Source organism: Gracilinanus agilis, chromosome 6, assembly GCF_016433145.1.
Source record: "Gracilinanus agilis isolate LMUSP501 chromosome 6, AgileGrace, whole genome shotgun sequence".
Classification (NCBI taxonomy): Eukaryota; Metazoa; Chordata; class Mammalia; order Didelphimorphia; family Didelphidae; genus Gracilinanus; species Gracilinanus agilis.
This window is the reverse complement of record NC_058135.1, coordinates 272,917,135-272,979,417: the sequence shown is the minus strand read 5'-3', so window position 1 is coordinate 272,979,417 and position 62,283 is coordinate 272,917,135. Positions and strand designations below refer to the sequence as shown.

At 36.7% G+C, this 62,283-nt stretch overlaps 2 protein-coding genes and 5 pseudogenes across 2 annotated transcripts; 1 reads left to right on the top strand and 6 right to left on the bottom strand.

Moving 5' to 3' along the window:
- Positions 1–11,592: 11,592 nt before the first annotated feature.
- LOC123251489 (olfactory receptor 4B1-like) lies at positions 11,593–12,504 on the bottom strand. Its single transcript, XM_044680754.1, has one exon. It carries the CDS (start codon positions 12,502–12,504, stop codon positions 11,593–11,595), a length of 912 nt encoding a protein of 303 aa, XP_044536689.1.
- A 7,813-nt stretch (positions 12,505–20,317) lies between these two features.
- Positions 20,318–21,090, bottom strand: LOC123252587 (annotated as a pseudogene).
- Positions 21,091–29,011: 7,921 nt separating this feature from the next.
- On the bottom strand, positions 29,012–31,201 carry LOC123252586 (annotated as a pseudogene).
- A 1,882-nt stretch (positions 31,202–33,083) lies between these two features.
- LOC123252585 lies at positions 33,084–34,239 on the top strand (annotated as a pseudogene).
- A 7,112-nt stretch (positions 34,240–41,351) lies between these two features.
- LOC123251685 (olfactory receptor 4B1-like) lies at positions 41,352–42,263 on the bottom strand. Its single transcript, XM_044680996.1, has one exon. It carries the CDS (start codon positions 42,261–42,263, stop codon positions 41,352–41,354), a length of 912 nt encoding a protein of 303 aa, XP_044536931.1.
- A 7,487-nt stretch (positions 42,264–49,750) lies between these two features.
- Positions 49,751–50,523, bottom strand: LOC123252584 (annotated as a pseudogene).
- Positions 50,524–58,444: 7,921 nt separating this feature from the next.
- Positions 58,445–60,634, bottom strand: LOC123252583 (annotated as a pseudogene).
- Positions 60,635–62,283: the final 1,649 nt, after the last annotated feature.

Here is a 62,283-nt window from a genome sequence, read left to right as displayed (position 1 = left end):
GATGTGTATAAGAGACAGGAGAGAGAGAGAGAGAGAGAGAGAGAGAGAGAGAGAGAGAGAGATGGAATTGGGTAAGAGTTTGACCAAAAAATAAAAAACATTTAACATGTTTCATGACAAAATTTGAATGAAAAAATTGAAAGTTTATGATGGTTAATTAAACGTTTTTTCATACATTGAAAGACCACATATAGATAGCCAAAAAGTTACCTTGGTAAACTCAAGATCTTTTTAGTTAGAGAATTGAAGGAAGACTTGTAGTGCTTTCAGTGAATCTTCCACAGAAGAGAAGGGAGAAAGATGGAGTGAATGGAAAGATGACAAGAATCACACCAGATGAAAAGATAAAGAAAAGGGACTTAATACAGCAGAGGAGATTGATCATTGCAGATGAGAAGATAGAGAAGAGGACATAATAAGGGAGTCCTTCTTCATTGTTATGATTCTATTTCTTACCAAAAGATCACTTTGTACCTAACTTTTGACAACAAAAGAATCTTTATTTCAAAATACATATATGCAAATTCTCATTTACCTTCATTCTTGGATTAATCAGGTAAACAAATACTGTAACTTAAACTGATATGTGTATAATAAAAATAAATATATTAGTTATGATGCTTCTAAATTTTAGTGATCAAACTACAGGGAAATTGGATGAGTAGTAGGTGATTCAATCTAAACTAAGAAAAATATTTATTAAGCATTTATAACATATGGAGGTATCATGCTAGGTGTTAAGATTAAAACATTTATTTTACAACAGTTAATAATTCAAGGGGTTCACATTTTATTAGAGGCAATTATACTTTTTTCAGTGATAGGGGTTTGAAAGGCAAAGTTTCTCTTAACTGGGGTAGTAGAGTACATGAGGAGACAAAGGAACTGAAGGATAAGAAAAGGAAAATGGGCTAGCTGGTAGCCTTCTCCTTCTTGTTTTATTTTTCCTCCCTTCTCAACCTTCTGTGTATATAGTTTCTCCCTCTGATCTTCCTTTCTAACCATGCAAAGTGACACTTCCTTAGCCTTTACATTACATAGTCCCACCAAACTCAGACCAAGGGAATTTTAAAAAAGCCAGTGGCACGCAATGATATCCATAGGTTCATAGTCTTTTCCAGTTGCTCAAAAAGGAGTTCAACAACCCAATAAGACAGGTAGAAGAGAAATGAAAAAGAAAGTGGTGAAAATAAATTAGAGTAATACAAAAAGAAAATAACAGCTTAAAAAGCAAAATTAGTCAAATAGAGAGATGCAAAAATTGAATGATGAAATAAGCAGATTAAAAACCAGAGTCAATCTCCTGGAAGAATAGGCAAAAAAAGTACAGTTATGAAAAGAGCCTAATGAAAAGGAGAATAGACCAAATGGAACAGGAGAATCAAAAGATCAAATTACCAGGTTAAAATCAGTCTTTAAACCCTAGAATTAGAAAATAGAAGCTAATTATTTCAAGAGATCAAAAAATAATAAAACAAAATCAAAGGAATTAAAAATAGGAGAAAATAAGAAATTTCGCATTGAAAAACCACCTGACATGGAAAATAGATCCAGGAGAGGCAATTTGAGAATTATTGGACTATCTGAAAATCATGACCAAAAAAAAAATCTCAGACATCATAGTTCAAGAAATTATCCAAGAAAACTGACCTAATAATCTTGAACAAGAGGGCAAGTTAGACATTGAAAGAATCCACAGATCACCTCCTACAATAAATCCGCAAATGACAACTCCCAAGAATGTTCTAGACAAGTTTAAGAGTTTCCAGGCCAAGGAGAAAATACTTCAAATGGCCAGAAAGAAAAAATTCAGATATTATGGAGCCCTAGTCAGGATTACACAGGATCTGGCAGCTTCCACACTGAAGCACAATAAGGCTTGGATTATGATATAACAGAAGACAAGAGAACTAGATGTAAAACAAAGAATCACCTACCCATCAAAACACTTTCAGGGGAAAGAATGGGCATTTAATAAAATAGAAGATTTCCAAGCATTCCTGAAGAGAAGGCCAGAATTAAACAGAAAATTTGACATCCAAATACAAAATTCAAGAGCAGCATAAAAATGTAGATAAGAAAGAGAAAAAATTAAGGACTTTAACAAGGTCAAACTGATTATATTCCTATATGGAAAGATAATATCTGTAACTCTTAAAAATTATCATTATCACAGTAGTTAGAAGAAATACACATAGGCAGATGGTGAGGTATTAAGCTGTTTAAGATGATACATTAAAATTTTTAGGGAGAAAAAAGAGGATTGTACTAAATGCAAAGGAAGAAGTAGAATGGGGTAAATTATACCACATATAAACAGGTACATGTTGCCGCAGGGGTAGAGAATATTATTACAAGGAGAGGAGAATTCAGGTAGTGACAGGTAATACTTAAAACTTAACTCTCATTATAATCAGTTCAGAGAGAGAAAAACAGCCAGATTCATTGGATTATAAAATCCTATCTTACCCTATAGAGAAGTAGAAAGAGAATAAAGGGGAGTGTGAGGAAGAAAATAATACAAAGGAGGGGAAAGTTGAGGAGGGTGATTAAAAGACTCTAAAAGAAGTAAAAGCGGAATAAACAGGCAGGTGGTAGAAAGGGGTATAAAATAAGGGATTGAGAAAGTGGGACTGATTCAGAGCAAGACACAGGTGTGGAGGGAAAGAGTGAAAGGAGAAAGGGCAGGGTTAAAAAAGGAAATCAAATGATGGGCAATACACAGATGGTAATCATAACTGTGAATAATGTGAATGGGATGAACTCACCTATATAATAGAAGCAGATAGCAGAGTGGATTAAAAACCAAAATCTTATCATCGTTTTTTTACAAAAAATACATTTGATGCAGGTAGACACACATCAAGTAAAGACAAGATACTGGAGCAGAATTAATTGCATCAACTGAGCAAAAAAAGGCAGGAGTAGCAATCATGACCTAAGACAAAGCTAAAGCAAGAATAGGTTTTATTAAAAGAGATAAGGGAGATAATTATATCCTGATAAAAGGCTGTGTAGACAAGTATTCAACAGATATACACCAAATGGTATAGCATCCAGAATTTTAAAGGAGAAATGAATGGATATTGAGGAGGAAACTGATAGTAAAACTCTACTAGAGGGGGCCCTTTACCTTCCCCTCTCAGATATAGATAAATAAAACCAAAAAAGAAATAAGAAAGAAATAAGAGAAGTGAGTGAAGTTTTAGAAAAAATAGAGTTAATAGATATCTGGAGAAAATTGAATAAGGATAAAAAGGAAAATACCTTCTTTTCAGCAGCACATGATATATACTCAAAGATTGACCCTCTACTAGGGCATAAAAGCATCATAAACAAATGCAGAAAAGCAGAAATAATGAATGCAACTTTTTCAGATCAAAATGCAGTACAAGTTATAATTAGTAAGGGTTCATGAAGAGGCAAATTAAAAATTAATTAGAAACTAAATAATCAAATTCTTCAAAATGGGTGGGTCAAAAAATAAATCATAGAAACAATTACATACTTCACTAAAGACAATGACAATGAGGAGACAACATATCAAAATTTATGGGATACAGCCAAAGCAGTACTCAGGGGAAATTTTATATCCCTGCATGCTTATATCAAGAAAAAAGACTGTATACCACTACTAGGTTTTTACCCCAAAGGGATTTTTAAAAATGTTTGTACAAAAATATTTATAGTTGCACTCTTTGTGGTGGAAAAAATTTGGAAAATAAGGTTGCATCCCTAAATTAGAGAACGGCTGAGCAAATTACGGTTTATGATGGTGATGGAATATTATTATGCCATAGGGAATGATGACCTACTTTATTTCTATATGAACTTGAAGGATCTCCATGAACTGATACAGAGTGAATAGAACAGAACCAGGAGAACATTATACACAATAACTGAAACACTGTGGGACAATCAAATGTAATAGACTTTGCTACTAATAGCAATGCAATTATCCAGGATAATCCTGAGGGATTTATGGGGGGAAATTCTTTCCACATTAAGGGAAATAACTGTGGGAAATGCAGAGGAAAAACATGAAATCTATCACTTTTTATGAGTATAGGATTGGGGGTTTTGTTTTTTAAAATTGCTCTATTACAAAAATGAATGATATAGAAATCAGTACTGAGTGATAATACATGTAAAACCCAGTGGAATTGCTTGTCATATCCTAGAAGGGAGAGTGAAGAGGGGAAAGATCATGAATCATGTAACCATGGAAAAATACTTTAAGATAAATAAATGAATTTTTTTAAGAAAACCAGAAACAAAACTAACCACACCAAAGAAATGCTCTAATCATAAGGAAACTACAGAATACAGTTTCTAGGGCCTTGAAATGATACTTTTCTCCATTATTGTGGTCAGGGACATTGCTAAGAAACTTCTACCTTTTCTAATTTAATAGTAATTTTTAAGGATTTTCTACTCTCACACGTCTGATCTGCATTATCTCAAATACACATAGATTTGACAATTTTCAGGTCAAAGGTTAGGGCCACATGTCAATTTTAAACGCCACTGGATTCATTTTAAGTGGTCTTCCAGACCCCAGAATTCCTGTCCAGATTATTTCACTACTGTCCGTATCCCTGGCTCTTCTCTATTTACCACCAAAGAGAAAACCTCCCAGACTTACTATTATTGAATCTGCCACTATTTGGACTGGAAGTATGTGATGCACAATCTGTTCGAGTTGTCATCAAGCATTTCAAGTTTTCTCCAAGCTTCATTTCAGAATAACCTGAAAAACAGTTTGTATTTACCATGTTTTATAACTAAATATTTTTCCTTCCTACCTCCCTAAAGTTTTCCTATTTTAAGAAATGAAATTTCAGTTGCAGAGGAAAATGAATGTGAATTATAAGTTCTTATGATTTCCCTTTCAACATTAAATCTAAGTATGGCTTATGTGCTCCACCTCTGAGTGGTGTTTTAATTATTGCCTCCCAGAATTGTGGATTAATAGGAATTCTAGGATGTCTTAACTGTAGTTCTGAGAGCAACAGCCAATTTGATTCATATCCTTGTTAAGGCCAGAGCATCATAGCAGTTAGTGTCAATTTGTAGATTGCCTAATGTTTATGGAAAATGCTGCTTTTTTCTTCTGTGCACATGAATTCAGGAGGGTGAAGCAAATAAGATATTATATTCAGCTTTATACTTCATAGCCAGTACATTGATGAAAGTTAGAAATTCCTCTCCAGTAACTGGCAACATTTCTTCTACCAGAATCACCAAAAGAAGAGCTAAAAATATAACACTAATATTGTTGACAAGAGCCATGAAAGAGGAGAAATTTATTCAGTTAACCACTATCCTATCACTTGTAGTTATCCTTTATAGCTCTATGCCCATTCTTGTAAGGTGTACCCCACTTTGCCTTCCCAGGCAATAAGGAAAGCTGGGAGTCATAGTGGCTAGAGGCTGGACAAGGAGTCAAGAAAACCAGAGATGAAATCTTGAAATGTGACTCTAAGCAAGATCTCTATGAGGGAGCAGCTGAGTAGCTCAGTGGATTGAGAGCCAGGCCTTGATAAGGGAGGTTCTAGATTCAAATATGGCCTCAGACACTTCCTAGCTGTGTGACGCTAGGAAAGTCACTTAACCCCCATAGCCTAGCCCAGTGATGGCAAGCCTATGGCACACATGTCAGCACTGACATGCGAAGCCATTTTTGATGACATACGACCACATGTGGCAGCATACAGAGAAGTATGGGGCCACATGCCGAGGATGAAAAATTTGCTGTAGTGTAGTGTAGACACTCTGTGCACTATGGATGACATTTCTGCCTATATTAATTTACTTATTTGGGTTTATTAAACACAGTTATGTATTACAATTATACATTTTTGTTATTTAAACTATAAATATCATGAAATTATGGTTTTTTTTCTTGAAGTGACACATCACCTGAGTTATGCTCAGTTTTGGGGCAAATTTTGACCCACCAAGCTCAAAAGGTTGCCCATCACTGGCCTAGCCCTTACCATTCTTCTGCCTTAGAACCAATATATTCTATAGGTTCTAAGGTGGAAGGTAAGGATTTTTTTAAAGATCTCTATGAACTTCAACTTTCCTTATCTGTAAAATGGGGATAATAATATTTATCTCACAGGAATATTAAAAGGATCAAATGAAATAACATATGTAAAGTGCTTTAAGAATGTTACACTGATGTATAAATGTGAGTTATTAAAATTGCTATTATTACAGTCTTCCAGAAAGCAAAATACACATAGTCAGAATAATTTTGTAAAATTCTGCCACACTCTACCCATCAGTTCTCTCTGATCATAAATTTTCTCCCTGAAAATCAAATTTTTTTAAAGTTATTGCTGAAGGATAGTTTTTATAGTAAGAAAGGAGCCTTTAACAGTCTCTTTTACTGACTGAGATTATGTGAAATAAAAATTTTTTGAGTCTTTATTTCACTTCTCTTCTGACTAGAGGTTACAAAAGGCAAGAGATTAGAAATATATACAAAAAATTGTACAGTAAAATTTGGGAGTCCTGATGACTACAAATAAAAATAATTTTTAAAAAAGATCACACATGAGAATGCATTGTGTGATGAATGGATTCCCTACATTCTCCCTCTAGGATAGAAATGAATCAATACCCAACATACACTTGACTTTATTTCCTTATTTTCAGGAATCCTAGTCAGTCAATTCTGAAAGTGGTTTGGAACCCAGAAACATTCAGTCCCTAAAAGTGGATAAATCTGTTTTAGACAAAATTCTGCCTTGAGGCAGTGTTGAAGTCAAGATGACTTCCAAAGATGAGGCATGCCAAAACATACACTCAGAGCTCTGTAGATAATCAAAATGGATCTAGGCTTATGAAAAAGTTGTGGGAGGCAAAAACTGAAGCACTGCAGTTATACTTTCCCTAGGGAAATTTTTCTCTGGTTATCATTCTATTAAAAAGCAGAGAATAAATCAAATCTTTTTGAATATATATCAACTCACAATTAACCAAAGATATTAGCTACCGTGAAAAATAAAGAAAGAATCAGAAAACAGAATTTCAGGTTTGGAAATGACATAAGAACAGAGATTGTTAGAACATAGAAGTAAATGAAAATAAAAGTGAGTGACTTTAGAGCACTAAAAATAGAATGGCAGATTTGAGAGTCAGCCAGAAAACAAGCATTTAGTAGAACTTAATGTATTGACTGACATTGAATTAAATTTTTGAAATACAAAGAAAGCCCAAAAGAAGAAGTACTCACTTGCTATGATCTCACAGTCTAATTGTGAAAATGCATGAAAACAACTATGTATAAACAAGCTATATCGAGCTAGTTCTGAGGTGCCTTACCCTTATAAAATACCCTAATTCAGCAGCTAAAAGCAGGAGATCAAATTCCCTGAGGTCTTCCTCAGCTCCCTTAGGACAGAACTGTGCCAAAGAAATAATGATTTGGGGAAAGGCTGAATGCCTCTTTCAGTTATTTATTTAGTGGTCTGAGTATTTGCCCATTTCTAATGGACCACTGCTTGGTATCTCTGTGGAAGGCAGAGTTGGTCAACCAGTACCAGATCCTCTCTACTCCTTCCTCTCTGGTGATTTAAGGAGTCAGATCATGTTGCAACAATTAGCTTGTTTTTAGTCTAGAAGAAATAAAATGGCATGCAGGTCCATGTGGCCCCTTTCTCTGAAATTTTATGAACTTTTGAGTAGATAAAAAGTAATATTATTATAATTGATCAGAGGCCACTTTTGGGAAAATCCCTAACAATATTTTCCTCTTGACCTTAATTTAAATTTTGTTTATTTACAGATCATTCCTGATTTCTATATATTGGAGAAAAAATCAAGATTCAGGAAACATTAAAATAAAAGAAGCAAATAAAATATATTATTGCTCCTGCTCCAGGAAAGAGGAAAGAAAGACAAAGGGGGAGAAAGGTAGACCTTTTAGAATCTCCCAAATTCCTTGAAGTCTGAAACTGGCAGCTTCATTCTAGTCCTCTGTCCTAAGATGCTTGGAAGAGTCCAAAGGCCTACCTTGATTTCTTCTTCCTCTTTTGAAACTCATTTCTCCTTCTAGTATCTCCTTTCACTTGCTGCCTCTCTAGGACTGGCTCTTTCTAATTAAGTTTAAGTCCTGGCTAAGAATGGTGACACTGACTCCTCTATTACTGTGGCTGCTCAACTCATGGAGTCCCCATTCCTTCCTCTCAGTCTTCCCTCTCACACACTAAATGTCCTGCCTCAAGTCTACCTTGAGTTTCAAAGATCAAAATAGAACAAAGCACTCTCAGAGCTGAGAGAAAGTTATAAATTTTATAAACTACAAATCCAAGGATTCTAGTCAGCTCTAGAGCCCCCTTACTCTAGGAAACACTGTGAGGCTGAGAAGAATGAATCTTAGGACAGTGAATAGCAGGGAATCAGACCTGAAAACTTGTTACAATTTTGGTGTTTCCTGTGTAACTCTGAGGTAACAGTGCAAAGAGAATTAGTCTAGATCAGTGATGGGCAAACTTTTTAAAGAGGGGCCAAAGGAAAGGAAATGCCCATCTGTCAGTCTGTTTCTAAGGCAACTCTTTGGAAGTTTCATTGTATTGTATCCTACTCATTGTATTCATCAGATTAGGAATAATGTCACCAGGGGGATAGAACATTTCAAGGGGCCATGTCACAGGTCATAGTTTGCCCATCACTGGTCTAGAGTTTTCTCATCTGATGTAAAATGAAGCAAAATCTTTTTCCCAGGTCTCTTCCACAATTTACATCATTCATTATAAAGCTCCTCCAGCTTCAAAATCCCAATCTCTTTGTTCTAAGCCTCTTTCCCATTTTAACAATCTCTTTTCTTTCAAATACCCAACCTGATAATGGACTTAATCCTCTTCTTGAGAGATTTCATTCTAGATACTCCAATACAATGCCAACATTCTCAACTCTAGAGGCTGTGATGTAATCCAGTAAGTATAACAAGGTTTTAGAATTGTCCACATTCAGGGAAAGCCTATGTGGGTTGGTTTATCCTCAGCCTACTATTTGACTATATTAGACTAAGTGCCATTTTCATTTTCATCATCCTGAATTTTAAAATAATCTAGAACTATATTTAAATATGTATTTATAAATTACTAAAGTGGTAGCCACTCTCCCTTTAATTAAAAAATCGACTCTGAGTCTTTACCCCAGTTATTAATTATTTATTGAAAAAACTGAAGAAACTTTTCCCAATAACCAGTTAAGTTACTTTCATTCTCTAACAAAATCCCCAAATTCCTAGGCTTGACAAAACACTAAATTTCTAGTTGAGCAATGTATTTAAATGTAAGCAATAATAATACAATGCTCGCCACCCAAACTGCTTTACACATTGGCTTTTGCCACTATGGCCTCCCAGGCAAACCCCAAATCAGGAACAGCCAGCAGAGAGATCTCCTCCCCTCAACTCCCAGAAATCAATTGTTTAACTCCCTACCAACTGCCCCCTCACCCAAAGTTCTCCAGGGGAAGGGGTCCCCCGGAATTCTGGGTGAGGCTTGACCCTGTATTTTACAGGAATTCCATCCTGCCATTTTCTATATTACACTACTAAGGAACTGAAAGCCCCTTAACCCTCAGAAAGAGCAAATAGCTTTTCCAAATAAAGCCCTCAAGAAAAATTCTAGCCTTCAGGATCAGAGGAGGTATGCTTGATATCCCTTAAGCTACATCACCTTGGATGTTATTTCTTCACCCTACTTGTAAAACCAGTCCAGACCAAATGGTACAACTCAAGGAGGATCTTAGTGTTTTCATTCTCAATAATTAGTGACCCTACCCAAATAACTGTATTTTTTTCTAAATACTAGATCTATCTATTTTTAATCATGGCTCTGGAATCAGAAGGTCATGGTTTATATCTTATTTTTGATACCACTAATTTTGAAAATTTCAAAAACTCACTTATCCTCCCAGAGACTCAATGTGCAGATTTGTAAAATGAAAGGATTAGGACCTGTGGTTTCTGCTATCCTTCCAGCTCCAGATCTATTATCCCATGATTCTATGTATCAACAAAGTGGAATGTAACCCCTTGAAAACATCAAACTGTGTAATTTTTGTTATTGCCTTTTCAGCACCTAGGATAACATAGTAGAAAAACTGAAGAGTCTTTACAAAGCATCTGGTTTTTATGTGCTCATTTTTCAGATAATGAAATGGATAAAAAACATTGAATAAAATGGATATGGATGAAGTGGATTGGATAAATTGGATAAAATGGATTAAAAAAAATCTTTAGATTTCAAATCCATCATGCTTCCCACTAGACAATTCTTCCTCAGATCATGCTGTTGCAAACATACTATTCCCTTCCTCATGATTAATTTTGTTTCTATATCTTCTCCTCAATCAAATTCATAAGTATTTATGTGTATATGTGTGTATTATTGTAATGCAAAAGTTGCAAGAGAGGGTTTTGCTCTTGCAGGGGGCCAATTGAAAATTTCTGGCAGTTAGAAGCCCTTAGAATTCTGAGAGTGTTCAGTTGGTCCCTGAAGCTTGGACAGAGTGTAAGGATCAACCAGAGCTCTATTTTGGCTTTTGGTTTGCATTGGCCTGTGTCTTGTCTTTGGACAATTTAAACCTAGCAAATTTATCAGGACCTCTCCCTGACCTTCTCCATATTATTTCCCTGTTTTCCTTGCCTGTTTTCTCGGGGCTCTGGGAGGCAGGGTGGCTTTTGGGTTCTTAGTGAAAAGACTTTGTGTTTAGTTTTCCCCAATAGGCAAGTAGGACATCCTTGAATTCAAACTATCCCTTTAGTATACCCTCTACCTTAAAAGCAGCCAAATCTTCCCAGGATGAGAGAGCAGGTTCTCTCTATGTCTAACCCATTCCTGAGACCCTCTCCCATCTTGTGTTTCTCCCTAGCAGCTGTCAGAAAACTCAATCCCCTCTCTCCTTCCAGACCAGCCCTGAAACATTAAAAAAAAACCCTTGGTTACCTAATCCAACCCTCTAGAGAATCTTTGTGTTGAAGAAATTAGGCAAGTGTGAAGGGGAAGGAATAATTCTCTTTATTTCCTGAGGGAAACTGGAGGCATCCATCTTGGGAGGAAGTAGTTGCCCAATGCTTCCTCCTGAAATCACTTCAATTTCATTGACAGGAAGGAGCCTTGTGATTCCTCCTTTGAGGACTTGAGAAACTGACAAGAAAGCTCTCAAGTCAGATTCAAACAACTTATGACTGGCCCTATTACTTGTGTCTGTAAAAGTGCCTTTCCTGCCTGGAAGGGTTCAGCCTATTTCCCCCTAGTGTCCTCTGTTTCTAGCTTGGGAGTCTAGTCTGTGTCAGCTGCCTCTCCTGAATACCTCACCTGTACCCTTACCATCCAAATACGACCCTGATCATTCCTCCTTAAACCCAACTTTCCCTTCCATTCCTCCTATTACCTCGATCACCCTTTTACCCCTCTGTCACTCAGCAAGGGAAGAAGAACACTCCCCGAACTTTAGTGTACCCCTTTTTATCCATTACATTATATATGCATCAATATTTATATAACCACTACCCTGCAAGTCAGTGTTCATTGTCTTCACAAGTCCATTTTCATTCCCTGCTGAAATTCATTTTTTTCCCCACAACCTCTTCATAGCATTCTTCACTTCTGCATTTCTCAAAGAATAGATGATGGGATTCAACATTGGAGTAACCACTGTATAGAACACAGACACAAGTTTGTCTTCAGTAAAGGTAGAAGATGGCCTCAAGTAGAGAAAGATGGCAGGACCAAAGAATAAGAGAACAACAGTGATGTGGGAGGCACAAGTGGAAAGAGCTTTGCGTCTCCCCTCTGCTGACTGGTTTCTCAAGTGAACCAAGATGACAACGTAAGAAGAAATCAAGAGGAGAAAGAAACATGAAGCAATTACACCACTGTTAGCAAACACAATAATTCCTTCCACAAAAGTATCAGTACAGGCAAGCTTGAACAAGGGATTGAGGTCACAGAAATAGTGATCAATCACATTGGGACCACAGAAGGGCAACTGAACAGTGATGAGAATCTGAATCACAGAGTGAAACATGCCCCCAAGCCAGGAACTAACCACCAGCACACGACACACAGGACGGCTCATGATGGTCATATAATGGAGGGGTTTACAGATGGCCACATATCGATCATAGGCCATCACCGTAAGCAGGAGGATCTCAGCAACTCCAAAGAAGTGGAAAAAGAAGATCTGGGTGATGCAGCCATCCAAAGAGATAGTTTTGTTCTCAGTCAATAAGCCAGAAATAAATTTAGGAACAACTGTGGAAGAGTAACAAATCTCTACTAAGGATAAGTGGCTGAGGAAGAAGTACATGGGAGAGCTCAGACTCTTGCTCATGTTGACAGTCAAGATGATGAGGCCATTGCCCAACATTGTGGCTACATACATTGGAAGAAAAACCACAAAACACACTCTCTGTACTTCTTGATCCTGGAAGAGTCCTGTAAAGATTAGCTGGGTCACGTTGTTTGTTATGGCCATGGAATCCAATCATGTCATATCAGTTCAAGAGAAACTTACTAGGCTTGAAGTAAGACAAAAGAAAAAAGTACCATGAATGTTTTATTCTTAATGTAAATTTTCTTCTTAATTCCGAATAACTCCACAACATTTGATATATTTTATTCACAATTGTTTTCCTAATCCTGTAGCAATAAATTTGGTATAGAATTGCATTCAGAAAAGATCTCAGAATTTATCTACTTTAGCCAACTCAAAAGAGAATCCCCTGTGCAAATTACGTAGTTATTTAGCCTCTCTCTGAGGCTGAATGTAATAAGAATGAATGTAAAATAATGTGAGGCAGCTAATTCTATATTGAGAAAGCTCCCACCATAAGGCAATCTTCCCAACAATTCAGCTAGAATCATTCTTTTAGCTACATTCAGGCATTGCTCCTTATTCACTCCTTCAAGTCCAAATAGAAAAAAATCAAATCTTTGTTTTACGTGACATCTTTCAAAAATTTTAAATGAGCTCATATGTTGTCTCTTAGTCTTGTTTTCTACAAATTAATAATCCATAAATTCTTCAACCAATTCTCTTTCTGGTTTCAAAAACTTCAAAAATGTGAGGATGCTTATCAATTGGGGAATGGCTAAACAAGTTGTGATATATTATCTTCATTTTACACATAAGGAAACTGAGGCAGACAGCTTTTAAGTGACTTTTCCAAGATCATACAGCTAGTGTTTGAGGATTAAATTTAAACTCAAGTCTTTCTGAGTTCAGTTCTCTATCTAATGTTATATATGTATTGCATGAACAAGTATTGTATATATATTTTATATGTAGGTGCCTATACACACATATTTACATAAAGAGATGTGTGTGCATATACACACATATTTATATGGCATCCTGAACAAGGGGAAAATGCAAAAAAAACTATCACCTTCCAAGCTTTGTCCTCTGTTCTCTATATACATATACATGGAGTCTCAAAAGTCTCTGCAATTTTAGGCTATTAAAGCTTTTAAAGATCTTATTGAATTTTTTTTTATTTTAAACCCTTCACTTCTGTGTATTGACTTATAGGTGGAAGATTGGTAAGGGTAGGCAATGGGGGTCAAGTGACTTGCCCAGGGTCACACAGCTGGGAAGTGTCTAAGGCCGGATTTGAACCTAGGACCTCCCGTCTCTAGGCCTGGCTCTCAATCCACTGAGCTACCCAGCTGCCCCCCTTATTGAAGTTTTAACATATTAAAGCTTAAAATACCTCTAAGACTTTGAGGTTATCATGTATATTTAAGTGAATGGTAGAGAAGAAATGGCAGGCAAAAAGGTTAGGAAGACACTACTCTCTCAGAAAAACAATAGAAACTGGCAAGTAAATAACAAGGACAGGAGAGAAAATCACTAATGCAATTAATACATATTTTATATTAAAATAACCTAAGGGGAAGAGACCAAGGGGAAAAATTAATGAATTAACAATAATGACAAAATTAAAATGGAAAATTTTAATGAAAGTTCACATTGTCTTATAAACTTTTTTTAGAATCTATCTATTAAGCTATCTGGCATGAATTATTCCCAAAAATATATAACCAAAAAGTAACTTCATAATTGGAGAAAGCTGTAGAAATTTTTATAATAATATGGATGTTCTGTGTAATAATATTATTTTGATGGAAGTCAAATATCTGAAACAGTAAACAAAAGAAAATCAAAGAACTCATCTAGACAAAGACTTGATAATTTTATTTACAAGTAAAGATGATGGAACTAGAAGATGGAATAAAGAGAATTCATTTACAGTTATTAGACTTCCTGAAAAAGGTTTGAAAAAAGAAATTTTAGGACATCATACAGGGAAAAATTTATAACCTTTCTCCAAGGTTTCTTATGAAAATGAAATGGGGTAATATTTGTAAAGTGTTTGGTCCATGGCAGATTCTATGTGTCCTATTTAATCCTTTGAAAGTTTAATGAACATTTAAATAATTTTTACTCAAAGTAAATTCTATTCCAGTATTTTTAAAAAAACTGTGGGATTATCTTCATCATTAAATATTCCAAGACAATCTCTTAAGGAGAGGCAACAACAGAAACAGAAGGGAAGGGAGAAGGGAGGAAAGTCTAAGCCCAATTAGGACTTTTTTATGCTAATGCACTGAGAATTTTTCCAAGGTAAATACCAAGAGGTCAAGTGATAGAAATGCCATTGGTCTAACAGTAAGGAAGATTCAGGTTCTCATTCTACTTCAGACACTTGTTAGCTATGTGATGTTGGACAAGGTTCTTAATCTTTTAGTCTCAGTTTTCACAACAGTAAAATGGGGTAATAAAATCTGAAAGTCTGAGAATCAAACAACATTATGCTAAGTAAAAATTGTTGAAAGCCATTTTTACAATAAGCATCCAGAGTGGCTAGATGGCTCAGTAAATAGAGAACCATGTCTGGAGTTGGAAAATCCTGGATTCAAATCTGGCCTCAGACACTTTCTAACTCTGTGAACATGGGCAAGTCACCTAACTCCCATTGCTTAGCTCTTCCACTCTTCTCTCCTGAAATGGATACTTAGAGATTCTAAGATGGAAGGTAAGGGTTTGTTTAATCATTGAAAAGGAAGGAGATGTCATTTACAAATATCAAGGTGAAGAGGAACAGATTTTGGAGGCAATATTGTAGTAACAAGAGTTCTAGTAGGATTAAATCCTTCCTCTTTGGAATGATCACAGGGGAAAATCAGACCAACAATAGCTTGGATTTACTCCAAAGCCTCCCTATAGGAGGAAAGCAGGTTATCAGGAAGGTTGTTTTAGCTAGCAACTGTCAAATGAGGCTTAGTGTGAAGAATTATCAAACAAATATATTTTAAGTGTTTCTATAACAGATATTCATAAGACTAACAACCATTAACTGATACATAAATGCAAAGGCCAAAGGAAATTAGCAAATAGCTCTCAAAAGAAGAGCTACAAAATGTTAATTAAAATGTTCCAAATCACTAAAAACTAAGAAAAATGAAAATATTTTAAAACCCTGAGGTTTTACTGCAGTAAATTGGCAAAGATGACACAAGATGAAAAAACAAATCAATTTTGGAGGCATCGTGGGAAGATATGGATGAATACATAGTTAGTAGGGCTGTGAAATGACACAGTCATCTGAGAAAGTAATTTGGAATTATGAAAATAAAATCATTAAAATGTTCACATACTTTGATGCAAAGATTCTACTTCCAAGCATCTTCTCTGAAGGAAATCATTGATAAGAAGAAAACTCCCAAATATCTCTAGGGTTTTTTATGCAGTTTTATTTTTTTTATGTCTGAATTCTATCTCATATGCTCTTCCCACACCCACTGAGAAAATAAATACAACAAAACCTATTACAAATCTGTATAACAGAGCAAAAATAATTCTCCGAGTAGCTATGTCCCCTGTCCACCAAAAAAATGCCCACTCACAATTCCTATTCTAATTCCCTGCTTTCTTTCCTCACAACACCATCTATCTCCTTGTTTTTGCTAAATCCCAGGTTATAACTGGTGCCTTCCCTCCCCAGGCTATAATCCCAAATTTTCTGTGGTCTCTGAAAACAAGAAAACTCAGTTCCCTTAAAAGATGAATTACCCAGGTTCTGGATCAAGATCTTCCTGTCAATTCTTTGGTCTTCCTGCCCCTAGAAAATAGCAAAAACTGCCAGAGGCAGCCAAGCCAACAGCCAAAGTCCTCCACACATGAAAGGACTTATACCTACCCAGAAGAGATGTCAAATGTAAGACCTCAGTTCTGAGATTTCCTAACTTTATAAAAAATGAACTAAACCAGTAGCTATGATCAAGAGATCACGTTCCCTGAGGTCATCCCCAGTCCCATAGGAAGAAACTCTGCCAACAAAATGATGGCTTGGGAAAAGGTTGGGGTTTGCTTCTATTAGTTACATAGTGATCTAAGTCTCACACTGTTCCAGGAAATGATGTGCATCTGAAAGGGAGATTGGGGAATAGAAATAGACAAGTGAGTAAACCTGGGATTTCATCACAAAACTTCATATCTAATTTATTGTACAATTCTGAAGTAGCAGAGATTAGTGGGAAGAATTACAATGGCAATCAGAAAACTGAGAAGCTTTTCCTGTCTTCATGATGATGTTGGCTAGGCCACTCTCCTTCTCTGGGCTTTAGCTCCCCCATCAACCAAAATCATCTAATTTTATTACCATCTAGTTCATACCTAACCACAGTGATGTGGCAAAGGGGGCAGAGCCATATACCTGACATTAGGAAGACCAGAGTTCAAATCTCATTAATTATGTGATTGTAGGCAAGTCATTTAATGCTATTTGACTCAGTTTCCTCATTTGTAAAATGAGCTGGAGAAGGAAATCACAAAGCATCCCTGTACCCTTGCCAAAAAATAAAAAACAAAAAACATATGGAGTCACAAAGAGTTAGACACAACTGCAATGAATCAACAGCAATAAAAAGCTCATGTTCTTCTCTCTTTTCCACAAGAATAGCATAGGAAACTTCATTAGGAGCTTTGTTGAAATTTTTGGGAATGATGTCCGCATCATTCCCCTGATGTAGCAGTTTAGTGACCCTATCAAGAAAGGAAATACCATTCATCTGGAATAACTTTTTTGTAATCAAGCCATGCTAGCTTCTGGTGATCTCTACTTTCTTCTATATATGTTCAATCCAGTTCTTCAAAATTACAGGCAGTTTGGTGGTACAGTGGCTAGAAGTTTGCACACGGAAACAGGAAGACCCAGATTTTCTAGCTGTATCATACTCAGCAAGTCATTTACCCTCTTTTGCCTCAATTTCCCCATCTATCAATTAGTAATAATAATAGTACCTACCTCCCAGGGTTGTTGTGAGGTTCAAATGAAATACTATTTGTAAAATGTTTTGCAAAACAGAAAGCACTATATAAATACCAGCTATTATAACAAAGAATCCTTTTTTAAAATCCTTTATTATCTACTAGGATTCTGTATGCCAAGTAGATTTTAATTGGCAATTATGAACTTGCCAGTTTTAATCAGCAATTATAAACTTATCCTTTAGAGAAAAAAACTGTGGCGTTCTCACTTGAAATGCTAGAATTTTCTAAGAACCAAAATTAAGATCACTAGTTTTTAGATCTTATTCTTTTCTTTTTTAAAATCAGCATGTCTGAATTTATTCATTTTTGCCAGACTCCCATCTCTATAGTCTTCTAAAGATCATTGACAGTAGCTAGCAATCTTATCTGCCATATCTTTTGATACCCAAAGGTGATGATCTGTACTTGAAAAAGTTCACCAGACTGAACCTGTTAGGAGGTTGGGGGTGCCTGGAAAAGAGTCTGTGATCAGTACAACCATGGAATGTCAAGTATTGAGTTTAGCACTCAAGACTAGGTTGTTTCTCTTCTTTAAAAATACTGCCCTTTTATTTCTGTAGAATTGACCTCAGAATAGCCCCCTGAAATAAGTTCATATGTATGTACATGGCTCTTTAATATTTACAAAGTACTTTGATAAACATGGTATCCATTGGTCCTCACCATAGTGCTGTGAGGAAGGGATTTGAAGTATCACAATCCCAAATTACATGGATTTATGCAGTGTAGAGGTCTGTCTACCTCTACACCATCCTACTGTATTGAACGATGGGGCATTAATTGGGAAGTGAGAAACCAAGTGATGTGCTGAAGCTCCAATAAGGAAAATTGGCAATCAAAGCCATCAGTAGATAAAAGCTAAGTTTTAGAGATCATGTCTGACTTTAAGAGTCTGGTAGGTTAGGTTTGAAATTAGAATTAAAAAGAAAATTAGAAAGAAAAAAGACAGTCAGAGACAATCTAATAGTTAATAAAAAGGTGTGATGATCCATGGCTCTGAATCAAAACTCAGCAAGGAGACAGAAGTGGTTCAAATTGATGCATTCCCCCTCTTATCCACACAGAATTGCATCTAATCACCTGAGGAGAGTGACTGGGGCACCGACTCCTTTTGCACTAGCTTTCTTTAATGTATTCCTGTTATTCAGTCATTTTCAGTTGTGGCCCCCTTGGGGGGTTTTCTTGACAAAGATGCTAGAATAGTTTGCCATTTCCCTTCTCCACCTCACTTTACAGATGATGAAATTCTTTTATACATCTATCCAAACAGGAAGATGAGTTCATGGCAATAGTATCTCAGATCAATTAAGTCTCATAAATATTCTTTGATTTTAGGTGTGAGGAATCTTAGCAAAACATGGGGAAAATCTGAATTAATATTACTTTCACCATACCAGGGTATCAGGATGGTAGAAAAGATCTTTGCATAGAATAGTTGTGAAATATGCTCAATTCATGTTGGGCTACTCAAAGCTAAAATCATTCAACACTCCCTGCCAGTAAATGGGACAAGGGAAATCACCCACTTTCATGAATTCCAAGTCATACTAGATCCCAAAGCCTAATCCCTAAGCAGGGCTGCAATTCAGAATCCATGGTTTGTGTCATCATCCAAACGTAGGCCCAACTGAAAATATGAGTCAAAAAACTAAGAAGGAACTTCTTTCTCCATTCATATAAGCTGTGGCATGGGGAATTTAAAAAACTCATTTTTCTCCAAGAAATTCCTAGTATTTCATAGAAATCCTGAATTCATATATTCATATATTCAAAGACTACAAAATAGGGCATACCTATGACCCAGAAATACCATTACAAGGTCTGTATCTCAGATTTTTAAAAAAAAGGAAAAGGATTTTAATTTGTTAAATATATTTAGAACAGCTTTTTGTGGTGGCAAAGAATTAGAAATTGAGAACATGCCCATCAATGAGGAATGACTAAACAAGTTGTGGTATATGATTACGATAGAATGAGATTGTGCTCTAAGAGATAACAAGTGATTTCTCTCAAAAAAGAAACTGGAAAGATTTACATGAACTAATACAAAGTCAAACAAGCATAGCCATGAGAACATTATATGCAGAAAAATTAATATTTCTAATGAATTGTGAGTGACTTAGCTCTTTTCAGCAATTGAATGATTCAAAATTATTCCAAAGAACTTATGATGGAAAATACTATACACACCCCAGGGAAAAAACTGATAGCATCTGAATACAAATAACAGCATACTTTTAAATTTTTTCTTTATTTTTCTTGCTTGTTTTCTGGCCTGTGTCTTCTTTCACAACATGACTAATGATAAAATATGTTTTGCATGATGGCACATGTTTAACCTATAGATAATTGCTTGCCTTCTCAAGAATGAAGAGGAAAGTATGAGATGGAGATAATACAGAATTCAAAACTTTTTCTTTAATGATAAAAATTATTTTACATATAATTGTAAAAAATAAAATTGTAAATTAACAAAATTTTACAAAAGAAATCTTGAATTCCTATCAAACCTATAAGACTATGTATTACCAGGATCTAAAAATGCAGTGGGCTGGTAGCCATTTAATAATTTAATAAAGGTTAGGCATTACTTGTTATTGCTATCCCAAGAACAAATGTCACAATATACTATCTAATCATGTTTTTTCTGCTTCTATGAAGAGTTGACTACACATTATACCACTCACTAGGCATGTATATGTATATATATATATATACACATGCCTAGTGAGTGGTATATCAGGTAAACAAGGCCAGATGAAGAGTTATCCATGCCATGTGGATATTAAATGGATAAAGGACAAAGTAAAAGAAATTATAAAGAGGGAGTTGATTTGAGGGGTAAAAATGACCAAGTCTTTAGTAAGTCATGTGAGGGACAGGTTTAAAGGAAAATTATAAGGAAGCTTTTCTCCCATCCCTTTCTTACTTGGTAAAATCGTAGTTGTCTCATCTAGCAATTTGTTTCTTCCATCACTTTCTTGGCCCACCAAATCTTTAAGGCATTCTTTACTTCTGCATTCCTCAGGGTATAGATCAGTGGATTCAACCTGGGGGTTATGGTGGTATAGAACACAACTACCATCTTATCTTCTGTGAAAGTTAGTTGAGCGCCACATATAGATGAAGATGCAAGGTATGAAGAACAAAATTACCACAATAACATGAGAAGAAAAGGTGCAGAGAGCCTTTATCTCCCCCTCTGAGGAGCAAGTCCTGAGGGAGAGCAATATAACAGCTTAGGAGACCACAAAGATGATAAAGCAAGTCAAGGATATCATGCAAGCATTGGTCACCCCAATGACCCCACCACATAAGCATCAGTGCAGGTGTGTTTCAATGGGACATTGACATAACAGAAGTAATGGTCAATCAGATTGGAACCTCAGAAGGGCAACCAGAGAGTGAGAAGGGTCTGTACAGTAGAATGAATAAAGGCTCTCACCCAAGAACTCACCACCAAGATAGTACAAACCCTCTGGTTCATTATAGCTGTATAGTGCAGGGACTTACAAATGACCATATACTGTCATAAACCATTACTTTTAGGATGAAGATCTCTGCACAGCCCCCAAAGAAATGGATCCAAAGAGTTGAGCTCTACAAGTCAAGATCTACAAAGGAGATGACCTTGACTTTAACTTGGAAGTTCACAATCAGCTTTGGAGCAGTGCCATAAGAATAATAAATATCTAGCAAAGATAAGAGACTGTAGAAGAAGTCCATGGGAGAATTGTGATTTGGTCTACTCCTGATATTGAGGATAATAAGGGAATTCCCAAAGACATTGATTGTGTAAAAAAGTAAGAAGAGAAAGAAGCAAACTTGATGCACCTCCTCATTCTGGGACAGACCAGTTAGAATAAATTCTGAGATGTTACTTTGCATGAAATGTTGATGGTTTTCAAATGAGTCATACATTATGAATTTATCTGAAGACATGAGGAAATAAGAATGTCATTAGTCTGGGGTCAATTATGAAAGTGAATGACAATTTTTATGAAACATACTATCCTGAGGCTTGAGCTCGGTAAAGTTCAATGTCTGACAAAGGTCACACAGCTAGTAATACTAGCGGGATTTGAACACAAGTCTTCCTAAATTCTTGCTACATTACCTTTTTTTAATGGTATCAATTCTATTCAGAGATGAGAGTTCCTAGGTTCAAATCTAGCCTCAGACACTTCCTAGCTATGTGACCCTGGGCAAGTCACTTAACCCCCATTGCCTAGACCTTTCTTTCTGCCTTAGAGCCAATACATAGTATTGATTCTAATATGGAAGATAAGGGTTAAAAAAAGAACATATACGTTCTTTTTCCTTTTTCCCTGATCACTTTACAAAACAAACCTAATAGTAGTATTGCTGGGTCAAAAGGCATTTCAACTTGAAATCTGAAGACTCCAATTTTGCCCCTTGTCCCCTGAGATCTCACCCTGAGGGAAGTCCTAGATTCACCTATTTCAGACTGAACAATAGACCTTAAAGTATTTGATGATCCCAGCTTAGTTGGGGCTAGCAGACCTAATCAAATATTAAGTACCCTTCTAGTCTTAGAAGTTTGCCCCATTGTATCAGAGATCCATTCCCAAGAAGACCAATACCTGTGCAGGAAGCATCCTTTTAGTATCCATTGTAAATAGACCTCTCTGATACCCCAGCCTCTGACTATGGCCTCTTTCCCAAGCCTGCTTACAGCCTGTCAGTGTATATTTGATGCCTTGAGTTCCCCAAAAGGTATATAAGATTCCTATGTTCTATTGTTTCTTTGGAGAATCATCTCATGAAGTGCATTCTCCCAGAGATACTGTCCCCAGAGCCCCAGGATTTTGACTCTGTGTAGTATTTTGGTGCTTTGTTCTGTGATAGTGGCTGATTGTATTGGACCTATCTCTTTGCTGATTAAAGACTTCATTTTATCTGATTACTTTAGTAGGTCTGCGTTTTTTCCAAGTGTATACAGTTTTATAAGTCTTTGGGCATAATTCCAGATTACTCTCCAAAATGGTTGAATCAGTTCATAGTTCCACCAACAGTGTATTAGTGTTCTCATTTTTCCATATCCACAGCAACATTTCTCATTTTGATCTTTTATTATTTTGGCTAATCTATTATGTGTGAGATGATATCTCAGAGTTGTTTTGATTTGCATTTCTCTCATCAATAATGCCTTAGAGCATTTTTTCATGTTGATTTCTTCCTCCAAAAACTATCCATTCATATCTTTTGACTTTTGTCAATTAAGGAATGGTGCATATTCTTATAAATTTGACAAACTTCTCTGTATAGTTTAGATATGAGACCTCTTTCTAAGAAATTGTCTATTAAGATATTTTCCCAAATTATTGCTTTTCTTCTAACTTTGGCTATATTAGTTTCATTTGTACAAAAAACTTTTCAATCTAATGTAATCAAAATTATCTATTTTACATCTTATAATGCTCTTTATCTCTTATTTATTCATAAATTCCTCTTCTATCCATCAATCTGATAGGTAATAGGTTCCTTGCTCTTCTTATTTGCTTATATCTCCATTTGTACCTAGATAATGGATCCATGTTGATCTTAAATTATTTAAGAAATTTGTCTATATCTAGTTCCTGCCATATTGCTTTCCAGTTTCTCTAATAATTTTTGCCAAATGCTGAATTCTTATCACAGAATCTTGAATCTTTACTTTTGTCAAATGAAAAGTTACTTTAATCTATTCCAACTGATTGTTGTATGTCTATTCTGTTCTGCTGATCTACTTTTCTATTTTTTAAACACTTGTCTTCTGTCTTAAAATCAATACTATGTATTGTTTCCAAGGCAGAAGAGTGATAAGGGATAGACAATTGGGGTTAAATGATTTTCCCAGGGTCACACAACTAGGAAGTGTCTGAGACCAGATTTGAACATACATCCTCTCATCTCTAAGCCTAGGTTCTCAATCTACTGAATCACCTAACTGCCTACTACTTTTCTGTTTCTAAGCCAGTACCACATAATTTTGATAATTACTGCTTTAAAATACAAATTGAAATATGATTCTGCTAGACCTACTTGCTTTACATTTTTTCATTAATTTGTTTTAAATTCTTGATCTTCCAAATGAAATTTTGCTTGATCTTCCAAAAGAAATTTTTCTTTAAAAAAATTTTTGGTAATTTAATTGAAATGTCATCAAATAAGTAGATTAGGTTAATTATATTGGCTCCATCAACCCATGACAATATTTCTCCAATTATGTAAATCTGACTTTATTTGCATAAAAAGTACTTTGTGTTCATGTAGTTTCTTGGTTTGTTTTTGCAGGTATGCTCCTAAGTATTTTATTCTATCTGAAGTTATTTTAGATGAGTTATCTCTTACTATCTCTTCTTGAAAGACTTTGTCAGTGATATATAGAAATAATGATAATTTATGTGGGTTTATTTTACATCCTGCTATTTACATCCTGCTTTTTATATCCTGCTACTTTCATTAAATTATTGATAGTTTCAACTATTTTTTCTTATCAATCTATCATAATAAAAACTGTTCTATGTGAGTTTGCCCCTCCTTCTTAATAGTGAGGAAATAAGATAATTAATTGCTTAAATTTGCTAGTCTCAAAACATTCACTCTTTTTCCTTTCAAAGCTTCTGCTTAATGTACAATAGAACTCTGTTCACTTTCTGTACTTCACATACACTACATTGAGACTTTCATATCCATCATATTCTAATCCAATATTCCTCTTACCTTCTTCTACTTGCTTTTCACCATCATTATTCAAATAAACTTCAGTCTACCAGGTATTATTTCTACCTGCTAATTAGTAGCTCAAAAGAGCCCAGATTATCATTCTTCTTAAAAATTACATCATTTACATACTATATCTTTAGTACATTATTTCATCCAATTCACCTCAGACATTAATTTAGTCAACAGTACAAATTCATAAATCATTTGTGATTAAACAAAATCACATGATACGGATTGCATTTTGATTTGTGTTTACATTCAAACAAAACTATTCTTGTCCAAAGTACAAATTTTGGTAGCAATCTATAGAACACTTATATTTCAAAAATTATTTAACAGTATTCCAAACTCTTGATACATGTTCCATTTCACATATACAGAATTAAAACTTTTTCTTTCCCAATGTTCATAGCATTTTCACTTGTGAGCATAAATTCTTAGTGCTTCATCACCTCTTACTTCTATAAAGCTGGTACTAAATTTCTAATACTGTTTCTAATTTCTAATACCATTGCACTTCATTAAATAGTCAGCATTATTATGTTTGCTTCTCATTTGTTTCTTAAAGTAAACTCTTTCTGACAAACAGACTGGCTACTCATTACACTGATTAAATAATATATTAATCAGTTCTCAATTTTACTTTATTCAAATGCAAACTATTCTTGATATGTTCAAAAGTTCAAACCATTTTAACCATTGTGTTTACTTTAAATCTCAGAGGGAACAAACAACTCTCTCACTACTAAATTGATACAAAACAAAACCCTTCTGTAATCTCATAAACAATATGATAGACAATGTTAAACTCTGAATCACCTCTATATTCATTTCTCTCAGTTAAACAAGCATATTTCAAAATCACCTATGATTTTCCAAAACCACATAATGACATATTCCAACCTTGAAATTAATACTATTCAGAAATTCAAATGAGATCAAATATCTCTTTCTGTTCTTCTTATACCTTCCCTCTCTGTGGCCAGAGCAGAGGATAAAGGAGGAAGTGTTTAACAGATCTTTTTCTGCCTCTGTCTTCTGTAAAGCAGAGGGCAAAATCCCTTTTTGCTTAATTAAGCTATCTTAGAGTTTAAGAAACTCAAAATGTACACACACAAAAAGAAGTGCCTTTTTGAATCTCTTCACTCATTCTCCTGTCTTTCAAAAAACCCCTCATATTCTGGAATGATGGAGAGGAGAGACAGAGTTACTTCATCAATAACATAGAGTTTTCTTCCCAACCTCCCCTTGTGTGAACAACAAGACAACACAGAGTTACAGGAGACAGACATCGAACAGTTAACATAAACTTTAAAACCTGTCTCAGCAGTGTTTCCAGGAAAAGAGGGTTCTACTTGGTCCTTTCATTTGAGTGTAACAAGCCCAATCTCATTCAGCAGTTCTCACAGTTGTGTCTTCAGATTTCAACAGCAGAGGGGGACAGCCTAATATCTCTTCAAGACTTTATCCTTATCCTCAGTAAGCCCAAAGAAAGATGTTTGACCCAAGGTACCTGAGTTTCCATTATCAACTTGGTAAGCTTCCCTCTTAAGTTCTTGATTCATTCTTTCTACCTTCCCTAAAGAAGGAGGGTACCATGGGGTATGAAAATCCCAGTCAATTTCTAAAGTTCTTGCTAATCCCTACAACACCTTGGATGTAAAATGGGTCCCATTATAAGAATCAATAATCTCAATAAACTCATACCTTGGCACAAGTTGCTCAAGCAAAATTTTGATCACTGTTATACCAGTGACTTGGCTGGCTTCTTTCAGCATTTTTGGCTTCAGCAAGTCTGTTAATACTTGATTCAATAATTCCACATGAGCTAATGCTTTCCCTTTGCTAGAAATTGGGCCTCTCTCTTCTGGCATCTTCAAAGCCTGGTTAAGTGCATATAACTCACATATCTGTGCTGACTAGGCCTCTGGAGGGCAGCCTCTATCCAATAGATCAGCCTTATTTCCAAAAAGTACAGTGTATCTGTTTCTCCTTTTTTATCTAAGGCTCATGAGGACTCACCTATAAACAGGTTCACTTCCACAGGTGGGGGAGACTCTTGCAAATCCTCCCTCACTCTAGTCTGGCAATCTATTACTTCCATGCAGTCATACTCTGTTTCCTCTGGATACTTCTTCCCAGTTCACCGCAGAAACCTTTCAGGGTTCAAATTAGAATCTGATGTCAGAACTAGGTCATCTTTATATAACAAGATTTTATACTTTGGTATCCTTGAGTCAGACTGAAAAGCTCTCTTAAGTTCTAAGAATTTCTCTTCTCCCTCTGAGTCCCACCTTATGGGATCTGGAGATTCCTTCTCTGCAAATTATAATTTCCCTGATATTTTCTCTTGCTCATATTTCACTACTATTTATTGGGTGATGGGGACAGGAAAATGTTCTCCTTTTACCTCAGTCACCATAAATTTCACTTTACAAAGCTTAACCCCTGGGGCTAGCACAATAAAAGACAACCTAGCAGCATCCATATCTATCAGGAAGACTACCTCCACTTCCTGATCCTCCGCTTTCAATGTTATCTAGGGCTCTGGGTGAAAGTCATCAAAGAGCCTCAGACTCCTTGGGTCATTAGTCTCTATAAGACAGAATCTTCTGCTCTCTTTTGTTTGGAACAATTCTTTACCAAGTGTCCTGCTTTTCCACAGCTAGCACATAAGAGAGACATGTGTGGCCTCTGAAAACCTTCAAAATTGATTGTTCCATCCTTTCTTTCTGGGAATCATTCCATCACTACTCTGTCCTTCCCGCCAGGACTTTTTCTTTCACTGTCACAATATCTCTTGGGTTTGCTATAAGAGTTTATCTAATGGTTTATTTGCCCAATCTTCCACTTTCTGGAGCTTTCTACTAATATCTGACCAGGGATTAGTCACATCTAGGCCAGAGTTAAAAAAAATAATTGGAGGTCTCATCTCTCTCCTGTTTGGCTTCATAAAACTTCAGTTCCTGATTCTGAGACACAGCTGTTCTTATGCCCTGAATAATAATTATCCTAAGATATCTTATATTTTCCTGTTGGACTGGATCCTTATAATCCCAATTAGGATCTTGAAGAAGGCATTTCTATTCAGCCCTAACTCAGCCTTCCCTGGGATGAGATACTCATTATCCCAAGTTCTCTTAGAAGCTTGCCTGATCTGGTCCTGCTCTTCTGGATCATTTTTTGGAAATTTTTCATCTCACTTGAAGGTTCTAACTTCAGAACCACTCAAGGGAGCATTAACAAAGCCAATCCCTTGTCCCATTGATACTTCCCTTAATGGTTACTGCTCCACTATTTTCTTCTCCTCTTGTTTTTTGTTGCTTTTTTAAAACAAACTTTTCCACCTCTGGCAGCCAGAAGGCAGCATAGGCACACTCTTCCTCATTCCAAAAGTGTTTTGCATTCACAAAAAGATTTAATCCCTCACAAATCTGCCCTCTGTGGAACCAAATCTTGGCCAAACCATGGCACTCTTATCAAGAAGGAAACCTCCCCATCTAAGACAAGATTACTTTGTAAATATCTCCCTATTGAATTTTTTATATCTGAGTGAAATATCCCAGGATTGTACTCTAATCTCTAAAGGACTGTCTCTGGGAAATTAATATAAACTCCTTTTATTTTTTTTCATTGCACTTTTTCCTTGATTATTGCTGACCATCTTCCCTATGTTTAATCTTTATCTATCTCTAGGATCAAAATATCTATAATTCTGAAAATATCTGCCACCCCCATGTCAGCAGTTCATTAGCCCCAAAGCAGCTCCAAGTTTATTCCAGATTCATTAATCCTCATCCTCTGCACAAATGGGGTTCCCAGTCCATTTCCCATCTGATTCTGTCTGAGTGGCCCAGCAATCCAGGAATGCTAGGTGTATATTCTCCAGACTTCCTTTGTCTGAGGAGATACCCCATGCCTAGTCAAAATTGTTCAATTCCATCAAACTTTCAATAAACCTAAGATGTCCTAGAGCAGTATTGGTGATGGCATGGCATGCGTGCAGAGCCTGCACTTGGGGAGCTCCTCTATTTCCCCCTCTTCCCAGTGTCCAAGGAAAATTTTTGAATGTTCCACCCCTCTGTCCAGCCACCCAAAGTAACCACTTCTTCCCTCTGCTCTGTGGAGTAAAGAAGGGGGCTGACAGACAGCTTGATGTTGCAGTTTGGACACTCAAACTTAAGAACCTTCACCAACACACAGTCCTAAAGCTATTTGATCAAAAAGACTCAGTCCTGCTCTATCTTACTCCTGTGAATCTCTTGCATAAAGATGCTTTTTCAGAGCCAAAACTTCTCTCCCCCTCTTTGTTGGCCTGATTATACTTACAAATCCTGTTGAATTCTGAATTTCGAAATTCTTCATTGCCTTTTACTTTTGCCTCTGAACTCTCTTCTAGGCTTGAAAACTAGCAAGAAACTCACATACCTTTTCTTTTGACAGGCAGCCAAAAAATCTTAGCTGACAAGTCTAAAGCCTCACCGAAAGGGGAAAACTGAATGTTTCTTACCATTACAAGTTCTCTGATAGCTCCCAACTGTGTGGAAAGGAGGTCACAAACAATGGACCCCTCCTCCTCAATGAATACATAATCTTAAAGTCAGAAAGCTAACGTATAAGATAGACTTTATTGTACCTTTCGCAGAAGGGGACATAACTAGGTTTGGTTTCACAGAGACGCCAATGAATTGAATTCAAAAAACCAATTTATAAGATTTTCTAATCACAGAAGACTTTCGCCCACTTCCCTCTCTTCCTCCTGTCGAATTCATCTTATCAGACTCATGACTAGACTTGGAACAGTGAGATAAGTTCATATTGTCCATCTTCTTTAGAAGATAAGAAAGCTACTGAGTCCTTCGATGGGGACCTCCTTATTCTTGTTCTATTCCTAAGCCTGCCTCCATGTTCTTTGTTATCACTCATTGGACTTGTTCCCAGACTGAAGACTACCAAAGAATAAGAGAACAACAGTGATGTGGGAGGCACAAGTGGAGAAAGCTGTAACAATTAAATTTAAGGTTTTGACTCAATATGAGAATTATAAAATAATATTGTGGTCACCAATTATAAAACATTAGCCCCTAAGTCAAAATGACTATTAGCAGCTTTTATTTACAATAAGGTAGAGATATTGAAATTGGGAAATATAGGAAGGAGACAAAGCCTGGTCTAGCCTACCAGCCCTAAGTGCTGCTCTGGTGAAGTCTAGCTCAGCCCCTGGCAAGGGCCTCCCCAAGTCCCAATATCCAAGTGGATTTTCCAATAGTCCCCAGCCAAAAGTCCCAGTGATGTCTTCACCAGAGTTCCACCAACACAGAATGACTCCAAGGAAAAGTGTGTCTCTACAGCTCTACTCACTGATACAGAATACAAGGGAAGAGTCAAGGAAGAACAAGAGAGTTTCTCCAGCCCCACTCACCAATGCAAAGAGAGAGGCTGAATGCCCAGACTGGGCTTTTTAAAGTAATTATCTGTAAGTCACTTCCTGTCTCTCCCCCTCTTCACAAGAACCAATCACAACCTCCCAATTTACCTAGCACTGCTGTAGAAAATATAAGTAAGGTAATGGGGTCACCAGGGATATTTTAAATAAACTAAGTGGTTTGTGGGAACACACTCTAGGATTTATGAGAGACTGGACCAGGATGAAAGACCAGAGTTTACTGGATTCCCACAGGAATGGCAGTTGATCTTAACTGTCACTCAGCTTCCACTAGGCCAGAGTCTTAAAACAGGCTGACAAGGTAAAAGAGACCTAACGGCTTTAATTATGTTTGACTAAAAGGTGGGAAAGGGATTTCTATACTTAAAATCTAAAGGATAAAACCACAGGGCAATGAGAGGACTTATTCTACTCTTATCTGAGTGATCTAAACTAACAGGGCCCAAGGAGCTATAAATGGAGTCTCTGGGTAACTGCCTCAGACCTGGAACCTGCCAGGCTGGAGTACAGCTAGGGCCTTTGTGGCTTTGGGATTTTCACTGCAATCCACTGATGATCTCTGGATGCCAGGAGTCAAAGTGGTCTCAGGTACTAGGTTGTGAGGGTTTTGCTTGAAGCACTGTACACCAGATCTCCAACTTCACCTCTTCCCTGGCACAGGATTCTTGATCTTCTTTCCTTTTGCTAGATGCCACCACTCAGGATCCCAGGGGAAAAATCAGGAAGCAGGGTGTCCTTTGCTCTGAGGTCTCCCAGGCTGGCAACAGTTTTTGCCCACCACTAATGGAGTCCTCACTCAGGGCACAGGCACACTTCCTCCTCCCTCATTCCATCCTGGAATTCCCAGCTCCAGCTCCTTCCTGCTATGTACTTAATACCTAGTCAATAACTACTCTAATCTAATCTTCCTCACAACACTGCCCAGGGGAGGGCAGTGGTTGTGGCCTTTAGATACGTGAGCTAGTAAGTGATTTGTGAACTCTCCTACCTAGTGACCTACCAGTGCTAAGTAGGGGCACTTTAAGTTCTTGATTTGATTAGCTAAAAATAGACAAAGGGAGAATTAATTCTATCTTCACAGAGACTTGCAACTCCCTTCTGCTGACTGGCTTCTCAAGTGAATCAGTATGACAACATAAGAAGAAATCAAGAAGAGAAAGAACATCACAGAGAATAAACTGCTATTGGCAAACACAATAATTCCTTCCACAAAAGTATCAGTACAGGTAAGCTTAAACAAGGGATGGAGGTCACAGAAATAGTATTCAATCACATGAGGACCACAGAAGGTCAATTGGACAATGATGAGAATCTAAATCACAGAGTGAAACATACCCCCTACCTAGGAACTAAACACCAACACAAAACACACAGGACAGCTCATGATGGTCATGTAATAGAGGGGTTTACAGATGGCCACATACTGGTCAAAGGCCATCACTGTGAGCAGAAGGAACTCAGAAACTCCAAAGCAATGGGAAAAAAAAGATCTAGATCATGCAGCCATCCAAAGATCCAAAATCAATAAGCCAGAAATAAATTTAGGAACAGTAGTAGAGAAGTAACAAATTTCTACTAAGGACAGGTGGCTGAAGAAGAGGTATATGGGGGAGCTCAGACTCTTGTATTGATAGTCAAGATGATGAGGTCATTGCCCAACATATGCTAAATCCATTAATTAAAATATAATTATTATACTATAAAAAATGAATTTAAATCAGGAAATAATAAAAGAGAAAAGCTTTGGCCTTTTGTTATGTTTAAAGAAACCAGGAGGATAAAAATAAATAAATAAAAAGACCACTGAAAATAAAAAGTATACCAATAATACTCACAGTTATTATGAAAACTGACTTTATTTAGAACTTTAAAGTCTACAAAATGTATTACATGCATTATCTTACTTGATTCTCAACTTATAGATGTAATTCACTCCTAAGTGCTTCAAGTTTTAATGTCTATTTAATATATTAATCAATCAGGATTCATGACTTGAATCCAAAGAATGAGATCTATGAATATACTGAGGCTCAGAGAAGTCACATAGCTAGTCGGTTCTAGAGATAAAACTGAAATCCAAGCATCTCTTGACTAAAGATCCAACACTCTTTCCACCATGATAAACTGAATAAACACATGGACATCCAAAAATATAGCAACTGGATTTAGAGAAAAAAGTATCATCAATGTGAGACTTCAGTGATCTACTAAAGAAATATGATGTGCCAAACAGAAAGATAAACGAGATGTTAGAAATTAGAACAGAATATTAGAAAGATGAGCTTTGAGAAATAAAGTGTAACTGCCTGAATTATAGTATCATAAATCTAGTGCCAGAAGGAACTATAGACACCACCGAGTCCAACTGTCTCGTTTTACTGCTAAGGTGGAAGGGTTTGTTTGTTTTTAACAGCCACACTTCCACTGATGTCAGAGTTCTAAATTGGTTCAAACTCTTGGAAAGCAACATGACATAATGCAACAATAAAAGTTACAAATCCAGGTTAGCTACCTATCAAATGCTTTTAAAAAAAGGAAATGGAAAAAAGGAAGACAATGACTATGGTGTGAATGCAGATAGGTGCCAATTAGTATAAATAATGCATCCCATGAAGTGGTTTGATTATTCAGATTTGCCCTATTGTAGGTTATCATTGTGTATAAAATATGAGAATTGGTTCCAGCCCAAGTGTCAAATGCAGTATACACAACTTCTATATGAACTTAAATGTCAGTAAATGTTAGAAATGTGTGGTCTCATCATTATTCACAATCTTTTTACCTTACCTTGTGTATTTTAAATGGCATTTTTTCTGTACTCTAAATACAAAAATTGAAGAGAGGAGAACTGGCAAATGTTTTTAATGAGGACTCTGATGTAAAAGTTTAAAAAATTAAAGTTGGACTAGATATAAGAGAATGTGGTCACAGAAATTAATATATCTCAAGTAAAAATGACTTTTTATCAGTTTTTTACTTACAAAATAGAGGGAAAGAGTAAGGTAGAGAAATGAGAAAGAGGGTAGAGTAAAAAATCTAGCTTAACAAGCTCAATATCTGCTCCAGTGCCTGGCTTCGCTCCAGCAGGGCTCCAGAAGCCCAACCAGAGGGCCCAGAGGTAAATTAGGTATCACCCACACAGCCTCCAAGAGGGAGGCCTATGTGGTATTAATCTCTCCAGAAGTCAGGAAAGGAAGGTCAGCTTTTTCCACTCACCAATCCAAAGTAAAGAGCAGTCTCACAAAATGATCCCCCATCAGCCTTCACAATCTCAAAAGAGCTCCAACAATGCCACTCACAGGAAGTTGCAACTGCTTTTAAAGACCCTTCTTTTCATCACTTCCTGTGCCTTCCCCCCACTTTATGGGGACCAATTGTAGTTTTTTAATTTTCTTAGGGCTGCCCAGGGGGCAGTCAGTCATTTTTGAGTTATGTCCCACTTTAACACATGGGTTGCAGACCTCCCCCCACTTAAGCATAAAGTGGCAGTGTATATGCTTCTGGTGATTAAATCTAAAAGTAGACAGGGGAGAATTAATCCCATCTTCACACTGATAATGAATCTTTATGCAGCTTTCCAGAAAGTGAAGCTCAAGACCTAAGAGGGAATTGTGGAATTTTAAAGAAACCCAAATTCAGGTCAGATATCACTAAAGAAATGGCCACTAATTTTATGCTAACTCTGATGATGAATCATTCTGAGGCTTCTCAGAAAGCAAGATACAAGATGGAATGAAATTGGATTCTGATGATGAAGGCAGGAGGACTCAGAATCAAATGATACATTCTGGTTCTTTGCAAGTAGCTCTAAAAATTCCAACCTGAGGGTCCAAAAAAGCAAGGAATCAGAAAGCAACCTCACCCAAAGCCTTAGAGGCCCCCATTTCCAATTCTGACTCTGACTCAGAAGATGAGAAAGGTTCCAGTTTTTTTTTTTAAAAGACAGCACTAAATATAAAGGAAAATAGGGCAATGCTTGCAAAACTAATGTTGGAATTACAAAGTTTCTAGGGATTATTTACTGAAAGGAAATCACTTCCAGGTAGTAGCCCTTCAAAGCCAGGTCAAAGGCACTCCTTCCCAAGAGACCCCTCCAGAAGAAACCCTGAAAGAATTCGTCCACACACCAGGTCAAAGTCTCTGATTGAAAGACCCCCAGATCTGCACTTAGATGGTAATATAGATTTCGAGGACAAGTATATGTTGGTGAGAAAAAGGAAGACCATCAAGGGATGATGATGGCACACCTAGAAGTCATCACCCAGGTACCATGACCCTTCCTCATATTGTTCATCCAGTGGAAAAGATTACAGAGGAAGAACTGGAAAACATCTGCCTCTCCTCCTGGGACAAGATCTACAACTGTTCATTAGGTTCCACCTGCCACCAGCATCACCAGAAAACTCTTGACACCAAAACCAACTGTAGAAACCCAGAATGTTTTGTAGTTTCTGTGGCCGGAGTTCTGTGGCCAACATCTTTGCAATCAACATGGTGAAGAGGTCAAGATAGCATTACTGGACCCAAATTGACATTTCCCCCCTTGTCATGGAATCTACAATTGCAGCTTTTGTGTACAGCGAGATGGACAATGTGCAACTGGTGTATTGATGTATTTGACCAAGTACCCTGGTTTTGGAAATGTGTATGTATCCTTGAAAAGTCTGAAGTGGTCATTTGAAATGGAGACAGAAAATTGATGAAGGATTCACTGACATCATTTCCTTTCTCTAATCTCCTTTTTCAACTTCAATAATCTTGGCAGTTATATGGTTAAACAACTTCAGGTTTCAATCTTGATCATCAGTATTTTTTTATAGTGGTGACAAATTAAGATAAGATTAAAATCCATTTCAGAGGCACAAATAGAAGAGTATACCTCTGAAGTTACACTATTGTTTTTATGCTCCCCTTCTCACTCCCCTACTACCACTTACCAGAAAATGATTTTATGGAAATAGAGTTGACTTTGTCTTTTGAGTATTTGTGGGGAGGACGCAGATTTGCTCATGATTGGGGCTAAAGCCCTGGAAACTAGCAATATAACAAAAAACTTGCAAATGCCTCATTAAGTAGTCTTAGGGAACTAACCATCCTAATATAGTACTTCCTATCTTTGATGATTCTTAGAAACAATATGGAGAGTGACATTGTAGGTGCAGAGGGCAAAGTATGATATCTGAACACACAGAACTTGCACTTTGAATATCAGACTTTCTCTTGTTACAGTTGGAAATTCTAAACATTTTTTGTACATCATGAAATTCAAAAGTGTGCGTGTACTGGCTCGTTACTTTTGCAATATAAAATTTCATGTGCTATATACAGTTTATAAACTTGAATCAGCATCAGAAAAAAATCACAGGAATCAAAAAATATCTTAAGAACTTCAGTATTAAATGTGCATAATACTCTCCTTTCCCTGTCTCCCTCAGTAATCTTGCAGTTAAAGACTAGACTAACCTTTAAATTCTTGGTGTTAGACTTTAATGTATCTACCTTTACTCCTCTCCTTGTTTTATATGGTTCCTAGGTAAGGTGTTTCAAAATATTTCTTAGACCATATTATATGGAAAATTGGGATAAATAATGGCCTGCAGCACTTGGAATTTCTGCTTGAGTGAGGAACATAACTGGTCCCGGGGACAATGTTGACTTTAGGTTTTATGTTTTCTGCTATAGAATGGAAAGTGCCTTCTTGAAGATGGCAGAAATCATAATGGTTATGACTAAGGTACTTTGGGGGCCTGGCTTAGTCTGTGGGATGACATCCATCTGTGGCTTTTAATATTAAACTGCGCTCTGAGGAGGTTGGTTCCCCTATGCTTTCCTGAACATGCAGCACATACCATGATTCTCATGCCCTTTTAGATGCATAATTGAACCTTATATCAGAAAATAAAACAAACGCAAATTTTCAAAAGCAATGTACAGCAGACATTGAATTAAATTCTGCAGACACAAAGAAAGGCCAAAAGAAAAAGTTCTAAATTGCAGGGATCTCACAGTTTAACTCTGAAAATAGAATGAAAACAACTATGTATAAATGAGCTATATCCAGGAAAAACTAGAGAAAACCACAGAGGGAAGGTACTAAAAAAAGGGATTAAGAGAACTTCTTGAAAAAGATGAAATTTTATGAGATTTGAAGGAAGCCAAGACATGGAAATGAGAAAGAAGAGAATACTAATCATGGGGGACAGTCAGTGAAAATGCCCACAGTTGAGAAATAGAGTGTCTTGTTTGAGGAACAGCAAGGAGGCTGATATTGTATCATTTTTATCATTGTATCAATGGCGACAACAAAGGGAATGAGATGTAAGATGATTGAAAATATAAACAGTGAAGTTATTGTGGCCATTAAATGACAAGCAGCAGATTTCATATTTGATCCTGGAGATAAGAGAGGCCTATAGACATTTATTGAGCCAGAGGTGAAGGGCTGATAGGTCTCCCACTTTGGGAAGATTGGTTTGATAGCTGAAAGGAGGGTGGACCGGAATATGGAGAAACTTGTTGCAGGATGACCAGCCAAAAAGTTATTATAATAGTGTAAACCTGGTGCATTGAGGACCTGCACCAGGGAAGTGACAATGACAGAGGAAAAAGGGTTACTCTAAAGAAGTGGTAAAAAACTGGAAATCTGAAAAGCCGGTAGGGCTAGGTATATAAATATGGGAATCATATGTGTAGAGATTAAATTAACCCAGTCCAGCTGATGAGATTACTGAATATTTTCCATATAGAGAGGAAAATAAGAAGAGGATGGCAGGCAAAGCCTTGGGAAAAACCTATGGATAATGGTCAGGACCTGAATGAAGATCCAGCAAAAGAGAATAAAATATGGACCATAAAATACCAATTCAGTGCCTGAAGGCACCTATAAAATAAACATTAAGTTAGAACTCTAAAGGTCCTTAGAGATCACCTAGTCCAGATTTTTTATCTGGCCAAAGAGACAAAATGCGACTCAGAAAGAAGAGACTTGCTCAAGGCCATCCAACCCTTTAGTGTCAACAAACATATAAAGCCTGTCTCTCAGTCCAATGGTCTTCCCGCTACATGATCTTACCTCTCCCATGGCATCAACTTTGCTATTTTTATTGCTAACTCACAGTTTATGATTTCCCTTCATTCCTACCTGCACCAAATTATAAAATAATCCATGATCTCTGAAAACAAGCAAAGTATTTCCTGCTGGCAGAGTAGAGCCTGATTCAAAATTGCCTGGCCAATCACTTTGTTCCATCCCCTAGAAAGAAGATGAAATTACAACAGGCAACAATTCAGAGCTGCTCATATCCTTTGACATGAGACAATCCAACAGAGATTTATTTCAGCTGGATGATTTTAATTCTGCGGTGCCCTAACCTTATAAAATACCTAAGTCAGCAGCTAAGAGCAGGAGATCAAATTCCCTGAGGTCTTCCTCAGCTCCCTTAGGACAGAACTGTGCCAAAGAAATAATGATTTGGGGAAAGGCTGAATGCCCCTTTCAGCTATTTATTTAGTGGTCTGAGTATTTGCCCATTTCTAATGGACCACTGCTGGGTATCTCTGTGGAAGGCAGAGTTGACCAACCAGTACCAGATCCTCTCTACTCCTTCCTCTCTGGTGATTTAAGGAGTCAGATCATGTTGCAACAATTAGCTTGCTTTTAGTCTAGAAGAAATAAAATGGCATGCAGGTCCATGTGGCCCCTTTCTCTGAAATTTTATGGACTTTTGAGTCGATAAAAAGTTAGTAATATTATTATAATTGGTCAGAGGCCACTCTTGGGAAAATCCCTAACAATATTTTCCTCTTGGCCTTAATTTAAATTTTGTTTATTTACAGATCATTCCTGATTTCTATATACTGGAGGAAAAATTAAGATTCAGGAAATACTAAGACAAAAGAAGCAAGTGAAATATATTACTGCTACTGTTACAGGAAAGGGGAAAGAAGGGCAAAGGAGGAGAAAGGTAGACCTTTTAGAATTTCCCAGATTCCTTGAAGTGGTAAGAAAACTGGCAGCTTCACTCTTACTTACAAGAGTCCAAAGGCCTACCTTGATTTCTTCTTCCTCTTTTGAAACTCATTTCTCCTTCTAGTATCTCCTCTCACTTGTTGCCTCTCTGGGACTGGCTCTTTCTAATTAAGTTTAAGTCCTTGCTAAGAATGGTGACACTGACTCCTCTATTATTGTGGCTGCTCAACTCAGAGTCCCCATTCCTTCCTCTCAGTCTTCCCTCTCACCCACTAAATGTCCTACCTCAAGTCTACCTTCTGACTCAAAGATAACAATAGAACAAAGCACTCTCAGAGCTGATGGAAAGTTATAAACTTCATAAACTACAAATCCAAGAATTCTAGTCAGCTCTAGAGCCCCCTTACACTAGAAAACATGGTGAGGCTGAGAAGAAGGAATCTTAGGACAGTGAATAGCAGGGAATCATACCTGAAAACCTGTTACAATTTTGGTATTTCTTGTGTAACTCTGAGGCAACAGTGCAAAGAGAATTGGTCTAGAGTTTTCTCATCTGTTGTAAAATGAGGCAAAATCTTTTTCCCAGGTCTCTTCCACAATTTAAATCATTCATTACAAAGCTCCTCCAGTTTCAGAATCCCAAACTCATTGCTCTAAGACTCTTTCCCATTTAACATTCTCTTTTCTTTCAAATACTCAACCTAATAACAAGACTTAATCCTCTTCTTGAGAGACCTCACTCAAGCTTATAGAGATTCTCCAATATAATGCCAACATTCTCAACTCTAGAGGCTACAATGTAAGCTAGTATAATGGGGTTTTAGAATTGTCAACATTCATAGGATAGCCTATGTGGCTTGGTGAATCCTCAGCCTACTATTACCACATTCATTTTCATCATCTTAAATTTTAAATAATCTAGAGATATAGTTGAATATTTACTTATAAGTTCCTAAGTGGCAGCCACTTTCTCATTAATTAAAAAATTGACTCTGAGAATTTACCCCAATGTTATTAAATATTATCTATTGAATTAACTAAAGAAATTTTTCCTGATGAGTTACTTTCACTATATAATAAAATCGTCAAATTCCTAGGCTTGACAAAACATTAAATTACTAGTTAAGCAATTTATTTAAATGTAAGCAATAATAATACAATGCTTCTTACTCAAACTGCTTTACACAGCAACATGGGCTGGGTAACATTAACAATAAAGAGATTCAGGAAAAGCACAGGTTTTGGAACCTGAACTGAGACCTTAGATCAGTGGTGGTGAACCTGAGTGCTCAAACTGCCCCCCTCATGCCCCATGGGAGCTGCACCTTGACCCAAGTCAGGGGAGGGAGGAAGTGCTTCCGTTGGGTTGCTGGGCAGAGGGGTGGGTGATGAGAGAAATGTTCTCAAATACCCATGAAGAGGGGGAAGAAAGCTCCCTTCTCCAGCATATGTGCCATAGGTTCACCAACAGGACCTTAGATGTATGGTTTACTAGTGGCAGATATATGGAGGAAAGGCATTCTAGGCATGACTGTCACCTGGTACCCAGATACAGAGACAGAACATAAAATATAAGGAATGGCAAATAGGCCAACAGGGAGTCATCCCCTATAATTCTTTAATTTAGAATTCAAACACTCTGTTCTTTCCTCTGCCTCTCTTTCTCCATCTGTAACCCAGGGCTCTGTCCTAGTACTTTTGCAGAAAACTATTCTAATTGTTGGACAAATATTCCACACCTGGGTTAAGATCTGAGTTGGCTAGAGAGATTTGGAGAAGGCAGAACTTTTGCTTCTTCAAGCTTGAAGGTTCAAAACCCTTTTCAAAGAGAACTTGGGGAAAGAGAAAAAGAAGACTTTAGGAAGTGGAAAACATGGAAAGCAGCCAGCATCTCAATAGGTCCTGATTTCCAATTTGCCAAGCTAGAGATTTTCAGAAATCTTCTTGGTGAATCATTTTGCTCATAGTGGGGGAGTTCGTTCCTTCTGCCTATTCTTTAATATATTCTAACTTGTATAATTTCCCAGAATCCCATTTGCTATTTACTTAGATAAATAGATTTTCTTACTAGTCATTGTTTCTGAAGGTCTTTTGTGTAGCTACCATCTGGTAGAAAGTAAAGTCTTAGAATGGAAACTTGAATCATTTCCCACAGATTACTATCATTTTGAGAAACAAAGAAATATAATTCTTGTTTTGTACACCCTCTCTGAAGAAAGCAATTAACCTAGTAGCCCAAATCTCCTGTTTCTCTTCAGTCAGAAATCCAAGTCTCCCATGGAGAGAGGTAGGCAAGATTCTAGAGAGAACTATTCATGTCTCTCCTCAAGTCAGATTTAGACAATAGGTGTAGAAATACAAATAAGTTACATGAGCAACACAGACCTTGAATATGTCAAGGAAAACTATAAAATCTACAATAATTATGTCCACAAACTATTTATTTTGTGCTTCCTATGTGACAGGTTCTGCACTAAGCACTATCATTGGTAATACAAAAGAAGATAAAAGTACAGTCTGTGTCCTAAAGATGTTTACCTTCTAATAGTGAAAACAACATACAAAAAACCATACAGATAAGATCTATTCAGTATATAGGGAAGGTGGTCTCAGAGCAGAAGTCCCCAGCAGCTATGGGATCTGAGACAGATCTCATGAAGATGAAATATGAGCTAAGTCACAAAGGGAACCAGGAAAGCTAAGAAACCCAGGTGAACGGAGAAAGAAATCCAGGCCTAGGAAACAACAAGACAAAAAGACCAACACCAGGAGATAGAATATTATGTTTAAGGGCAGAATCTATAATAATAACAATAAAAATAACATCTAGCATTTATATCACACACTAAGGCATCATAGCTGTATTGGGGATTGAAACCACCACAAGGCAACAAGACTTGTAGGATTACAAGTTGATTTGTTGACGTTGGTTTTTTGGTATTCACTACTAAGGAACTGAAAGGCCCTTAACCCTCAGAAAGAGGGACCAACTCTTCTAATAAAGTCCTCAAGAAAGAATTCTAGGATTCAGGATCAGAGTATCAAGGGGTACACTTTGGGGCAGGGAGGTATGCTTGATATCTCTTAAACTACATCACCTTACATGTTATTTCTTCACCTACTTGTAAGACCAGCCTAGATCAAAAGGTACAGCTCAAGGAGGATCCTACTATCTTCATTCTCAATTATTAGTGACTCTACCCAAATACCTCTGTATTTAGTTTTTTCTAAATACTAGATTCATCTATTTGTAATCATGGCTCTGGGATCAGAAGGTCATGGTTTATATCTTACTTTTGACACAACTGATTTTGAAATCTTCAAAAACCTACTTATCCTTCCAAAGACTCAGTTTCCTGATTTGTAAAATGAAAAGGTTGGATTCTGTGGTTTCTGATATCCTTCTAGCTCCAGATCTATAATCCTATGATTCTATGTCTTGAAAAAGTGGAATGTAAACCCCTTGAAAACATAAAGCTGTGTGATTTTTGTCATTGCATTCTCAGCACCTGGGATAGTGTATGACGTAGTAGAAAAGCTGAAGGGACTTTAGAGATTATCTAGCTTTATGTACTTATTTTTCAGATGAGGAAATGGATAAAAGACATCTTTAAATTTTAAATCCATCACACTTTTCCCTAAACAATTCTTCCCCAGATCATTCCATTGCAAGCATACCACTCCCTTCCTCATGTTTAATTTTGTTTCTATATCCTTTCCTAAATCAAATTCATAAGTATTTATGTATATATGTATGTGTAATATATACATATATAACCACTACCCCCAAAAGTCAGTGTTCATTGTCTTGACAAATCCATTTTCATTCCCCCCCTCCAGATTTCATTTTTTTCCCCACAACCTCCTCATAGCATTCTTCACTTCAGTATTTCTCAAGGTATAGATGACTGGGTTCAACATTGGAGTAAGCACTGTATAGAACACAGACAGAAGTTTATCTTCAGCATAAGTAGAAGAGGGTCTCAAGTAGAGAAAAGTGGCAGGAACAAAGAATAAGAGAACAACAGTAATGTGAGAGCCACAAGTTGAGAGGGCCTTACGTCTCCCCTCTGCTGACTGGTTTCTCAAGTGAACCAAGATAACAACATAAGAAAAAATCAAGAGGAGGAAGAAGAATAAAGTGATTAGACCACTATTGGCAAACACGATAACCCCTTCCACAAAAGTATCAGTGCAAGCAAGCTTGAACAATGGATTGAGGTCACAGAAATAGTGATCAATCACATTGGGACCACAGAAGGGCAACCGAACCGTAATGAGAATCTGAATCACAGAATGAAAAATGCCAGCCATCCAGCAACTAAACACCAGCACACGACACACAGGACGGCTCATGATAGTCATGTAATGGAGAGGTTTACAGATGGCCACATATCGATCATAGGCCATCACCGTGAGCAGGAGGATCTCAGCAACTCCAAAGAAGTGGAAAAAGAAGATCTGGGTGATGCAGCCATCCAAAGAGATGGTATTGTTCTCAGCTAATAAGCCAGAAATTAATTTAGGAACGACTGTAGAAGAGTAACAGATCTCTATTAGGGACAGATGGCTGAGGAAGAAGTACATGGGGGAGTTCAGAGTCTTGCTCATGTTGACAGTCAAGATGATGAGGCCATTGCCCAACATTGTGGCTATGTACATCGGCAGAAAAACTACAAAGCATCCTCTCTGTACTTCTTGATCCTGAAAGAGTCCTGTAAAGATTAACTGGGTCACGTTGTTTATTATGGCCATGGAATCCAATCATGTCATATCAGATCTAGAGAAAATTACTAGGCTTGAAATAAGACAAAAGAAAAAATAAGTACCACGAATACTTTATTTTTCATGTAAATGTTCTTCTTAATTCCCAATAACTCCACAATATTCAATTTATTTTGTTTACAATTATTATCCTGATCCTTTACAGTATGTTTCAGATAGAATCACAATTGGAATTCTAGCTAATTCTACTTTGGGATAGCTCCTACAATAAGGCAATCTTCCCCAAAATTCAGCTAGAATCATTCTTTTAGCTACATCCAGGTATTGCTCCTCTTTCTGTCCTCCAAGGCCAAGTAGAGCAAATCAAATCTTTTTTTCTTACAAGACATTACTTCAAATATTTTAAAAAGCTGTCATACATTGTCCCTTAGTCTCATTTTCTACAAATTAATGATCCACAAATTCCTCATCCATCCTCATATGGCATAACTTCCAAGATCCTCACCATTTCTTATGGCAAATGGAGATACTAATACACTGTTGGTGGAACTGGGAACTTATATAACCATTTTGAAATGCAATCTGGAATTAAGCCCAGAGAGTTATAAAACTGTATATACCCTTAGACCAAGCAATAATACAGTTGGGTCCATTTCCCAAAGATATCAGAGGGGGAAAAAAGAACCTATACGTTCTAAACTATTTATAGCAGCTCTCTTCGTGGTGTCAAAAAACTGAAAATTGAAAGGATGCTTATGAGTTGAGGAATGGCTAAACAAGTTGCAACCCTTCATTATGTTGGAATACTACTATGCCTTAAGAAATGATAAGCGGATTAATATCAAAAAATTATGGAAAACCTGTATATTATTGTGAAAAGTGAAAGTAAAATGATAATATATACAGCTATAAAATTAATGTTTGAACAATCATTTATAATATTCACCTCCAGAGAAAGAACTGATAAATAGAAACATGAAAGACATAGTTTACATATATATTTTGGTCGTGCAAATAATACCTTCTCTAGGGCATGGAGGGGGAAATGGGGAGTAAAATCTGGGAATTTTAGTATAACCAACAAACAAATTAATTAATAAAATTCTCAAAAAAAAATTTGAGGGGCTTCAAAAAAATTATCCTCACCATCCTTGCCATCAGTTTGTCGATGCGATTTCCAGTCTTGGCTCTGCGACTTATAAATGATACGTTAGAGATAGTCTGACCAGGGGAAAGAACATGCAAAAAAAAATCATCTTAGTTCTCTATTCTCTTCCTTTATGAACATAGCCTAAATTCATGAAGCTATAAAATGAAAATTAAACTTAAAGCCTCTTCCCCCTTTCTGAAAAGCTTCTCTTCCTCTCTCACAACTCTTGACACTCAAGATTTCTTTCCAGATTGATCTCAGAGGCCACCTTCTGCAAGAGGCTTTCTTTGGCCCCATCCCACTACCCAACTAGTTGAGCTGTTAAGGTTATCTACTTTCTATTCTGTATATGTCTCATACACAGCTATTGTACAGTTGCATATACACAGTTATTACATGTTACCACTTCTATAAAAAAAAATGTTCTTTGATGGCAGGAATTGTTTCAGTCTTTCTTCATATCCACAGACCTTAGCACAGTGTCTTACTCACAGTAACTGTTTAATAAATACTTAATGCCCAATAAATTGATTTCCAACTTGGTAGACCTGTGTTCTTTGGGTAACACCTTCCAGAATCCAGGATTATCTCTGTGCCATCATGGATCACTGCAGTGGAATTATAGGATTATAGGTTTTAGAGCTAAAAGGAAGCGTAGCAAAAATCTATTCCAATTCCTTCTTCTTTCCAGTGGGGAAACCCAGAAGCAGAAAACTCATTGACTTGTGCAAAAGTCACTCAGATTATATGGCAAAGCCAGAATTCATTGTTATTCCATCTAATACAAAAATTAGGCATACTTCCAACTATACCACATATCCAGAAGAATTATGTGAATTTTCAGTAATCAGACTGGTTAATGTAAGCATTTTCATATGCAAGAAAAGAGACTTTGAAAAACCTACAGTGAAATACCTGAATGATGGGGAGAGGAGAGGAAGACAGTTTTATAGCAGGAATGAGAGACCAAGGGTGGCTCAGTGGATTAAGAGCTAGATCCAAAGATGTGAAGTCTTCGGATCAAATCTGGCCCCAGATACCTCCAAGCTATGTGACCCTCAACAAGTTCTTACTACTCTTCTGACTTGGAACCCATACACAGTATAGTTCTAAGACAAAAGGTAAGCATTTTTTTTTTAATGAGAGCAAAATTATATAAAGAGATGCCCCAGCAAGAAGCTACAGAAAAACAAACTTGGGTTCTTCATCTATCACAAGAACATAGAGAGAAGCAATGAAGCAGTATATATGAGCATTATCATCATCATAATATTTGTAGAACACTTTAAAATTTACAAAATGCTTCACATCCGAAGCCTCCCATTAGGAGAAAAGCAGGTTATCAAAAAGGTTATTTTAGTTAGCAACCGTCAAATGAGGCTTAGGGTGAAGAATTATCAAACAAATGTATTTTAAGAGTAAATATAACAAATATTCTTAAGACTAACAACCATCAAATAATAGATAAATGGCCAAAGGATAAGAACAAAGAGTTCCAAAAGAAAAGCTAAAAAATGTTAATTAAAATGCTCCAAATCACTAATACTAAGAAAATAAAAATATTTTAAAACCCTGAGGTTTTACTGCAATAAATTGGCAAAGATGACAGAAGAAGAAAAAATCAATCAAGTTTGAAGGCATTGTGGGAAGACACACATGAATGCATTGTTAGCAAAGTTGTGAATCCATATAGTCATCTGAGAAAGTAATTTGGAATTATGCGAATAAAGTCACTAAAATATCCATATTCTTTGATTCAAAACATCTACCCCCAAGAAAGTCAATGATAAGAATAAAACTCCCATATATCCTTGGGAGTTTTTTTGCAGTTTTATTTTTTTATGTCTTCTGAATTCTATCTCATATGCTCTTCCCACACCCACTGAGAAAATAAATTCAACAAAACCTATCACAGATCTTTATAATGGAGCAAAAACAATTCTCCCATTAGCTATGTCCCCTGTCCACCAAAAAATACCCACTCACAATTCTCATTCTACTGCCCTGCTCTCTTTCCCCATGACACTATCCATCTTCTTAATTTTGCTAAATCACATCTTATAACTGGTACCTTCCCTCCCCAGGCTGTAATCCCAAATTTTCTGTGGTCTCTGAAAACAAGAAAACTCAGTTCCCTTAAAAGATGAATTACCCAGTTTCTGGATCAAGATCTTCCTGCCAATTCTTTGGTCTCCCTGCCCCTAGAAAATAGCAAAAACTGCCAGAGGCAGCCAAGCCAATAGCCAAAGTCCTCCACACATGAAAGGACTTATACCTACCCAGAAGAGATGCCAAATGTAAGACCTCAGTTCTGAGATTTCCTAACTTTATCAAAAAATGAGCTAAACCATTAGCTATGATCAAGAGATCGCGTTCCCTGAGGTCATCCTCAGCTCCCATAGGAGGAAACTCTGCCAACAAAATGATGGCTTGGGAAAAGGTTGGGGTTTGCTTCTATTAGTTACATAGTGATCTGAGTCTCACACTGTTCCAGGAAATGATGTGCATCTGAAAGGGAGATTGGGGAATAGAAATAGACAAGTGAGTAAACCTGGGATTTCATCACAAAACTTCATATCTAATTTATTGTACAATTCTGAAGTAGCAGAGATTAGTGGGAAGAGTTACAATGGCAATCAGAAAACTGAGAAGCTTTTCCTGTCTTCATGATGATGTTGGCTAGGCCACTCTCCTTCTCTGGGCTTTAGCTCCCCCATCAACCAAAATCATCTAATTTTATTACCATCTAGTTCATACCTAACCACAGTGATGTGGCAAAGGGGGCAGAGCCATATACCTGACATTAGGAAGACCAGAGTTCAAATCTCATTAATTATGTGATTGTAGGCAAGTCATTTAATGCTATTTGACTCAGTTTCCTCATTTGTAAAATGAGCTGGAGAAGGAAATCACAAAGCATCCCTGTACCCTTGCCAAAAAATAAAAAACAAAAAACATATGGAGTCACAAAGAGTTAGACACAACTGCAATGAATCAACAGCAATAAAAAGCTCATGTTCTTCTCTCTTTTCCACAAGAATAGCATAGGAAACTTCATTAGGAGCTTTGTTGAAATTTTTGGGAATGATGTCCGCATCATTCCCCTGATGTAGCAGTTTAGTGACCCTATCAAGAAAGGAAATACCATTCATCTGGAATAACTTTTTTGTAATCAAGCCATGCTAGCTTCTGGTGATCTCTACTTTCTTCTATATATGTTCAATCCAGTTCTTCAAAATTACAGGCAGTTTGGTGGTACAGTGGCTAGAAGTTTGCACACGGAAACAGGAAGACCCAGATTTTCTAGCTGTATCATACTCAGCAAGTCATTTACCCTCTTTTGCCTCAATTTCCCCATCTATCAATTAGTAATAATAATAGTACCTACCTCCCAGGGTTGTTGTGAGGTTCAAATGAAATACTATTTGTAAAATGTTTTGCAAAACAGAAAGCACTATATAAATACCAGCTATTATAACAAAGAATCCTTTTTTAAAATCCTTTATTATCTACTAGGATTCTGTATGCCAAGTAGATTTTAATTGGCAATTATGAACTTGCCAGTTTTAATCAGCAATTATAAACTTATCCTTTAGAGAAAAAAACTGTGGCGTTCTCACTTGAAATGCTAGAATTTTCTAAGAACCAAAATTAAGATCACTAGTTTTTAGATCTTATTCTTTTCTTTTTTAAAATCAGCATGTCTGAATTTATTCATTTTTGCCAGACTCCCATCTCTATAGTCTTCTAAAGATCATTGACAGTAGCTAGCAATCTTATCTGCCATATCTTTTGATACCCAAAGGTGATGATCTGTACTTGAAAAAGTTCACCAGACTGAACCTGTTAGGAGGTTGGGGGTGCCTGGAAAAGAGTCTGTGATCAGTACAACCATGGAATGTCAAGTATTGAGTTTAGCACTCAAGACTAGGTTGTTTCTCTTCTTTAAAAATACTGCCCTTTTATTTCTGTAGAATTGACCTCAGAATAGCCCCCTGAAATAAGTTCATATGTATGTACATGGCTCTTTAATATTTACAAAGTACTTTGATAAACATGGTATCCATTGGTCCTCACCATAGTGCTGTGAGGAAGGGATTTGAAGTATCACAATCCCAAATTACATGGATTTATGCAGTGTAGAGGTCTGTCTACCTCTACACCATCCTACTGTATTGAACGATGGGGCATTAATTGGGAAGTGAGAAACCAAGTGATGTGCTGAAGCTCCAATAAGGAAAATTGGCAATCAAAGCCATCAGTAGATAAAAGCTAAGTTTTAGAGATCATGTCTGACTTTAAGAGTCTGGTAGGTTAGGTTTGAAATTAGAATTAAAAAGAAAATTAGAAAGAAAAAAGACAGTCAGAGACAATCTAATAGTTAATAAAAAGGTGTGATGATCCATGGCTCTGAATCAAAACTCAGCAAGGAGACAGAAGTGGTTCAAATTGATGCATTCCCCCTCTTATCCACACAGAATTGCATCTAATCACCTGAGGAGAGTGACTGGGGCACCGACTCCTTTTGCACTAGCTTTCTTTAATGTATTCCTGTTATTCAGTCATTTTCAGTTGTGGCCCCCTTGGGGGGTTTTCTTGACAAAGATGCTAGAATAGTTTGCCATTTCCCTTCTCCACCTCACTTTACAGATGATGAAATTCTTTTATACATCTATCCAAACAGGAAGATGAGTTCATGGCAATAGTATCTCAGATCAATTAAGTCTCATAAATATTCTTTGATTTTAGGTGTGAGGAATCTTAGCAAAACATGGGGAAAATCTGAATTAATATTACTTTCACCATACCAGGGTATCAGGATGGTAGAAAAGATCTTTGCATAGAATAGTTGTGAAATATGCTCAATTCATGTTGGGCTACTCAAAGCTAAAATCATTCAACACTCCCTGCCAGTAAATGGGACAAGGGAAATCACCCACTTTCATGAATTCCAAGTCATACTAGATCCCAAAGCCTAATCCCTAAGCAGGGCTGCAATTCAGAATCCATGGTTTGTGTCATCATCCAAACGTAGGCCCAACTGAAAATATGAGTCAAAAAACTAAGAAGGAACTTCTTTCTCCATTCATATAAGCTGTGGCATGGGGAATTTAAAAAACTCATTTTTCTCCAAGAAATTCCTAGTATTTCATAGAAATCCTGAATTCATATATTCATATATTCAAAGACTACAAAATAGGGCATACCTATGACCCAGAAATACCATTACAAGGTCTGTATCTCAGATTTTTAAAAAAAAGGAAAAGGATTTTAATTTGTTAAATATATTTAGAACAGCTTTTTGTGGTGGCAAAGAATTAGAAATTGAGAACATGCCCATCAATGAGGAATGACTAAACAAGTTGTGGTATATGATTACGATAGAATGAGATTGTGCTCTAAGAGATAACAAGTGATTTCTCTCAAAAAAGAAACTGGAAAGATTTACATGAACTAATACAAAGTCAAACAAGCATAGCCATGAGAACATTATATGCAGAAAAATTAATATTTCTAATGAATTGTGAGTGACTTAGCTCTTTTCAGCAATTGAATGATTCAAAATTATTCCAAAGAACTTATGATGGAAAATACTATACACACCCCAGGGAAAAAACTGATAGCATCTGAATACAAATAACAGCATACTTTTAAATTTTTTCTTTATTTTTCTTGCTTGTTTTCTGGCCTGTGTCTTCTTTCACAACATGACTAATGATAAAATATGTTTTGCATGATGGCACATGTTTAACCTATAGATAATTGCTTGCCTTCTCAAGAATGAAGAGGAAAGTATGAGATGGAGATAATACAGAATTCAAAACTTTTTCTTTAATGATAAAAATTATTTTACATATAATTGTAAAAAATAAAATTGTAAATTAACAAAATTTTACAAAAGAAATCTTGAATTCCTATCAAACCTATAAGACTATGTATTACCAGGATCTAAAAATGCAGTGGGCTGGTAGCCATTTAATAATTTAATAAAGGTTAGGCATTACTTGTTATTGCTATCCCAAGAACAAATGTCACAATATACTATCTAATCATGTTTTTTCTGCTTCTATGAAGAGTTGACTACACATTATACCACTCACTAGGCATGTATATGTATATATATATATATATACATGCCTAGTGAGTGGTATATCAGGTAAACAAGGCCAGATGAAGAGTTATCCATGCCATGTGGATATTAAATGGATAAAGGACAAAGTAAAAGAAATTATAAAGAGGGAGTTGATTTGAGGGGTAAAAATGACCAAGTCTTTAGTAAGTCATGTGAGGGACAGGTTTAAAGGAAAATTATAAGGAAGCTTTTCTCCCATCCCTTTCTTACTTGGTAAAATCGTAGTTGTCTCATCTAGCAATTTGTTTCTTCCATCACTTTCTTGGCCCACCAAATCTTTAAGGCATTCTTTACTTCTGCATTCCTCAGGGTATAGATCAGTGGATTCAACCTGGGGGTTATGGTGGTATAGAACACAACTACCATCTTATCTTCTGTGAAAGTTAGTTGAGCGCCACATATAGATGAAGATGCAAGGTATGAAGAACAAAATTACCACAATAACATGAGAAGAAAAGGTGCAGAGAGCCTTTATCTCCCCCTCTGAGGAGCAAGTCCTGAGGGAGAGCAATATAACAGCTTAGGAGACCACAAAGATGATAAAGCAAGTCAAGGATATCATGCAAGCATTGGTCACCCCAATGACCCCACCACATAAGCATCAGTGCAGGTGTGTTTCAATGGGACATTGACATAACAGAAGTAATGGTCAATCAGATTGGAACCTCAGAAGGGCAACCAGAGAGTGAGAAGGGTCTGTACAGTAGAATGAATAAAGGCTCTCACCCAAGAACTCACCACCAAGATAGTACAAACCCTCTGGTTCATTATAGCTGTATAGTGCAGGGACTTACAAATGACCATATACTGTCATAAACCATTACTTTTAGGATGAAGATCTCTGCACAGCCCCCAAAGAAATGGATCCAAAGAGTTGAGCTCTACAAGTCAAGATCTACAAAGGAGATGACCTTGACTTTAACTTGGAAGTTCACAATCAGCTTTGGAGCAGTGCCATAAGAATAATAAATATCTAGCAAAGATAAGAGACTGTAGAAGAAGTCCATGGGAGAATTGTGATTTGGTCTACTCCTGATATTGAGGATAATAAGGGAATTCCCAAAGACATTGATTGTGTAAAAAAGTAAGAAGAGAAAGAAGCAAACTTGATGCACCTCCTCATTCTGGGACAGACCAGTTAGAATAAATTCTGAGATGTTACTTTGCATGAAATGTTGATGGTTTTCAAATGAGTCATACATTATGAATTTATCTGAAGACATGAGGAAATAAGAATGTCATTAGTCTGGGGTCAATTATGAAAGTGAATGACAATTTTTATGAAACATACTATCCTGAGGCTTGAGCTCGGTAAAGTTCAATGTCTGACAAAGGTCACACAGCTAGTAATACTAGCGGGATTTGAACACAAGTCTTCCTAAATTCTTGCTACATTACCTTTTTTTAATGGTATCAATTCTATTCAGAGATGAGAGTTCCTAGGTTCAAATCTAGCCTCAGACACTTCCTAGCTATGTGACCCTGGGCAAGTCACTTAACCCCCATTGCCTAGACCTTTCTTTCTGCCTTAGAGCCAATACATAGTATTGATTCTAATATGGAAGATAAGGGTTAAAAAAAGAACATATACGTTCTTTTTCCTTTTTCCCTGATCACTTTACAAAACAAACCTAATAGTAGTATTGCTGGGTCAAAAGGCATTTCAACTTGAAATCTGAAGACTCCAATTTTGCCCCTTGTCCCCTGAGATCTCACCCTGAGGGAAGTCCTAGATTCACCTATTTCAGACTGAACAATAGACCTTAAAGTATTTGATGATCCCAGCTTAGTTGGGGCTAGCAGACCTAATCAAATATTAAGTACCCTTCTAGTCTTAGAAGTTTGCCCCATTGTATCAGAGATCCATTCCCAAGAAGACCAATACCTGTGCAGGAAGCATCCTTTTAGTATCCATTGTAAATAGACCTCTCTGATACCCCAGCCTCTGACTATGGCCTCTTTCCCAAGCCTGCTTACAGCCTGTCAGTGTATATTTGATGCCTTGAGTTCCCCAAAAGGTATATAAGATTCCTATGTTCTATTGTTTCTTTGGAGAATCATCTCATGAAGTGCATTCTCCCAGAGATACTGTCCCCAGAGCCCCAGGATTTTGACTCTGTGTAGTATTTTGGTGCTTTGTTCTGTGATAGTGGCTGATTGTATTGGACCTATCTCTTTGCTGATTAAAGACTTCATTTTATCTGATTACTTTAGTAGGTCTGCGTTTTTTCCAAGTGTATACAGTTTTATAAGTCTTTGGGCATAATTCCAGATTACTCTCCAAAATGGTTGAATCAGTTCATAGTTCCACCAACAGTGTATTAGTGTTCTCATTTTTCCATATCCACAGCAACATTTCTCATTTTGATCTTTTATTATTTTGGCTAATCTATTATGTGTGAGATGATATCTCAGAGTTGTTTTGATTTGCATTTCTCTCATCAATAATGCCTTAGAGCATTTTTTCATGTTGATTTCTTCCTCCAAAAACTATCCATTCATATCTTTTGACTTTTGTCAATTAAGGAATGGTGCATATTCTTATAAATTTGACAAACTTCTCTGTATAGTTTAGATATGAGACCTCTTTCTAAGAAATTGTCTATTAAGATATTTTCCCAAATTATTGCTTTTCTTCTAACTTTGGCTATATTAGTTTCATTTGTACAAAAAACTTTTCAATCTAATGTAATCAAAATTATCTATTTTACATCTTATAATGCTCTTTATCTCTTATTTATTCATAAATTCCTCTTCTATCCATCAATCTGATAGGTAATAGGTTCCTTGCTCTTCTTATTTGCTTATATCTCCATTTGTACCTAGATAATGGATCCATGTTGATCTTAAATTATTTAAGAAATTTGTCTATATCTAGTTCCTGCCATATTGCTTTCCAGTTTCTCTAATAATTTTTGCCAAATGCTGAATTCTTATCACAGAATCTTGAATCTTTACTTTTGTCAAATGAAAAGTTACTTTAATCTATTCCAACTGATTGTTGTATGTCTATTCTGTTCTGCTGATCTACTTTTCTATTTTTTAAACACTTGTCTTCTGTCTTAAAATCAATACTATGTATTGTTTCCAAGGCAGAAGAGTGATAAGGGATAGACAATTGGGGTTAAATGATTTTCCCAGGGTCACACAACTAGGAAGTGTCTGAGACCAGATTTGAACATACATCCTCTCATCTCTAAGCCTAGGTTCTCAATCTACTGAATCACCTAACTGCCTACTACTTTTCTGTTTCTAAGCCAGTACCACATAATTTTGATAATTACTGCTTTAAAATACAAATTGAAATATGATTCTGCTAGACCTACTTGCTTTACATTTTTTCATTAATTTGTTTTAAATTCTTGATCTTCCAAATGAAATTTTGCTTGATCTTCCAAAAGAAATTTTTCTTTAAAAAAATTTTTGGTAATTTAATTGAAATGTCATCAAATAAGTAGATTAGGTTAATTATATTGGCTCCATCAACCCATGACAATATTTCTCCAATTATGTAAATCTGACTTTATTTGCATAAAAAGTACTTTGTGTTCATGTAGTTTCTTGGTTTGTTTTTGCAGGTATGCTCCTAAGTATTTTATTCTATCTGAAGTTATTTTAGATGAGTTATCTCTTACTATCTCTTCTTGAAAGACTTTGTCAGTGATATATAGAAATAATGATAATTTATGTGGGTTTATTTTACATCCTGCTATTTACATCCTGCTTTTTATATCCTGCTACTTTCATTAAATTATTGATAGTTTCAACTATTTTTTCTTATCAATCTATCATAATAAAAACTGTTCTATGTGAGTTTGCCCCTCCTTCTTAATAGTGAGGAAATAAGATAATTAATTGCTTAAATTTGCTAGTCTCAAAACATTCACTCTTTTTCCTTTCAAAGCTTCTGCTTAATGTACAATAGAACTCTGTTCACTTTCTGTACTTCACATACACTACATTGAGACTTTCATATCCATCATATTCTAATCCAATATTCCTCTTACCTTCTTCTACTTGCTTTTCACCATCATTATTCAAATAAACTTCAGTCTACCAGGTATTATTTCTACCTGCTAATTAGTAGCTCAAAAGAGCCCAGATTATCATTCTTCTTAAAAATTACATCATTTACATACTATATCTTTAGTACATTATTTCATCCAATTCACCTCAGACATTAATTTAGTCAACAGTACAAATTCATAAATCATTTGTGATTAAACAAAATCACATGATACGGATTGCATTTTGATTTGTGTTTACATTCAAACAAAATTATTCTTGTCCAAAGTACAAATTTTGGTAGCAATCTATAGAACACTTATATTTCAAAAATTATTTAACAGTATTCCAAACTCTTGATACATGTTCCATTTCACATATACAGAATTAAAACTTTTTCTTTCCCAATGTTCATAGCATTTTCACTTGTGAGCATAAATTCTTAGTGCTTCATCACCTCTTACTTCTATAAAGCTGGTACTAAATTTCTAATACTGTTTCTAATTTCTAATACCATTGCACTTCATTAAATAGTCAGCATTATTATGTTTGCTTCTCATTTGTTTCTTAAAGTAAACTCTTTCTGACAAACAGACTGGCTACTCATTACACTGATTAAATAATATATTAATCAGTTCTCAATTTTACTTTATTCAAATGCAAACTATTCTTGATATGTTCAAAAGTTCAAACCATTTTAACCATTGTGTTTACTTTAAATCTCAGAGGGAACAAACAACTCTCTCACTACTAAATTGATACAAAACAAAACCCTTCTGTAATCTCATAAACAATATGATAGACAATGTTAAACTCTGAATCACCTCTATATTCATTTCTCTCAGTTAAACAAGCATATTTCAAAATCACCTATGATTTTCCAAAACCACATAATGACATATTCCAACCTTGAAATTAATACTATTCAGAAATTCAAATGAGATCAAATATCTCTTTCTGTTCTTCTTATACCTTCCCTCTCTGTGGCCAGAGCAGAGGATAAAGGAGGAAGTGTTGAACAGATCTTTTTCTGCCTCTGTCTTCTGTAAAGCAGAGGGCAAAATCCCTTTTTGCTTAATTAAGCTATCTTAGAGTTTAAGAAACTCAAAATGTACACACACAAAAAGAAGTGCCTTTTTGAATCTCTTCACTCATTCTCCTGTCTTTCAAAAAACCCCTCATATTCTGGAATGATGGAGAGGAGAGACAGAGTTACTTCATCAATAACATAGAGTTTTCTTCCCAACCTCCCCTTGTGTGAACAACAAGACAACACAGAGTTACAGGAGACAGACATCGAACAGTTAACATAAACTTTAAAACCTGTCTCAGCAGTGTTTCCAGGAAAAGAGGGTTCTACTTGGTCCTTTCATTTGAGTGTAACAAGCCCAATCTCATTCAGCAGTTCTCACAGTTGTGTCTTCAGATTTCAACAGCAGAGGGGGACAGCCTAATATCTCTTCAAGACTTTATCCTTATCCTCAGTAAGCCCAAAGAAAGATGTTTGACCCAAGGTACCTGAGTTTCCATTATCAACTTGGTAAGCTTCCCTCTTAAGTTCTTGATTCATTCTTTCTACCTTCCCTAAAGAAGGAGGGTACCATGGGGTATGAAAATCCCAGTCAATTTCTAAAGTTCTTGCTAATCCCTACAACACCTTGGATGTAAAATGGGTCCCATTATAAGAATCAATAATCTCAATAAACTCATACCTTGGCACAAGTTGCTCAAGCAAAATTTTGATCACTGTTATACCAGTGACTTGGCTGGCTTCTTTCAGCATTTTTGGCTTCAGCAAGTCTGTTAATACTTGATTCAATAATTCCACATGAGCTAATGCTTTCCCTTTGCTAGAAATTGGGCCTCTCTCTTCTGGCATCTTCAAAGCCTGGTTAAGTGCATATAACTCACATATCTGTGCTGACTAGGCCTCTGGAGGGCAGCCTCTATCCAATAGATCAGCCTTATTTCCAAAAAGTACAGTGTATCTGTTTCTCCTTTTTTATCTAAGGCTCATGAGGACTCACCTATAAACAGGTTCACTTCCACAGGTGGGGGAGACTCTTGCAAATCCTCCCTCACTCTAGTCTGGCAATCTATTACTTCCATGCAGTCATACTCTGTTTCCTCTGGATACTTCTTCCCAGTTCACCGCAGAAACCTTTCAGGGTTCAAATTAGAATCTGATGCCAGAACTAGGTCATCTTTATATAACAAGATTTTATACTTTGGTATCCTTGAGTCAGACTGAAAAGCTCTCTTAAGTTCTAAGAATTTCTCTTCTCCCTCTGAGTCCCACCTTATGGGATCTGGAGATTCCTTCTCTGCAAATTATAATTTCCCTGATATTTTCTCTTGCTCATATTTCACTACTATTTATTGGGTGATGGGGACAGGAAAATGTTCTCCTTTTACCTCAGTCACCATAAATTTCACTTTACAAAGCTTAACCCCTGGGGCTAGCACAATAAAAGACAACCTAGCAGCATCCATATCTATCAGGAAGACTACCTCCACTTCCTGATCCTCCGCTTTCAATGTTATCTAGGGCTCTGGGTGAAAGTCATCAAAGAGCCTCAGACTCCTTGGGTCATTAGTCTCTATAAGACAGAATCTTCTGCTCTCTTTTGTTTGGAACAATTCTTTACCAAGTGTCCTGCTTTTCCACAGCTAGCACATAAGAGAGACATGTGTGGCCTCTGAAAACCTTCAAAATTGATTGTTCCATCCTTTCTTTCTGGGAATCATTCCATCACTACTCTGTCCTTCCCGCCAGGACTTTTTCTTTCACTGTCACAATATCTCTTGGGTTTGCTATAAGAGTTTATCTAATGGTTTATTTGCCCAATCTTCCACTTTCTGGAGCTTTCTACTAATATCTGACCAGGGATTAGTCACATCTAGGCCAGAGTTAAAAAAAATAATTGGAGGTCTCATCTCTCTCCTGTTTGGCTTCATAAAACTTCAGTTCCTGATTCTGAGACACAGCTGTTCTTATGCCCTGAATAATAATTATCCTAAGATATCTTATATTTTCCTGTTGGACTGGATCCTTATAATCCCAATTAGGATCTTGAAGAAGGCATTTCTATTCAGCCCTAACTCAGCCTTCCCTGGGATGAGATACTCATTATCCCAAGTTCTCTTAGAAGCTTGCCTGATCTGGTCCTGCTCTTCTGGATCATTTTTTGGAAATTTTTCATCTCACTTGAAGGTTCTAACTTCAGAACCACTCAAGGGAGCATTAACAAAGCCAATCCCTTGTCCCATTGATACTTCCCTTAATGGTTACTGCTCCACTATTTTCTTCTCCTCTTGTTTTTTGTTGCTTTTTTAAAACAAACTTTTCCACCTCTGGCAGCCAGAAGGCAGCTTAGGCACACTCTTCCTCATTCCAAAAGTGTTTTGCATTCACAAAAAGATTTAATCCCTCACAAATCTGCCCTCTGTGGAACCAAATCTTGGCCAAACCATGGCACTCTTATCAAGAAGGAAACCTCCCCATCTAAGACAAGATTACTTTGTAAATATCTCCCTATTGAATTTTTTATATCTGAGTGAAATATCCCAGGATTGTACTCTAATCTCTAAAGGACTGTCTCTGGGAAATTAATATAAACTCCTTTTATTTTTTTTCATTGCACTTTTTCCTTGATTATTGCTGACCATCTTCCCTATGTTTAATCTTTATCTATCTCTAGGATCAAAATATCTATAATTCTGAAAATATCTGCCACCCCCATGTCAGCAGTTCATTAGCCCCAAAGCAGCTCCAAGTTTATTCCAGATTCATTAATCCTCATCCTCTGCACAAATGGGGTTCCCAGTCCATTTCCCATCTGATTCTGTCTGAGTGGCCCAGCAATCCAGGAATGCTAGGTGTATATTCTCCAGACTTCCTTTGTCTGAGGAGATACCCCATGCCTAGTCAAAATTGTTCAATTCCATCAAACTTTCAATAAACCTAAGATGTCCTAGAGCAGTATTGGTGATGGCATGGCATGCGTGCAGAGCCTGCACTCGGGGAGCTCCTCTATTTCCCCCTCTTCCCAGTGTCCAAGGAAAATTTTTGAATGTTCCACCCCTCTGTCCAGCCACCCAAAGTAACCACTTCTTCCCTCTGCTCTGTGGAGTAAAGAAGGGGGCTGACAGACAGCTTGATGTTGCAGTTTGGACACTCAAACTTAAGAACCTTCACCAACACACAGTCCTAAAGCTATTTGATCAAAAAGACTCAGTCCTGCTCTATCTTACTCCTGTGAATCTCTTGCATAAAGATGCTTTTTCAGAGCCAAAACTTCTCTCCCCCTCTTTGTTGGCCTGATTATACTTACAAATCCTGTTGAATTCTGAATTTCGAAATTCTTCATTGCCTTTTACTTTTGCCTCTGAACTCTCTTCTAGGCTTGAAAACTAGCAAGAAACTCACATACCTTTTCTTTTGACAGGCAGCCAAAAAATCTTAGCTGACAAGTCTAAAGCCTCACCGAAAGGGGAAAACTGAATGTTTCTTACCATTACAAGTTCTCTGATAGCTCCCAACTGTGTGGAAAGGAGGTCACAAACAATGGACCCCTCCTCCTCAATGAATACATAATCTTAAAGTCAGAAAGCTAACGTATAAGATAGACTTTATTGTACCTTTCGCAGAAGGGGACATAACTAGGTTTGGTTTCACAGAGACGCCAATGAATTGAATTCAAAAAACCAATTTATAAGATTTTCTAATCACAGAAGACTTTCGCCCACTTCCCTCTCTTCCTCCTGTCGAATTCATCTTATCAGACTCATGACTAGACTTGGAACAGTGAGATAAGTTCATATTGTCCATCTTCTTTAGAAGATAAGAAAGCTACTGAGTCCTTCGATGGGGACCTCCTTATTCTTGTTCTATTCCTAAGCCTGCCTCCATGTTCTTTGTTATCACTCATTGGACTTGTTCCCAGACTGAAGACTACCAAAGAATAAGAGAACAACAGTGATGTGGGAGGCACAAGTGGAGAAAGCTGTAACAATTAAATTTAAGGTTTTGACTCAATATGAGAATTATAAAATAATATTGTGGTCACCAATTATAAAACATTAGCCCCTAAGTCAAAATGACTATTAGCAGCTTTTATTTACAATAAGGTAGAGATATTGAAATTGGGAAATATAGGAAGGAGACAAAGCCTGGTCTAGCCTACCAGCCCTAAGTGCTGCTCTGGTGAAGTCTAGCTCAGCCCCTGGCAAGGGCCTCCCCAAGTCCCAATATCCAAGTGGATTTTCCAATAGTCCCCAGCCAAAAGTCCCAGTGATGTCTTCACCAGAGTTCCACCAACACAGAATGACTCCAAGGAAAAGTGTGTCTCTACAGCTCTACTCACTGATACAGAATACAAGGGAAGAGTCAAGGAAGAACAAGAGAGTTTCTCCAGCCCCACTCACCAATGCAAAGAGAGAGGCTGAATGCCCAGACTGGGCTTTTTAAAGTAATTATCTGTAAGTCACTTCCTGTCTCTCCCCCTCTTCACAGGAACCAATCACAACCTCCCAATTTACCTAGCACTGCTGTAGAAAATATAAGTAAGGTAATGGGGTCACCAGGGATATTTTAAATAAACTAAGTGGTTTGTGGGAACACACTCTAGGATTTATGAGAGACTGGACCAGGATGAAAGACCAGAGTTTACTGGATTCCCACAGGAATGGCAGTTGATCTTAACTGTCACTCAGCTTCCACTAGGCCAGAGTCTTAAAACAGGCTGACAAGGTAAAAGAGACCTAACGGCTTTAATTATGTTTGACTAAAAGGTGGGAAAGGGATTTCTATACTTAAAATCTAAAGGATAAAACCACAGGGCAATGAGAGGACTTATTCTACTCTTATCTGAGTGATCTAAACTAACAGGGCCCAAGGAGCTATAAATGGAGTCTCTGGGTAACTGCCTCAGACCTGGAACCTGCCAGGCTGGAGTACAGCTAGGGCCTTTGTGGCTTTGGGATTTTCACTGCAATCCACTGATGATCTCTGGATGCCAGGAGTCAAAGTGGTCTCAGGTACTAGGTTGTGAGGGTTTTGCTTGAAGCACTGTACACCAGATCTCCAACTTCACCTCTTCCCTGGCACAGGATTCTTGATCTTCTTTCCTTTTGCTAGATGCCACCACTCAGGATCCCAGGGGAAAAATCAGGAAGCAGGGTGTCCTTTGCTCTGAGGTCTCCCAGGCTGGCAACAGTTTTTGCCCACCACTAATGGAGTCCTCACTCAGGGCACAGGCACACTTCCTCCTCCCTCATTCCATCCTGGAATTCCCAGCTCCAGCTCCTTCCTGCTATGTACTTAATACCTAGTCAATAACTACTCTAATCTAATCTTCCTCATAACACTGCCCAGGGGAGGGCAGTGGTTGTGGCCTTTAGATACGTGAGCTAGTAAGTGATTTGTGAACTCTCCTACCTAGTGACCTACCAGTGCTAAGTAGGGGCACTTTAAGTTCTTGATTTGATTAGCTAAAAATAGACAAAGGGAGAGTTAATTCTATCTTCACAGAGACTTGCAACTCCCTTCTGCTGACTGGCTTCTCAAGTGAATCAGTATGACAACATAAGAAGAAATCAAGAAGAGAAAGAACATCACAGAGAATAAACTGCTATTGGCAAACACAATAATTCCTTCCACAAAAGTATCAGTACAGGTAAGCTTAAACAAGGGATGGAGGTCACAGAAATAGTATTCAATCACATGAGGACCACAGAAGGTCAATTGGACAATGATGAGAATCTAAATCACAGAGTGAAACATACCCCCTACCTAGGAACTAAACACCAACACAAAACACACAGGACAGCTCATGATGGTCATGTAATAGAGGGGTTTACAGATGGCCACATACTGGTCAAAGGCCATCACTGTGAGCAGAAGGAACTCAGAAACTCCAAAGCAATGGGAAAAAAAAGATCTAGATCATGCAGCCATCCAAAGATCCAAAATCAATAAGCCAGAAATAAATTTAGGAACAGTAGTAGAGAAGTAACAAATTTCTACTAAGGACAGGTGGCTGAAGAAGAGGTATATGGGGGAGCTCAGACTCTTGTATTGATAGTCAAGATGATGAGGTCATTGCCCAACATATGCTAAATCCATTAATTAAAATATAATTATTATACTATAAAAAATGAATTTAAATCAGGAAATAATAAAAGAGAAAAGCTTTGGCCTTTTGTTATGTTTAAAGAAACCAGGAGGATAAAAATAAATAAATAAAAAGACCACTGAAAATAAAAAGTATACCAATAATACTCACAGTTATTATGAAAACTGACTTTATTTAGAACTTTAAAGTCTACAAAATGTATTACATGCATTATCTTACTTGATTCTCAACTTATAGATGTAATTCACTCCTAAGTGCTTCAAGTTTTAATGTCTATTTAATATATTAATCAATCAGGATTCATGACTTGAATCCAAAGAATGAGATCTATGAATATACTGAGGCTCAGAGAAGTCACATAGCTAGTCGGTTCTAGAGATAAAACTGAAATCCAAGCATCTCTTGACTAAAGATCCAACACTCTTTCCACCATGATAAACTGAATAAACACATGGACATCCAAAAATATAGCAACTGGATTTAGAGAAAAAAGTATCATCAATGTGAGACTTCAGTGATCTACTAAAGAAATATGATGTGCCAAACAGAAAGATAAATGAGATGTTAGAAATTAGAACAGAATATTAGAAAGATGAGCTTTGAGAAATAAAGTGTAACTGCCTGAATTATAGTATCATAAATCTAGTGCCAGAAGGAACTATAGACACCACCGAGTCCAACTGTCTCGTTTTACTGCTAAGGTGGAAGGGTTTGTTTGTTTTTAACAGCCACACTTCCACTGATGTCAGAGTTCTAAATTGGTTCAAACTCTTGGAAAGCAACATGACATAATGCAACAATAAAAGTTACAAATCCAGGTTAGCTACCTATCAAATGCTTTTAAAAAAAGGAAATGGAAAAAAGGAAGACAATGACTATGGTGTGAATGCAGATAGGTGCCAATTAGTATAAATAATGCATCCCATGAAGTGGTTTGATTATTCAGATTTGCCCTATTGTAGGTTATCATTGTGTATAAAATATGAGAATTGGTTCCAGCCCAAGTGTCAAATGCAGTATACACAACTTCTATATGAACTTAAATGTCAGTAAATGTTAGAAATGTGTGGTCTCATCATTATTCACAATCTTTTTACCTTACCTTGTGTATTTTAAATGGCATTTTTTCTGTACTCTAAATACAAAAATTGAAGAGAGGAGAACTGGCAAATGTTTTTAATGAGGACTCTGATGTAAAAGTTTAAAAAATTAAAGTTGGACTAGATATAAGAGAATGTGGTCACAGAAATTAATATATCTCAAGTAAAAATGACTTTTTATCAGTTTTTTACTTACAAAATAGAGGGAAAGAGTAAGGTAGAGAAATGAGAAAGAGGGTAGAGTAAAAAATCTAGCTTAACAAGCTCAATATCTGCTCCAGTGCCTGGCTTCGCTCCAGCAGGGCTCCAGAAGCCCAACCAGAGGGCCCAGAGGTAAATTAGGTATCACCCACACAGCCTCCAAGAGGGAGGCCTATGTGGTATTAATCTCTCCAGAAGTCAGGAAAGGAAGGTCAGCTTTTTCCACTCACCAATCCAAAGTAAAGAGCAGTCTCACAAAATGATCCCCCATCAGCCTTCACAATCTCAAAAGAGCTCCAACAATGCCACTCACAGGAAGTTGCAA

Excerpts from the sequence above, each read along its gene's own strand:
- LOC123251489 (XM_044680754.1), bottom strand. The coding sequence starts at position 12,504 with ATGGCCATAACAAACAACGTGACCCAGCTAATCTTTACAGGACTCTTC.
- LOC123251685 (XM_044680996.1), bottom strand. The coding sequence starts at position 42,263 with ATGGCCATAATAAACAACGTGACCCAGTTAATCTTTACAGGACTCTTT.